At 44.8% G+C, this 60948-nt stretch overlaps 1 protein-coding gene across 4 annotated transcripts; it reads left to right on the forward strand.

The window, feature by feature from the left end:
• Positions 1 to 32456: 32456 nt before the first annotated feature.
• On the forward strand, positions 32457 to 60731 carry KANK1 (KN motif and ankyrin repeat domains 1). Of its 4 annotated transcripts, none has more exons than XM_086629039.1 (13): positions 33918 to 36184; position 36249; positions 39509 to 39554; positions 45664 to 45679; positions 45869 to 45898; positions 46124 to 46200; positions 47011 to 47119; positions 50747 to 50834; positions 53601 to 53820; positions 56513 to 56655; positions 57195 to 57395; positions 59914 to 60012; positions 60669 to 60731. In XM_086629039.1, exons 1-13 carry the CDS (start codon positions 33933 to 33935, stop codon positions 60729 to 60731), a joined length of 3345 nt encoding a protein of 1114 aa, XP_086485165.1. In that variant the 5' UTR covers positions 33918 to 33932. The 4 variants fall into 4 exon arrangements, with proteins under 4 accessions (XP_086485161.1, XP_086485165.1, XP_086485162.1 ...); XM_086629037.1 differs by lacking the exons at position 36249; positions 45664 to 45679; positions 45869 to 45898; positions 46124 to 46200 and adding exons at positions 38484 to 38491; positions 39127 to 39149; positions 42043 to 42052; positions 44354 to 44368 and having other exon boundaries at positions 33933 to 36184; positions 39492 to 39554; XM_086629035.1 differs by lacking the exons at position 36249; positions 39509 to 39554; positions 45664 to 45679; positions 45869 to 45898 and adding exons at positions 32457 to 32526; positions 48503 to 48709 and having other exon boundaries at positions 33502 to 36156; positions 45982 to 46200.
• Positions 60732 to 60948: the final 217 nt, after the last annotated feature.

The following is a 60948-nucleotide window of genomic DNA, read 5'->3' on the forward strand; positions in this document are numbered from 1 at the left end:
TGGAGAGGAGAAAGATGTAGCAAAGGACTGAGGGTCCAGATGGGAACAGGGAGGGATCACCTACTAACCATGGCCCCTGGGCTCAGTTTGGGGACAAATAAATTTAATTCATTAATGGATCATTCAAAGAGGAATGGCCTGAGGGTCTGGGGGGTCTGACCCGGGCAGAGGCCAGTCCGACCAGTTTTGGAGACAGGGAGGCTTTTCACAGCTACTTACAGGGGCCATTTCCACAGTCCCTCCTGTAAACCCAGAACAGTAGCAAAAAAAGGAAAGGAGCTCCTGGGATTTGGGTCTTGTTGTTTGGGCAGGAAGCAACATTTAGGGCTAGATGGGGACAAAGCTGATCTGCTGCTGCAGCTCTCTCATGTAAAGATACACTTTCAGCTGGGACCGCCATGGAATAGCTACATGGGCAAATGCTGCTAGACAAAAGTCTTTGAACTTAACCAACTGTACCACGGCATCAAGGTTGCAATGCATGCCACCGTTTTGTCATCGCAGATTTATGGTTGCTCTGACTATGTATGGCATCTCAGAGCTAAAATCAGAAGAGACAGACTGAGATTTGGCTGTCTACCTCTAAATATGTTTCATGCTTGTGCCACTAAGTATGAAATGTCTCTGAAAATTAAATACTTGAGCACTTTGTAGAAGAGTTAAATTTGTCTGTTTACCACAGTTCGTGCTTTAAAATCCTTACAGCTTGTCTTAGATGCAAAGTCTAAATTAGATCATTGTGCATTCTTGAGCTGTTTGTAAACATCCTTAATTGGTTTATTCATTTCAACCTTCAAGTGTATCTACCTTTAAATTCACCTTAAATAAGCGAATTCATGTTAAAGGATTGAGATCTGCAGATGTGTTTTTACAACTGTTATTCAACCTTTAATGTTTAAGCCAAGAGAGTGAAAAGGACGCTGTATTTCGTCCTGCCCCACTGAGTGAACGGATGCGATGGGTAGCGTATGTGCATGCTGTAGAGAGGGTGGAACTGCTTCTTGTGCCAGGCACAGTAGCTCCAGGATTGTCAGCACTGGGAGGCCTCAGGTATACTGTGGCTGGCATGCAAGCCTCATCTCCAATATGCATTTGTTCCCCTCCTAACACCTGTTTTGGAAACCTTTTCATTTGTTACTAGTGCTGGATTTGGGCCTTTGTCATGACAAATGAAAACACTGCTCAGCACACATTTTGTTTCCTCCTTGGAAGAATGATCAGACTAAACTACTTCAAGCCATGGAAGTCTCATCCCTCTCACTTCCCCACAAGAAAAATGTGCATAGCCCTGTTGCATCCTTTGGGCTCCCTGTCACAGTAAGCATTAGAACCCATAGCAATATCATACCGGCCTGAATTCATGTGCTTTCATGTGACTCATTATTCACTGGCGTAAACCAAAGGGAGTGTCTTCTACATCACCCATTAGGAATTTCAGGTATAAAAAAATAAGTTGTTTTTTTTCTACCCTGGATTGTGCTACTTTTTCTACTTGATTTTTTTTTTCTCTGATATAAACAGAAATTGGTTTCTGGGTTACACCACTGTGCAGCTTTCTGAAAGGTGAGGGTTTTTTTTTTGCGTCTGTAATGTGACATGATGACAATAATGTTGTCAGAAATTATTTCCAGAAGAGATGGGTGGTCTGAGAATGTTTGCAGGGTGGGGGGAGGGCCTTGCAGCACTATGTGATGGGTGTCACCCAAACATACCCATCTGTGTTCAGGCCCACAGCACGTGAGCGAAGATCATGCTTTTTGCACGCTAGACACAGGCCATCAAGTCAGCCAACTGGACAAAGCAAGATTTTAGCCCAGTTCTGTATAGACAGGGTGACATCCTTTTCAAGAGAGACAAAAGCGTGCCACCTATGATGTACAGAATCCATACAAAGACTTCCTTTTAACCAGTGCGCGCCGATGCTGATAGTGAGAAAATAGCAAGAGCTTCCACTCCTGGCTGACAGTTGAGTCTGCTGAATCTCAGAGAAGAGGTATGATTACCTCAAGTCCATTAGGCTGACCTGATATGCGTTTGGATACCTGGGAGAGCTGTGTCCAGCCTCTGGCCTATACTAGGGAAAGCTGCTTGTGCTGCAGGTAAGTTCTGTTTTGTGTAACTCTTCATTTGCTTGACAAAAATTACTAAAACTGAGGTCTTCCTTCCCATGTGTTAGCTGGTTGTTAGAGCCAAGCTCGGTTACACTAAGAAAAGTATTGAATGTACTTTACCACATTTTATAAGATCAGTCTTGCAGACAATTTTTTAGTAAGATGCTGTTCATGACAAGAGTCTTCTCTGTGGTGAGTATACATGAAAGGCACAAATAGGGCAAGCGAAGTGATCTGGGGATGGAGTTGCCGTATGAGCTGGGAGAGAAGATTGAGGTTTATAAAATCATGAAGGGTGTGGATAAGCTGAATTTGCTCTGACGTTCACCAAGTCCTGCAATGCAAGAGTTTAGTGGCATTCACTAAAATTTGTAGGACATGAGTTTAAAACAAGAAAAACATATGCAGTGGGTATTGAAAGCCTGGGACTTCCTGCCCCACAAGGCAGCAGATGCAGGTGGCATCAGCAGGGTCAGAAGGGGGCTAGTCAAATTCACAGAGGACTTATGTGGGTATTAAAATGACACAGTAAGGATATATCTTTAGATATGCCCAATCCAAACTTTGTTGGTGCTGGGAGAGCACAGAAGCATCATCAGGCACATGTACTCTCCTTAAATAGTATCTCTTGTTGCCACTATTGAAAACAAGATAGTCTAGATGGACCATTCATCTGGTTCCACAGGATGCTTGTTATGTTTGTGTCTTCTGGGTGGTATTTTGAAATCCTTCCTCTGTTGCTTGGTACCAGCAAGTCAATGAGTGGCTTGTGTAGAACAGCTGATTTCTTTTCTGGGTCCTCCAGAGCCACTTGGGATGACTCCATATGAAGGGAAACTAAAACCCAACAGCTGATGGTAGAGCATTGCTGTCATCACTAACAAATGTGACAAAGCAATACTGGGGGAAATTCAGAAAATTACTGGGTTATTTAGGGTAGCCAGAAGCATTGGATGCCTTTGAGAGATTTTCCCGTCTGTCCATTTTCTGTACCTAAAGCTGCCCAGTAAAGCCCAGCTCCTGCGCAGTAGGTAGGTGGCATGGGAGAGTGAAGTAGAAGCTTTGTAGAAGCTCAGCTCAGGAGATGAGGAGGAGACCATTTTCAAGTATCCAGATGAAAATCCCTCAGACCCTTATGTTACTGAACATTGTACATTTATGCTCCACTTGCAGAAGTAACAAGGCAGGCAGACAGCTTAATGCAAGTCTGCTTAAGACAGCAGGGGAGAAGACAGTTGAGAACATCCCTATGAAAGTGACTAATGGTTAATTCCCACATAACTCAAAAATTAGAGCCTGACATTGCAGCAGTTGGGAGTTTGTGGTTCAAAAGCAACGAAGCTCAGAGTCAGGTGTGATTTTTTTTGTTTTGTTTTGTTTTATGGCAGAAGGGAAGCCACGTGCCCTGGCTGGGAGTGCTCTGGCTGTTCTTTTCTTCAGCTTGCTGACTCAGGTCCCAGAGTTTCTGAGCCATCACTCTCTTCTTAACAGAGCTTAGCTCAGCTTTAGCCTGGAGCTCCGCTGTAAAGAGAGACCTTTTACAGGCCAATGCCATAAGTGGAGGGAGTGAGGAAGGCAGGCAGGTAAATTCATGCTGACCGTAGCCGTATGTTGTTAATTAACTTGCCTGTTGAAAGGATTTACAAGGCTTCTTTTGCTCCCGTCGTACTGCAGATCTTGCAGAAAAAAAAACATACCATGGTGAGAGGTGGCTTTTTTTTTTTTGGTTGCCTGCTTAAATATATTCCGAAGTAAATTGCCTGTCATATTGCACATAGTGAGAATTTTCTCTGTATCATCTCTGTTGGTGGAGGAGGCTCAATCACAACACGCTGCTGCCAGAGACAGGCTGCAGGAAACACTGATCTCAGGGAATTTCTACTTTTGCATTTTAGGGTGGCCTAGGCAAACAGCCTGCGCTAGTGATTTATTTTGTTGAGTTAGTGAGACCTAAGCAGCTACTGAACTTGCATAGTTTTGCTTGTGATTTGGATGCAGCATTAAAAAGACATTCACTCTAGAAAGTACGTGAATTGGTTAATTGTTACGTGATTAAATAATCAAAGGAAATTTAAAATCATTCACAGATTACCCTTCTCTCAAAGTTGACTGCTCTGTGTCTGACCTGAAAAAAATCCTCATATGTCTGCATTCTTACTTGGTTTTCAACTTTATTTATAAAGAACAACAATTACAAAAAAAGATTTCTCCCTTACAGACTTTGCCCCTCAGTTTATTGGCCACCTGTTTTGGTAAACACATGGATAATAAGAACACAACCACAGTAGGGGTAAGATTGAAAAGAAAATATCAGTGAGTTACAGTCATTCTCCCAGGGCAGGTACCAACCACAGAGCAACTCCCCACATACTTTGTCTTCTGTTGTTGCTCGCTTCAGCCCTTGCTTCATTTAAATTGCACCTGGCATATTTGGTTGAGGATACGAATTAGGTTGCAGACAGTCTTGTTTCCTGTAGAGCCGCATAAGTTTGCAAAGTGGTTGCCCTTCTGGCTGAGCAGAAGGAGGGATTTCCAGTGCCTATTTCTTCTTGCAGCCAGAGAAATTACCATCCGTGTGTTTAGATGGGGCTTGCATGTATCTTGGCTGTTGTTTGCAAATGTTATCAGTATCTTGCAGAATGAAACTGGGCAAGTTCTACTGCTGGGACGACCCACATGCAAGAGGGAAGTTTCAGGCAAAAGTCTTGTTGCACTGATGTATAACAGGAATGGAGCAGTACCTGTTCTTCCTTGAGTGTTTCATCTCGTGGGTCGACTTGCTCTGTCAGACCCCTCAATCTCAGGTCTACTTAATCACTGCTTTGCACTTGCTGTACAGGATTGCAGAGCTGGTTTCCCTCCTAAGACCATCCTCTGACTGCTTCCCTCTGAACTAGAGGCCGGTACCTTTCAGTCCTGCACAACTCTGCCCCATAATGCTCCCACTTTTAGTCTAGATCTTAAGCAATGGCATCTTAGTGTCTCAGCCACACTTGCCTCTCAAGTGGTTCAAGATATCTGCAGATCTGGAGCTGGTGTTGAGCGGTTGACGTGACAGTTTACTCTTAACAGTCTGTGCATGCCATGAGAAAATAGAAAAGTTATATGCATATCTGCTTAGCCTAAAGCCCTGTTGCCTGGGAAGCCAAGGCCTGTCTTCTTGAATCCCACAGATGAGTGTGTGTGCATCACCATTACCCATATGTGACTGCTGCCCCCAGACAGGAGGACTTTCATGATTGCTTTTCTGGGTTAAGAGCTGAGTTATATTTCTTTTCTAATTACTGTGCTGCCAACATGCCATTCTACAACCACTCTTGGATCAAACCTCAACTGTTTTCTGTCTTAAGCCTCTCTTGCAAACATCAGACTAAAGTGGGAGCCTGGATTTTCTGCAAGATCTGTACCTCTTGAGTCTACAGCTCTGCTGCATGGATGCCAGAACTGGTGTATATTTACTCAGATATTTCTGGTGCAGAAATACTAGTATAGGTGTAGGTGACCGGACAAGATGTGGCACAAAGGAGGAGTGAGGCTATTGTCCCTTGTGGTTAGGACAGCATTAGGACATAGGCTTTATGTTCTGCGTAAAGAATCACCATTCTGGAATAACCTGTAAAAGCTGGGGTGTCATGATAGTTTGTAGAAACTGAGGATCATGTGTGTTTAAGGTTTCTGCTATTGAACCTCAGGGCAGGAGACAGTTTGAATATCTAGTTCAAAACACTTTTAAACAACTGCTTCATTGAGCAATAACACTTCGTATAGCTAGTCTCTGCTTGTTTTGCATTTGCCCTAGGGTCTGTAAATCACAGTATTCACAGGCAGGCATGGGGTGAGCATGTGAAAACACATGGGCAGAAAGTCAAAGAGTTGGGAACAGAATACATAAGCTCCTCTACTAATTTTCTTTTGTAAGATGTCTGTACTGGAGAACATGCTTTGCTGTAGAGCAGGCTGAGTTTTCCTCCTCCGTGTATTCTTGCTGGCCTGTGGTGTCACCCTGTGCCTGGCCCACACCAGACACTTCTGTTCAAGTGCAGCTATTGAGGAGTGTGTTGCTGAGGCATCACATGCGATACCTTTCTAAAAGTGGTCCGTGTACATGTCAGTGCAATTTCAGAAATTCAGTTCTCGATGTATTGTTGTGGCTCAAAGCTTCCTCCATGTCTCTGCTGAGCTAGGTCAGATTTTTTCCATACTTTAACAGCTGTTTAATAGGCAGGTTGTGAGCTGCATTTACATTTAATTTAAAAAAGAGAAAGGAACCAATTCTTCTGCTTACCATAGGTAGCAAATTATTAGGCCCTATGGTTTTCTCTCTTTTTTTTTTTTCTCATGTCTGTTGGACTGAATTTACTTCTTAAATTATTTTATTAATCCTCATTTAAGCTCAGAAGCATCATTGTTTGAACTAAAGGTGAGTTTGTTTCTTAATGGAGGTACTTAAGCCTGCACAGCTTTGAAACCAATAGAAGCATACCCAGAAGGGAGTTTGTACCAGGTCAATTACATCTCTAAGTCACAACAAAATGTAGACCTGAGGCCCTGTTTTGGCTTTCAGTAGTGTCTGGATTAATTTTATGTCAATTCTTACCTCAATTGCATTTGTTCTCACTATTAGGAAGCTCTCTACATGCATGCCCATGATGGTGACTAGTGGTTTTGGAACTGAGAGGATGAAGCTTAATAGATTTTACTTCCAAGCCCATGAGGAGTTTCCAGGCATGCCACAGCATGGGTCTTTAAGTCAGGCTCACTTTTGTGGTTGACCCACTCTCATTTGGGACTGCGTTGCACCTAAAAGAGGTGGGTCCTCCACAGGGCCCCTTCCCACCCACCTGCCCATACCCATCCTTGGGTGCATGCTCTCGCCCCACGAACAAGCATTAGTAGCCGTGCAGCTGGTGGTGTGAGCCAAGCAAGCTCTGGCAACCAGCTAAGATCCATCTCTGCGGAAGTGCTGAGGCAGGACCCTGGAGGATTTTGGCCAGATGGATGCAAATCTTGCAGCATGTTTCCTGAGCAGCCTCCCTTGAGCTTTCTTTGCTTCTAGTGGGATAGGAAGCTGCAGATTGGCAAAACATCAGCTGCCTGATAAAGAAAGGGCTACATTAGACAACGTGGAGTATTTCACTGTTAGCTTCACAGTGGTGCAAGCCATCTGCTGCAGCAGCATCCAGTAAACATATATAGCGAAAGCAAGGAAGCTGTGCTGGACAAATTAGAAGTGGATGAATTAATTCAGCCCTGTTTACCCTTGGGTGCACTGCTGGTAGAGTCTAATGTCCAGCTAAGTGCAGCCTGCCCTGAGACAGCGACTGTCCTGGGAAACTACATGGAGACAGATGATGACTTCAGTAAGTGCTCATTGTGACTCAGTAAAAGTTGCCTTTCTACAGCTTAAAGCATAACTTTATATCTTGATGGCAATGGCAGAGATGGGGGCGATGCTTTAGAATTCCTGCCTCTGAAAGGAAGTAGTTAATATTTTCCTAAAAGCTCATAGATTTCAAACCTTGGTCCTGGCTGCAAACTCAGCCAGCAACATGCTTTTCTGTTTTTTTCCACCATGCTTCATTGTTTCAGAAATCTGATCATTATTGTTGTTGCTGGAATCTTGTGAGGGCCTCTTTGCGTCATGGTCTGTGCAGGATGCCTGCTTTATTTTGTTGTTCATAGCCTTCTGCTTGTACAGTCTTTACGGCAGCTTCGTGTCCTGCTCTCCTTTCAACAAGAGATTGTAAATTTAAGAGTATATGGCGGAGTTTGGGCAGGAAGAGTTGCAATGGAGGTCTTTCCGCATTTTTTGGAAAATTGATGTCAAGATTGTACTAAAAATTAAGTGATTTGTGCTTGGGTTCCTTGAAGGGGAAAGCTAAGCTGTATTAATTAACCTGTGTGATGAAGCTCCATCCATTGTGGGAGACAGACGGCTTCTTTATCAGTTGGTATATCTTTGACACATTGTGTTTGCACTAATTTATTTCTGGATTTTCTTTTCCTTTGCTAATCTGCTTAGCTTTTGAATACCTCCACGTACGTACTGTCAGAACCGAATCAAATATAATTGGAAAAATGAGGCTGGTTTGATGAGGAGCTCTCAGCGTAAGTCAGCCTAGAGTCGGGAAGCGGGCTGCTCTTCATACACCTATCTAAGCTCCACCTATCTGAGTCAACAAAATGAAATGCTGTTTGGATTGCAGAAAACATGAAGTGGAGCCAAGAGGAGGTGTCTGCAACCCCGGACGAGTCAAATCTGTTGCTCTGAGGATGAGGGTTGTGATCAGGCTGTCCCCATGGTGGGCAGGGGAAGAGGAGCAGGAGCCAGCCAGCAGCCAGTAGAACTGCTGCTGGTTTTCCTTCTGCTTCTCACTTGGCTTCTGCTTGGCAGCCATCCACCCAGGGTGACAGGTCCCCTTTCCAGTACCCACAACCTGAGCTTCAGGAGAGCACTGCTTCTCAGTCGAATCTGCCACTTGTGGGCTGAAAGAAAACCTCACACCCGGAAAACCTGGCACAGCCAAGACGTGCATGGGACAAGTCCCGCAGTCGGCTGTGCGCCGCCTCAGCTGGGGTCTCTGCCAGCTCTGGTCCCCCCACCCCACAGGCTTCCATGCGACAGTCGTCAGCCGACAGGTCGGTCGGCCGGTGGGGATGCATGTGCTCTCTTTGGCTGCGTCTGCAGTCGGGTCCTTCTGCCCTCACTTCCCTGGCGGACATTGGAGTTCGGAAATTGCAGCTGGTCCCCCCACTCACTGGTACGGCTCTTCCATAGGTGCTCTTCACCTAAAAATCCTCTAACCCTGCCTACGTATACCTTTGGCTGGACTAAAACTTACAGAGGTGCCAGCAAACATGAGGAAGCTGATGTAGTACAAAGGAGGCTAGGAACAAACTGCAAAGAGCGCAAGGTAGACCAAAAAAAACAATGCCAGTTGCAAACTCAGCTGGTTATGTCCTCACTGGGGACAGGTTTGGAGCAGTGGTCCTCCTTGGAGGTTGTCAGAGAGCCACAATTCAGCTTCACACAACAGGACAGCTGTGGATTTTGTGACAGCTAGGACACTGATCGAGAGGAATATAAGTTACTGCTATGGTGACGTTAGCACCGAAAATGATATTTTAAACACTCAGCAATGCCTACTACCTAATGTACTTAACTTCTTAAAACTGTACGTTTTGTAATTGCCTTTTTCTTGTCTGTTCCAGGTTGCATGTCTGGTTGGACTTGATGCATGACATTTGCATGACACCTAACAGCCTAGCTCTGGATGTGTCACTGAGCAAACATGGCCTACCCAGCAAATACTAACGGCAGCGCTACAGGTAACTAATTGGGAACAGCTTTTCCCCGTTTGGATTATTAATTTATTTCTAAAAAACTTTTTTCTCTACTTGTGAAAGTAGCAGAAAAGGGAAGTAGCAGCAGCTGAAACTAAGTACTGAAAGCTAATTTCCAGGTAGGTCGGAGCCTGTCTGTTCCCCCACCACTTCCCCTGATAATCTTTCAAATATTTAGAGTGTGGAAAGTTGTTTGCAGGGATGTAAGGGCTGGCAACGCAGTCGTTCCGCACGCAGCGCGCTCTGCTTCCGAGGGCCCACGCTGGCTGACAGCAGGCTCCGAGAGGCCAAAAGTCATGTGGTTGTTATCCTGTGTCTGTAATTAACTTATGAGATTAACCGGCTTTTACACATTGAATCCCAAGCCCTTCCTGGTCTCCCTTAGCGGTCAGGCTGATTTTTGTTTCGTGCTTCTCAGCAGAACATGAAAGCCTTTCTCAAGCAACACGGAGGGAAGGTGTTCGGTTCACTCCACTTTTTCGCTGTTTTAAAACTCCCAAGAGAATCTCCCAAGAGGTCTGTTTTGGCTGGGTGATACTCTTTGAAATAGATCACTTGGCTCGTTCAAAGGTTGCTGAGGAGGACCGACGGGTCGGGAGGGGGCAGAGATCGCGGAGCGGTTGATAGCAGCGGAGCAGCGGCGTTCCTCCTGCGGCTGTGTCAATATTTTCCTGTTCCGCGATCACTGCGCAAACACGGCTTTAGCCCACTAAAGCTGAGGCTGCTGCAGTGGGATTACATGGAAAATTTCAAGTGCGTGGCGGTAGCCTGTGGGTGCTCTTTTGAGACCTTCTCTTGTAGGTATGAGGGCAAATGGACTTCTCTGTGAAGGCTGGGGTGGCTGGGAGCACTTTGAATATCCTGGGAAGGAACGTCTTCTTTTTTGTTACGCATGTAAATAGAAATTTCAGCTTTTTTCTCCCCCTCTAATACTTGTGCACTTGTGTTCAAATGCTACTTGCTAGATCACAACACGTAACACATTGAGAATTGGCTTAACTGGTGGCTTTTAGCACCAGCTTCCTTTGAAGGTATGTTCTGGTAGGGAAACAAATCCTGAATTACTCACTGTGCTCACTGTAGAATTGTTCTAATTAGTGCAAGGGATTAAAGCATTTTGTGTTCAGGAAATTAGAAATACGGAATGCCATTATCTACAATTTATGCAAAAGAAGTCTTTTTTTAAAGGCTAGTGGAGGTTACATGAAAACATTGAAGTTGTTTTTATCTATTGATGATTTAAGGCTAAATTTACCAATGCTGCTAAGTCCCAAGACTGCTGAAAAAGGGTATTTTCTCCCCCCCCCACCATTTTTATACAATTACAAGTGTATTCTCTAAGAAACTATATCCTTTTGTAACCTTTTGTAATCCTTTTGAGAAGGCGAACTTCAAAACCTCTGCAGTGTGACTTAACTGTGGCTGTTTACTGCCTAAACCCCCCATGTAACTTGACGTTTTTTAGTAATATGCTTTTAACTTAAGTCATGCAGAACAATTCCCTCTGCTTACAAGGAAAGAAAAGTTGTGCAGGGACTGTTACTGATTAGTTTACTAATTCTCTCTCCACCCCCCCACCCCACCCCCGCCACCCCCACCCCCACCCCTGCCGGTAGAATTGTCTATTGAAAAAGTTGGTAAGATGACATGTAAGTCTAAAAGAAGCTACATGCTTTTATTGGGGATGTGTTAATGCAAGATGAAGTTTTAGTTTCAGGATTGTTATGCAAACAAGGCTTCTTGCAGGGTAGAAGCTGTTTGTTCCCTTATTGGTAGAAAGACGCTATAATGAATTGCAAGTATTTAATTCAAAACTAAATTGGACAACATTTTGCAGAGACTGTCAGGACTTGTTGGCTTTGCAAACCCTTCAGGCCGGCGTTCTAACATGCAGCTACTACGTACGCCCATGTCTCCAAACCCTCAGCAGCTCTTAATGGACAGAATACCGGGCTACAAATATCTATGATTTGTTACCCTGCTGTGCTGTCTGGGAGAGAATGCCTTTGGATGAGCAGGAACTGATTTGGGCGTTGGAGGTATTGAAGCAAGTTTCTTAATTGCATGGAGCTCTAAAAGTGGAAAGACAAACTTCAGGGGTGGTGTTTTCTGCACCCTCTGAATCAATCAGCAACAGGAAAAAGAACTAGAAAGACTTGTTACGGACTACTCAGCTGCGTTTATGTTACCTGAATATTTTGGCAAGTTTGACCACATGTTCAGCTGCGTTCAAGTACGAAGTGACTAAGGAGCAGTGGTTTGCTTTGGTTTACTCGAGAATGTGAGTACTTGCACTGTTAAATGATAATACCTGTGTGCCATTTCAGTCCATTTGTTCAGTATACAAGCCTATATGGACTACTGCTGCTGCAGATAAAATCTGTAGAGGAATGCTTGGATTTGGAACTTGTTTCCAGGAAAAGATCAAGCTATTTTGCATTTGTATAGAGATTATTTTTTTAAGGATGTTTATGGGAAGTACACTTGCTGTAAATACTTTCAGTGAGCTTGAGTGTTAGATAAGCTGCAAAGCAAGTGATGGCTTTATCATGAAACCACCTATCATAAATTTCTCTGCCTCTTGCATATCTCAGTACAGACGTGAACTTTAAATGCGGCGAATAAATAACAGAAGCAGTGATTTAGACTTCAGTACTGTTTGTCAATAGTTTTGTTTGCTTCTGACTTAAAGTTTTATTGCTCAGTTGCCGGTTTCATTGCACGGAGGTCTTGTAGTGAACTGTATTTCTGTGAGCTGCAAGGTAGTTTGTTCATCTTTATATGTTTTGGAAGTTGGTTTAGAAACTCAGTAGTGATTTTGGACTAGGCTCTGTCAAAGTTGTGCCATCTGCTCAGAAAATAGCTTGAGCCTTTCTAACACTAGTGATAATTGGTGCTGGCAGGAAAATTTGCTTTATTTTATCAGTGGGGTGCTGGGTAGTCTCAACTGTTTCCTGCTTCCAGTCTGCCCTGATGGCATGTGAGCTTGCTGCTCAGACTGGTAAACTCGACAAGGTTAAGGAGGGTAGTGGAAGTCCAGAACATGCCATGCACTCGTCCAAGGAGCTGCAGCAGGAGCTGGGAAATACCTTGTGTCTGTGGGGAGCTATTGGAAGGCTGGACTTGCTTTGGTGCATGATACAAATTAATTTTTCTTTGCCACATACAAGGAAAAAAAGTATGAGGCGATTGTTTCTCAAAATAGTATTACTGTCTTCATCAACCGCTGGGTGAAACTTCCAGTAATTGTTAGCTTCTGTGCTTGCTAGGACCGATGCATAAATCATCTATTTAATGAGGCTCTGCAAACATTTCTGTAGTGGTATCTGTAGAAAGGTCCTCCAGTCAGCTACAAAAAAGCGCAGTGCACACCAGCCTAAAACTTATCGGGCAGTTTGAAAATACTTCTAGCTGGATTTTCATTCCTTTCACTAATACCTGATTAGCTGAAACTTTGTTTTCAAAACACATGTTCTGAGAGGCACCAAATGGTGTGAAATTCCAGTCCAATTCCGTTTATTTTGGTGTAGGAAACAAGGTAAGGAGCAAAACAAACATAGGAGACTGATTAAATAAGATAAAGGATTAAAAACGGCATTTATTTCTAACCATAATGAAAACATCTGTTTTATTTGACTTCCCTAAGCACTTTATGCCCTGTATGCAGAGACTGCAGAATTGTTAGCTGTCTCTTTAACAGGGACATAAAAAAGCATTTTAAGGAAGAAAAGCTTTTCCAGTTTTCCTGGGTAGGACGGGCTGCAGGGGTCAGTGTAGCAAGGCTGTTGCACAAACCATGTATTTACTTTGCTGTGACGCAAATGCATACTGTTTTCGGTATGCGGTGCCTGAGATTCCCCTGATCCTTTCTCTTTTCTCCCTTCTGTCGGCACCTTCCCCCTCACTCTTCTTTAAAGATTTGTGTTTGCATGCCTTCCCGTCCCACTTTTAACATGCTTCTACTTACAGGAGTACTACGTCTTACATGGTTTCATTTGAACTATTTCCCTGCGTGTTCAACTCGGCTATATGCTTTACCTCCTTCAGATTCCTACACGGTTCTTAAAGCAGTGGCGTCGTAGCAACTCACCATCATTTTTACTGTTGGCCTCTTGGCACCTGTAAAGCCAGGAACTGCTGCTGTAATAGCTAGCGTGCAGGCATCAAGCGTCTTTGCTCCCGGTTTACTCCTTTCTCTTTCAGCCTCCCTGGGATGGGACGATGTCACCCCTAGCAGCCCTGGGCATCCACCTCCGCTCTGGAGAGCGGGCCAGGGGCTGCAGGACCGCAGGTGGTTTGGTGGCAGACACAGACCATGTTGGAGTGCGGGTTTCCCTGCAGCAGCCAGGTGTCCCTCTGGTTATTTTATATATGCACAGTTATTCTGCAGCATCCTGTGGGCCTCTGGTTAGATTTTGTTTGTATCTGAGCAGTTTTCTCTACTCCTAAGTGAAGTCATAACTGTGCACTAGTTACTCGGAAAATGAGGCCATTACAAGAGGCTGTTGCCTGAATTAATGTTGTTTGAGATACTAACGTCAGCGTGACTCAAAGACCAAATGTTTAATAAATGTGTTTTCCATCTGCTGGTATATAAATGCTTAAGCAACTGTTGTAAAGTATTATGAAAACCCCTGTTGACTGATTAACCCTTTTTATTGAAGCCAGCATATAGAACACACGTTTGCTTACAGCCAATCTTTTTATCATACATGTCCTCTGCGTTGATTCCTAACAACTCTTACCAAACATTTGTAGACACGTTCTCCTTTCAGTTACTGGATTATTTGAGTGAGAGTCTCTCGTATGATCTCATTTTCCTGGTGCGTGTAATCTTCAGCAGTACGCGTGGAGTTTTTCATGATTTCCAGCCTAAAGATCTGAAGTGTAGTCTTAAGAATGAAGTGCTGTGCAACAGAACATTACTACTGTTACTAATTTTAGCAGAATATCCACCAGTTTTCATTACAGACCCTCAGTCAATAAATAGGCACGTACAGACATGAAGAAATTAGCAACTGGAAGCATTTGGTTGCTAGGCAGTAGTCAGTCCGATAGGGCCTTTACTCCTGAGTATTGTGGGTGCTTGCCACAAGAGCCCAGCCGGCAGCCGCCCTCCGCTGCTGTCCTGCAGGGCAGGTGTCACCAGGGTAGGTGTCACCAAGGTGTCATTGCGCTGCCACTGACACCACGAGCTGTCAGCCTAGCAGCCTTAAATGCACTGAGTTTGCTTATCTCAGCAGATGCAAATGACCAGGGTTCAGGTGAGTTTGTATTTTTACCAAATCAGCCATGCAAGCAATGGTAATTTGCTCAAGTCAGGGCTGTATGATGAGAGGCTATTTAAGCCTGGGCTTGCTTCCCTACCACGCTCCCTGCTCCAAGCCTGCAGCCGCTGACCGTCAGAGTTAATGGGGACAGGTGCACGCTGGAGATGTGCTTTGGCATGGGGAGAACCTGCGGAATCGCCACGTAGTCCTGTGCTTTCTGGGTGGGCAGGTGGCATGCAGGGCTGTCACTGAGATCCTCCTCCTGCCTCACCCACCAGTGATCTTGTGAGTCACTCTGGTGGTGCCCAGTATTTAAAAATAAGCTAGGGTGGGACCCTGAAATCTGTGGGACGAAGGGTGAGTGAGCCTCCAGTGACTTTACATCAGCTCTATCATAAGGCATATCAAAAGTTCCATCTGTGTGCTGTAGTGCACTCACTGATGCCGTATCTGCCTTAAGGACAGATGGCTGGAGATGGAGCACACAATCTCACAGCCAGTGCCAACTTTCTACTTGAATTAATACTTGTTTCTTCTGCAGTTTTTAATTGATACCTGTAATCCAAGGGTGCATTTGCCGCTGCAACAGAAAGCATGAAAGCACATTAACTTGCATTTTCCCAACCCAGAGGCCTTTATCAGACCACAGAGGATCAGGGAGAGAGCATCTTCTTTTACATAGGGCTTGTTGCTTGAAGAATTGCCTTTCAGGCCTGATTTTGGAATCTGCTGGAAAGGGAAAGGGCAGGAAAGAGTTAGAAAGGATACAGTAAATATAGTGTCATTAGGAGCTGAGGACATAGCAGTCTGGCTTAGATAGCCCAGTCCTTAGAAATGGAAATTACATCTGGTAGGGAAGCAGATGGCCCAAGACATGAATCTGGGTAAGATGCAGATGCTTTGTAGATGGACAAAGCGCAGTGAGAAACTGGACAGATTTAATTGGTCTGTGTTTTGTTCAGAGATTGCTGCAGTTGTGTCTTGTTCTGGATTATCTTCTGCAGCTGTCCAGAAGCTTCTTACATCTCACGTAGACAGAGAACCATGTTCATTCCTCTCTGACACAGGCTTGCTCATGGAGTAATGCACACTCTCCTTGTCTCAGCTGTTCAGATGCGCTTGCATGGGCAGCACCTAGACCTTCTTACGTGGCCTTCTGCTGCTCCCTGTGGAAATATGTGCCTTCTACACCCTCGGAGGCAGTAAGGGTGCTGATCTTGGATTTTAAAGCCAATAATGCTCTAGGGACTAAACAAGCATGCCTTGCTGTTCACGGTACCCTGCAGCCTCACCGAACTGGTGGCAACTGACAATGAAAAAAGCCCTTAGGTCTTGTGATGGAAGTTACCGCTTCCTCACTGATCTGGTGGCGGTCCGGTCGGGTGAGAGGTGCCTGTGTGGAGGAGCAGCCCGTGGGGCTGGGTGAGGGGCGAGCACCAGTTGTGGGGCAGGCACGTGTCATGGGAAAGACATAAAGAATAAACTTTTTCCAGACTTGAGAAATTATTATCTCTATATCTCCTTCCTTCCCCCACTCCCAAGATACACAACTCAGCAAATCTTCCTGCGGCTATTTAACCCAAAGAGTGTGTTTTTCCCCAAAACTCTTCTATGGTATTCCTCACTCCCTTCCCAGATTCTCCTGCAGAAAGCAGTTTATGAATAATGCGCATGAATCTCCGCCTCGTGGGAAGGGAAGGGATTTTGTTGCTTTGAAAGGATATGGTCCCCCAGGGAAATGGCTCAGATGGAAATAGCTTGATTACAGCTGGTTGTCTTCTGTTGGTGAACAGAGTGCCTGCATTTAGACATGTTCCTTGCAGAAGTGTTACTGCTGGAGCAGAAGTCCTTGCAAAGCTTCCTGTAATGGCCACCTCTCTCCTCCCCCTCATTCGTGTCATTTTTAAGGCTTTGGATTAGAGATGACGGAAGGGTGCCCTTCCCATCTCATGTTCTCACAGAAGTTTTAGGGGCTGAGGGAGCACTCCAGCTGCCCACGTTGGCATTGCTGCTCTATCTCCATTTCCTTCCTCTGGAAACACGACTCCCCTTGGTGGCAGAGTACAGACTCCTGCCAGGATGTCCCCATGTGACCGGCTTTGGGACAGAAGTGTGCTTCAGGCCATCCTCCACTTTCTTTCTCCTATTCCCTCCTCTGATTTCATCCGGAAATCGCGCTTACCATGTTGGCTGAAGGCGATGGTTGACCTCCGCTGTGGGATGCACACTGCAGCTTGCAGTGTCTAGGGATTAGCAGATCAACCAGGTTCCCCTCCTCCATCTCTCTAACTCTTTAAAACCATTCATAGCATACACTCGATCTTCATTAGATACAGCCTCTTGATATTTTTCTTCACCTGACTTGACACAGACTTTGACAAAAGTAAGCGCTCAGACGCTCAGAGAGGTAGGTGAATGAGATCCCATCACATTTCTTTCATGCTTTCAGTCCCTCTTTCCCCAATTACAAAGCCTTCTTCCCTGTAGAAGTAGATGACGTGACCCTTACCCCTTCTCACAGCCCATCCCTTTTTCTTGCTCAATTTCTCTACCCTAGTTATCTCACACTGTAATGAGTGTTTTATGTAATTGTCTTCTCTTTTTTTTATTAACATATTTCTGTATGTTTTTTCTTCATAACAATATGTTGCTTTCCTTCAACATACAGAACCTGTCTGTGATATTTCTGTATTGCCTTTCAGTATTTGTTTGAAAGTAGGAGAGGAAGAGATGGAGGGAGGGGGTGGAAACTGTTTTTAATAGCTGAGTTTGAAGGTTTGGTCAGATTAGGGTGAGGATCAAATTAACTGATAATTGGGAACAGATTGTTCTCCCTATGTAAACCAGATGTCCCTGGTCTGGAGTAGTCTCTTATCACTGAGGGGCATGTTTGTTAATGTACTCCTAGCCCCTTCCCTACCCTCTCTTCACAAAACCAACCCCTCTGCCTGGAGCAGCGTTGTATGGGTTGCAGAAGATCTAATAATAAAAAGAAAACACTTGTGCAATTTAGCTGCTGTTACTGGAATTTCAGGTCTAATCCTAGCAAACAGGTCAAGTTTTAACACTTTACGTACACTGCTTGGTAAATCTAAAGTGCGCAGCTTTCTAAAAAGAAAGAAGTATGGTGCAAGAAAATACAATAAAATGCATGGTCATAGTTTTAAAAAGTGGACTGACATTTGCATATGACAGAAGCACAAAGACAAGATTTGAGCAGTCGTGTTTTAAGGGATTACAAGGATCAGCAGTGTTTTTTCACTTCAAGAAGTCCACAGCTAAGCCTTTTCTCCCCTTCTTCCCCCTCTCTCCAGCAGAAATTGCAGTTCTTAAATTTTAGATTTTTTTCCATATCTTAAGTTAAAAGATTAACAAAAAAAAAGTCTGTTTTAGAATCATTCTCTTCTGCTTCTCTCCTCTGTTTTTCTACATGGAGACAGATGGCTGTTACATTTTTTTTAAGCTTGCCACTACTTGAATGCACTCACAAGGCTGTGCATCCACTCCATCATTAGTTTCAGCCTTTCACCATCATTAGTTACAGTCCTGTTCCCTTCCTTCCCTCTCAGACAGCGTGTCTGCCATCCAGGATGCTCGTCCTTTCCTTTTTGTTCCCTGATACTCCTCTCGGCCCCTTTTTCCAGTGCTTCATCCCACCCTGAGGACACACAGGGACTTCTCCCTGGCTGCAGTCCCTGTGGAGGGGAGCAGAGCCTGCGCCTCCCCTGCAATATTCAACCCCCCTATGCCCTCTGCTCTGCCTTCAATGCTCAGAGGCTTCTTCGCAGCCCATCTTCAGTGCTATGGAAAATGCACTGTTGATGATTCTGGGAAAATTGCTTCCCTCTCCCTTTGCAGAGGAAAGTTGTAAGGCAACTCTGCAAGCACGTGCGTGGCTCAGCCAGACCATCTTGGCCTATATTCCTGTAGGACAAGACACCAGGTACAGCCACGACCGCAGCAGCAGGAGAGACATGAAACTGAGCGTAGCATCTCCCGCTCCACTCCAGCTTTACCGTCCTTCTCCGATCCTGCCGCTGCGTGATGTACTGCACGCACTGTGTATCAGTTACACGGCACATTAATAATGGACGTGTGTAGTCTTGCTCATGGGTCCTCATTATTTATGCGTGGCACTTATTTTTTTCCCAGTTTGTGTGGCACTTTTCCTTGCCTCAGCCTTTTGTATAATTGGTGTGTTATTGTGGGTAGGAGTGCGGTATTTCTGGGTTAGTAACTTTTCCTAGAAGTCCATGGTGTTTGATTGCAGAGTCTTGATCCAAATGGGAAAGAGGTGCCTAAAACTGTAGCCTGTACAGTTCTTTCCTGCACCCTCTGCTTCTGCTCACTGGGAAAGTGGGGAGTGACAACTGAAGGACATGGGATACCTTCCACACTGGCAGGATCAGCCACCTGACCCCAAATGACTCGGCTTGCTTTTTTCAAATGCACCAGGAGATGGTAGCTGGACTGACACCTCCGCTTGGGTTCCCAACAGGCAGAAGTTTGTTTTGGATCCTCGTCTGTGGCATAAGAAGCCTGTATATGTATTTCCAGATTGGAGAATGTGTATCTTTCTTTTACAGCCATGGATTTTTCCTTTCTCTTGTGTTCATATTCAGTGTCATTCACTTTTCATCTCTGCAGACTAGGAAAGCAAAGCTGGCCCATAAAGTCCCTGCTTGGAATTCAAGCCAAGTTGCTAGCTCACTCAGTTCTGACACCTCAGGAGAAACAAGCAAGTGTGCCTAACCGCCCATACACAAAAAAAAAAAAAGAAGAAGAAAAGAAAAAGATTTCACCAAATTTGAAGGCTTGAATGGTCTACTAGCCCCCACAACAAGGCTTCTTACTATAAGCTTTTCCAAGGAGTCATATTGGGAGATGAGTAGAGATCATGACTTGCCTCACGATACACAAAATACCACGTAGTTGAAGTTTGTTCTGTGTGAAGCTAAACCAGGTGGACACAATGATTATACAGTGTGCATTTTTCAGTTGCATCCTCTCTCTCGGTAGATGCTAACTAGTGTGAGACCTAACTGTAGCCTGCAAAGTCTCTCTCATGGAAGTTTTGAGTGTTACGTAGTCATTGGGTGACATTAATCATCCATAACTGTATCTCCAGGCACCTGACCAGCAGATCTCCTTAGAGTACTAACACATCAGCTGCAGTCTGGCATTTTAAACCCAGTTATTGAATACCTCCCAGCTACCCTGAAAATAAATATTTGATACTGTGACTTAAAACCTGTCCTGGACCACCCCTGGCTCAGGAAGTCTCTGGGTCACAGGTTTCTGGAAGCTGAGAGGAGAAATGTTGCTCTATGTTTGCTACCTTCTTATGCCCTTCCAGAGGCATCTGCTAGGGAGGAGAAGGTGGGTAGGCCAGATGAGTCTCAGGTCTGACCTGAATGGCTACTGGGTTTTAAATCATTCTATAGAAACTGGATGCCAAATTCTGAAAGGCTGTAAAGAAAAAAAAAAGGAACCCACAGCAATGCCACTCCTTTCTCCCAAAACAAAATCCACCAAAATAAAACCAAGAAGATACCCATATTCAGCCTTCACCAAAATGCAACAGCCATGGCTTTGGGGATGGGAACATAAACCTGACAGTGGTGGGTCAGGCCAAGCTCTGCACTCCCTTGGACCGGATCATTGTAGTTGGGCAGATTATTTCATTCTTTCCAAGCAGAGCCACTCCAGCGCTGAGGAAATGGTCTGTTGGAGGCAAGTGTTTTAAAGAGCTGCGTTTCATCCATTGCCTTTCACAGGTCCATTGTGCCCCCTTTGCTTTTTGTTTTCAAAAGGGGTGTGAAATAACCTGCTCTTTAGATAAGAATTTACCAGCTGGATGGCTGCCCATACACCAAATCTTACATTCGCTCTGCTGCAGACCAAGTCAGGTTCTCTGGTCACTGGGGAGCTGTGCTCTGACCTCAGTTTTGTTTCTACTGTAAACAGTAGCTGAATTAGTTTATTTGGCACCATAATGGTCTCAAAGGCCAAGAGAATAAATACGCGTGTGCTCTTTGCCTTTAGGTTTTACTGGTGCCAACGCAGGCATGTGCCTCCATGTTTGACTTGCTGGACAAGGGACGAAGTGCTGATACACAGTATGGGTTATTGCTTGCACCCGTGGCAGGTCTTTTTCAGCCTGGTGAGTTGACCAAGCTTTGAGGAGAGTCTCCTGAAGGTGCGTGACTTGATGCAGGGCTCATTCAGATGTCAAGCCCTTGGAACCACAGAGTAACGATAAACAGATGGAGCATGTGGAGACAGCTGCTAAAATTTGTTCTTCTCTAAACAGGATATCATGCTGTCTTTTTTTAGAGAAATGAAATCATGTAACATTAGAGATTTTTTTTTTTTTTCCCTCTGAGCAGAATCCTAACTCTTGAGAAGGATGTTTTGGCCATACCTTCCATTCTCATACTTTATCCTGGATGTCACAGGTTTTTTTTCACAGCAGAAAACTAGATGGGTATTTTCATGTTGTCCCCTTCCTGGTGTGAAGAACCTGCTGATGGACCTAGAGATGCCCACCAGTAACAGCCAATGCTGCTGTGCGCTGCTTGCCCTCACCTGGCTGGTCACTCACTCTGCAGGTCAAAAAACAAGGTTTGAAGGGCAACAGGCACAAAGTGGTGGCTGCAGGCTCTGGGCAGTGTTTCAAGGGCTGAATTTTTGCTTTTGTTTCCCTGAACAGAAAGCGTGGGTCGGGTTTCAGCTGCCTTAGAGTTTTTCTGTCTTCTCGGAGAAATTTCAAAGCAAGGTTAGAAGCCGTTCCCAACATGTTGTTTATGGAGAGCTGCTTTTCTTTACACATGGGGTGGCTAGAGCAGAGATCAAACCAAACCAAGTTCACTTAAAATACAGAACCTTCGTGGTCCATAGGTGTAACAAGTTGGCTACATCTAGAGACCTTCTTCGGACTGTTTTGGAGACCTCATGTTTTGTAGTGTATGCATCAATGACTTGCAATTCGAGGAAATAAACGTGAAGTTACCTAGAGGTCAGGACCTAGTTTATAGTGCAAAAGCTGATGCCTGTAAGTATTAAATACTACTTTGCTTCATATTAAATACCACTGAAGCCACTAGACATGTTGAGGAAACATTTTTATTAGAAGTCTGTGCCATTGTAGCTGAAGGCACCGTGGAGGACTTGGACCTCTCTCCTGTCATTTAAACACAAGATCCCACTTCTGTTTGAAGGAGAACTCTTCGGAAATTATTTTAACAATTCATGTCTCTTTTTTTCCTCTCTTTTTAACTGTTCTCAGGAATCTGGATGGAAGGCATGATAATAAAACTCTTTTCCTTTAGTCCTGTGAAGCCTTAGGACCATTGTCCTTGTTAAATTAGCCTCTCCTCTTCCCCGTTTACTTTTGCAGTCCTCGTTTGGCCACACTGCAGCAACTGTTATTGTCAGCGGAGGTGAAGAGGGATGGAGTTGAGGCCTTTGTGGGTCTTTTGGTCTCTTTATGATGCTGAGAAGTGACCCTTTTTGCATCTGGAATCTCAGTTATCTTTACTTGAGTGAATACTTGGTGTCACGTGGAAACAAGGAGATTGCATATGGAAAAATCAAATAAGTTTATACATTGTTTCAAAAGTGCTTGTACTGGTATGAAGGATGTCTCTGATTTTTGCTCTTTCAGAAAAAAGAAAGCTGTGTCTGTAACTTTATATGAAAAGTTTTTATTTTTATCCCTCAAATTATAAGTTGCATTTGAGAAGAGTAAACAAAACCAGATTGAATGTAACACAGGCAGAATTGCAGGCAGCAATGGTTACAACAGAGGTAATTGTTCTGCCCAAATTATATCAATAAACCTTTCTGTGCTCTCGGTCCACACGTGGGAGTGAGAAACGAGGGGGGTGGGTGCAAAGGATTTGGGGAGGAAGGGAGAGGGGGTGGAAGAGAAGTCACCTGCACTTTTAATTGCCTCTTCTTCAGGGAAAAAAAAATAAATCTTTTTAGCGTGTCATTCGATATGGTTCCTTTTGTCCTGATGCCCATTTAATGCATTTTAACCCTTGGGGAGCCAGAGGCATCGCGTGGCATCTGAAGGAAATCAGTGGCGCTGTGCTGGGCTGGCTGCCGGGCTGGGACTGTCTCAGGAAATTCCAAATGAGTATAAATAAATGCTCTGTAGCAACCTCTGGGCTCCCTGCCTGCTGATGTGTCAGGAATACGCACTCCCTTTAAGGCAAAGGAAAGCGTGCTCCAGACTTAATTTCCTGAAAAACTAAACGCAGCAACATCCACGGGTTCTCTTCTGGGCGGATCGGTGAGTGAGACCCTCGCACGGGCTGGGGGAGAGGTGAGACACGAGTGGCTGGCTCTGCTAGCATGGCAAGCAAGCTAAGAAAAGGGATGGGAGCACCTTGGGGTAGGGCAGCGGAAATCAGCCCTCGATGTTCTTTTAGGATATGAAGTTGAGATGTTTTTTTTGGTTTTTTTTAACAGTGCCCAGTTAGCTGGGTTGTCTCACAAGTGCTGCTGCGTGAATGGAGTTTGCGTTTGTGGTTTCACGCATCTCTGGTAGCCTCTTTGTTTTTGTTGTTACATACGGAGTAGTTTGCTTCCTTCAACAACAGCAGGTTTTCCAGCAGGAGATCAGTGTTGTGAACACTCGAGTGAAGGGAGCTCTGCACCTCTTTACTGTAAGGCATCGTTTTAATGGCAGAAAGGTAGCTGTTACCCTTCAAGTTGCTAATTTCGAATATTGTTCAGAGACTTTCAATTGTAAGCCACTGGTTTTAGCTATTTAGAATATGTGTAAAGAATTAATTCTAATAATGACCTTTTCCATATTTTCTCCGATGATCGCTTTTTTAACTTGTTGGGGAAAATCGGTTCATCAGTCTGAACTATTTCAAGTGCCAAGAAAAAGCTTTCAGTGTTTTTGGAAAATGCAAGTCGCTTATGCTTTTGAAGTCTGGAAGGCAACACATGTCTTATCTCACAGAAGGAATCAGTAATAGATTAATACAAAAAAGAGTAGGAGGGAACAATTCCCGGTATTTGAAATGTCATACTGATTATGCAGCATAAACCATATTCCTTCTGGAGGTAAGCATGTGACAAAATAATGTCCTTCCAGGACTCATAAATACAAATATTTGTAGAACCATTCTTGCAGAAGACAATTCTTCCATTTTTTCCAGCTTGTGCACAGCTATAAGACCAAACTGAAACTGTAAATCAGTTTTAATATTCCCTGGCAGGTTTATATCCCAGGAGTCCAGGTTCTTTCCTGGTGGTTGCTCCTGTTACAATAGCCCTATGTATCTGTTCTCCACGTCTCACCTCTTCAGAGATTTATAGGCACAGAAAGGTAATGACATTATAAATCTAAATATTTTAGTTTTGTGATTCAGTTGTTCTTGGCTAGAAAGCAAACACAGCCTTCTTTGCTTGGGCTTCAGCAGGTAACACTGATGCTCAGTCATGCTAAATGATGTTTTCAGGCAAACACCTGGCTTGCATCCATGACTCCTTTGACCCCCCATGTGAAATCACAGAATCATCATAGAATCATAGAATGGCATAGGCTGGAAGGGACCTTAGAGATCATCTAATCCAACCTCCCTGTCATGGCCAAGGACACCTCTCAACTAGATCAGGCTACTCAAGGCTCTGTCCAGCTTGGCCTTGAATACCTCCAGGGAGGGGCATCCACAACTTCTCTGGGCAATTTATTCCAAAGTCTTACCACTCTCGTACTGAAGAATTTCTTCCTAAGATCTAATCTAAATCTGTTCTCCTTCAACTTAAATCCATTTCCCCTTGTCTTATCAGTGGACACTCTTGTAAAAAGTCCCTCCCCAGCCTTCCTGTAGGCTCCCTGTAGGAATGGGGAGATGATTTGGGTAAGCGAGGAAGGAGGAGAAATATTTTGGGGTTTGCTCCTCTTCTGCTTTGCCAGCCCTCTATCTGGGTTTTGCAAAGCACATCCTACTATGTGGATGAAAGCCTTGGTCTTTGTAATTATTTTTTCCTTTGTCATTTTTCTTGTGAGGGGTGGTGTAAAGTAACAGGGGATGATGTACTGGTGGAAGAGTAGGGCAGGTATGCCACAATTTCAAGGGCTGGTAAGGAAGGTAAGGGGAGCTTCGGGGTTTCTCCTGTGCAGCAGAGGACAGCAAGCTGCCTTACCGACACTAGGATTGAACCTCACATTCATCAGCATCGCTAGCTGAAACCGCTTTTCAATATAAGGCAAGGTCACTCTTTCCCAGTTACGTTTCTTGACACGGCACATTGGTTAAAGTGGTGTTTGCTAAGGATGATTTGGGAAACGTGAATTTTAGTGCAGTGCAACTAAGGCTGCCTCTTGCTTTGGACTTGCATGATGGCGGGCATGCTGGTCACACTCAGAGCCACGATGCACCCACAGGCTGACTTGTGACAGCAATTTGCCCAAGCGGCCACTGTTTTCAGAGTAGTTTCTACCCAGAGGTGGCAATGCTGTTGATGACAGCAGCAGCCCCCACCGCAGCTTCTGCTCTGCTCTTCCTTGCTGCTGGTGGGGCAGTTAGCAGAATAAGCTAATGACTGTATCCCACCCCTGCCCTGCGTCCTGCCAGCTGTAGTTTGATATCCGCTGGGATCTATGAGTCAGAAACTGGATGGAGGCGAAACAGACTGGCCTCTTAGTTTTGAATTTCTGTGGTCAGCGACCTTGATGTGGTGCACATACAAGGTGTCCCACCACAAACTGTGAGATCTAGAGCTATTCCCAAAAAGTGAGAGCTGTTGAAAAGGAGGCTTAAGACAGGCCTCAAATAAGGCAGTTGTCAAGAATATAAAGCAGGTTTTGTGAATTTTGATAAGGGGGCATATTGCAGTCACTTTCAGGGCAGTTGGTTGTGCATTTCCCCCCCCCCCCCCCCCCCCCCCCAGGAATAGATTTCTCATAAACAAGATTAATCCTTTTTAGGGTTAATTAATTTGCATGACTTTCTTATAGCCTGTATTTTATATTTTAAATGAACATCTGTTTGAGCTGCAAGTTTTCAGTTCAGAGATTCTAGAAGTAAAAGCTTTAGACATTAAAAAGACTAGAGAGGATTAGGAAGTGTGTTTTTTGAAAGGTGCTTTTTACTTTGAGCTCACAGAAATAATTTTCAGTTGTGGTTATATGATTTCAGATATAAACTCTGTAGGTAACTCTTTTTTACCATGTGAAAGAAAACCTTTAATGGTGTAAAAAAGGTAATGTGACCTTGAAAGACCCCCTCCTAACATCAAAAAGGCTATTCACTCTCTCTCAATATACATGCACATCTTTGGGTGGCAGGCTGGTGAGCATTCTAAGCATTTTCTATGTAATATGGGTGTCACAGCATGTAGTTAGCAAACATGCAGCAAAGGGAGAAGAATAAGAAAAGCCAGAGTCTCTTCTACAAGGTTAAGAAATGGTTCTGTGGTTTGGAAATTGACCTTTGAGGAAAAGATGACAGTAGGACATCCAGTCTAGTGCATCTGTCTGATCAGTGGTACCAAGGTAAGAGCTGGCTAATTGGTTTTGCTATAATGCTAAACAATTTAAATTTTTATTATGTTTTTATAATAATGATAATCCTAGTATAATGCTAAGCAACTGAGATTTTTCAGTTTCAGAGGAACTTAGCTGCTTGAGAGACTGTTTTCACTGTGTGTTGATCAAGTAAATGGAAAGGCCCAATTAAGTCAAGAGAAAGACTTTTGATGCTTTTAATGGCCTTTGCACTGTGACTGTGATTGTTTTGAGTGGTTTTTTCATTGTCTTAATGGTCCTACTTCTTCTAGAAAAAGCATAGTGTTAAGACAGCAGATCCATTCTTAAAATGCCGCCTTTTACCAATGTTGAGTGGTAAATGTGGCATCGTAGCCCAGTGCCCTAGTGTTTGTGTTCACAGTGCTACCAAAGCACAGCAGCCCTCTCAACCATCTTTCTTCAGCATTGCTCTTGCTTATGTTCACTGGCTTAAGGTGATGTCCTTAATTCACTTCTGTGAGGCTTGCCACTACAAATATCTGAGCTGGAGCTTCTACATCTTGAAATAAAAACCTATTTATTACACAATGTTGTAGCCTCAGCCTTTCACTGTGTGGTGAGTTGACCCTGGCTGGACGCCAGGTGCCCATCAAAGCTGCTCTGCCACTCCCCTCTTCAGCTGGACAGGGAAGAGAAAATATAACGAAAGGCTCGTGAGTTGAGATAAGGACAGGAAGGACTCCAGGAACAGGCTGCTCCAGCGTAGGTCCCCCATATAGTCACAAGTCCTGCCAGCAAACCTGCTCCAGTGTGGGCTCCTCTCTATTGCTTCGTGTGAGCCTGCTCTGGCGTGGGCTTCCCACAGGGTCACAGCCTCCTTTGCGCATCTACCTGCTCCAGTGTGGGGTCCTCCATGGGCTGCAGGAGGATCTCTGCTCCACTGTGGACCTCCACGGGCTGCAGAAGGACAGCCTGCCTCACCATGGTCTTCACCACAGGCTGCAGGGGAATCTCTGCTCTGGCACCTGGAGCAGCTCCTCCTCCTCCTCCTTCTTTACTGACCTTGATGTCTGCAGAGTTCTGTCTATCTCATATGTTCTCATTTCTCTCTCTGGCTGCAGATTGTTGCACAGGCTTTTTCCCCTTAAATATGTTATCCCAGAGGTGCTACCACCATCTCTGATGGGCTCGGCCTTGGCCAGCAGTGGATCTGTCCTGGAGCCGGCTGGCATTGGCTCTATTGGACACAGGGGAAGCTTCTAGCAGCTTCTCACATAAACCACCCCTGCAGCCCCACTGCTACCAAAACCTTCTATGCAAACCCAATACACTCTGTTGTTATTATCAGAGAAGTTGCAATTCCCCATTTTTCAATTACAACCCCCAAACCAAAGTACTGAGTATTTAGACATCAGATTAAAAAGTCAGACCCTGGGGTTTTGACACATATATTTTAAAAAGTAATCTAAAAACCTTATAAAAATATTTTACCATTTTTCTGCTCCTCGTTTTTCTTTGAGATTAAATTTGCAGCAAACACTTCACACTGGAGATTCATTTCTTCAGTAAAACGTGCAGTAAATGGAATTGTAACAGGAGAATCCTCTGCACCTGTAACTGTGGTGCTGGTAGCAGGGTCAGTCGTCCCTCTCTGTCTGGTGCATTTTGGCTTGGACCATAGTACCCCATACCCCACAGCCTCAGGTGCATCAGGAGTTAAATCCCGTTTGCTCCAGGCACAGCTGTACCTGAGTAATAGCAAAACTGATCACCTTTCTTACAAGGCAGTATTTATTGATTGTTTTTCCATAGCAGAAAAAGAGGGGAAGGTGTTATCTGTGCTTTAGTGGTAGTGGCAACTATATGGCTGGGCAGCTGCGCCACGGCTTGTGCAAGCTGAGCTGGGTCATCCTGGCACTGCAAGAAGGGTGGCCGAGGCCAGCACCGGGGTGTGGCAATGGGCAGCTTGGTGGCCTGACCCTGCTGTGCTGCGGTGGCCGGTGGCTGTCCTCCTGGCAGGAGAGGAGCAGCCAGCCGAGGCAGTCCGCGCTCCGCACCTGCGGCACGCTTCACGCCGCCGGGGCTGCGTGCTGTCACTGCACGGGGGAAAATACAGCGCTCGATGCTCCTGCTGTGCCTGCCAAAGCACAGAAACAGCTTTCTGTAAGTTTTCCCCTTTTAGCTCTCGGAACAAAACAAAATTAAAATCTTGATAGATTGATTGTTTGGGTTTTGGGCTTTCCCCCCCCCCACACACCTTTGGAAATATTGGAGAGCTAGGCTGAATTGTTGGAGAGCTAGTAATTTCATGGCATCTTCTATATATGGCTAGCCAAAAGAAAGATGATCAAATGATTGTGCTGCAAGGCTAAGGTTTATTTTCTAAGTGGTCTTTTTGTTGACTTTTTTAACTTACATTCAAATCCCAACACCAGAAAAGGAGTATGAAAGAAAAATTGTTATTTTTTCCATTCTGCTTTTTCTTTTTAAGCAAGTGCTTAGCCTCATATGTTTTAGCTCTTGTCAGAAGGCAAGGCTGATACTCATCTATAGATGTTGAAGAACAGAGAGAGAAAAGAACAAAAGTAGTACTGGGGGTGGAAGGAGAAGGGGAAAAGCATCAATTTCTGCCCTGTTGCAGTAAAGAATCACGAAGTCAGAACTCTTTTTTTAATCCGCTCTTCTCCTGCCCCAGATAACCTTTCCAACTGAAGCTGAGCATATAAAAATACTGATCAACTCGATTTATGCCAGCTATTACCTTTGTGTTTTTCCTCTGCAGCATTCTTTATGAATTGTCTTATGCCGTAAGTCTGGAAGGAGACTCTGTTATTCATAACATTATTTCAATGGAAAAGACTTCTTTAATAGTAGTCAGATCCAAAATAAAAATGCCTTAGAGCAGATATCATAACCAGATGGGGAGAGAAGGCTTTAGATATGATGTCTGTATTTTTCAAGGCACTGTAGGCTTTTAGCTTCAGAAATGTATCTTTGGTTGCTTCTCTTTGCTCTTCCTGGACCCTCCAAGGCAGCTCTGCAATAAAGTTTTCCTAGCTTGCAGAACCAAAACTCTCTGTCAGCCCACATTTTCATTGCCTTTCTCTACCTCAGAAGTCTTGAAGCACAGCAACTAAATGTCCTATTTTTTTCCAGTTCTCCTGGTCTGGGAGCAGACATGATTAGTGTGGACTAGGGTAGGTCTGACTCAATATTTTAATATACTGATGTTCTTGTGTAGTGCATTGGATAGGATATAATTTAATAGAAGTTGGCAAGACTGGAATGTTTGGACAGAGCCCGTCCCAGCAGTGCAGGAGACGAGAATTGAAGACTGCATTTTTTAAATGCTGCTTGTGTCCTGCCCCTGGTTATCCTGCAGCAGGGAGAGGGAAATGAAGTCTTTGCATACTTTTGGAGAAATGCATTAATAACGACAGTACCACAATGAGGCCTCTGTGCTTCACAGTGTGTTTTACTTCACAGGTCCTGGCCTAAACGCACGATGTGTTTGCGTCTCGTTGCGTTTAAAGAAGTTTCAGAAGGAAACAGGAATGTCTGCAGTGTTTTCATGGATGAAAGCATCTGTGTTTGTGCATGTGCACATGCTGTATCACTGTAACACAACGACGTGATTAAACTTTGCCAGAGCTACCGCAGACACTGGGGACTAGTTCTTCTAATTTTAGCAGTGCCAATGATCAGCTGGCCAAGGATGAGAGAAGGCACCTAAGAAGAGTGTTTGTACTGCCTGGTATTTGCTGCAATACTTCTATGTGTGTTGGGCTGACTGGGGTAGGAATCTCTTGCTCACTTGAGGTCTCTGGGCATGAAGGCTTGCCTTTTTGGCTGAAGGGCAGATACATGTTCCTCTGAGGTTCATCTGAGGTACCTGCTTGTGTAGCACTTGGTACTCGCCCACCAAAGCTAGGGAGTAAGGGCATCCATGGTTCATCCAGGACCTAAGGGCTGAAAGGAAGAAGGGCTGCACTCTTATCAGGTGTGTATTCATTTTCTTTTTATTAGATTTTTTTTTTCTTTTGGAACCAACAAAACCATTTTTATTGCTTGAAAACAGCCATCCATTTTGCTTTGTTCCATGCTTAACAGGCACACCCAGTTTGGCCCTTTCTCTGAGACAGCAAAATGCACAAAGGCTTGGCGCAGCTCCTGCACACTGCATCAGTGTTGTGGTGTTGTTAGTAGATTGCACGCCTGATCCTCATTTGTCTTAACGTATAAAGAAGCGTCTCCAGAGATCAACTCTTAATACTGGAATTGTGTTGGTGGAGAGCTCACTGTGTTGTTTTAAGGAGAAGCAATAGGCAGGCAGCTCCACACGCAGTTCGTGCTTGTGGAGCAGTAGATACGAACTGTATCTGATACAGCTGAGGACCAAAAGGATTTCATTGTGAAGACACTGAGCTGCCTGCAGGTGTTGTGGAGAGGTTTAGAGAGGGACTCAGTGTCGGTATCATTATTATTTATTTTTTATAGGTTTCTGTTTAGCAATCTTAATACCATTCCATGAGGAAGGAAAAAAAACGTATCTGAGATTCCAGTTTGGCTTTCATGACTTAACATGGGATTTGCATGTCTTTTTAGAGGTTTTATGAATATTTTTCCAAAGATGCATTAATTTTTAAGTCCTGGGACTTCCAAAGAGTCTGTTCCTCCCTCCCCCATCCAACATTTACGCATTGTGCCCAAGGACGGTTTAGAGGAGCTGCCTGACTTCACTGCTGTAGTAATGGGAGAATGGGAGATGTTGCTAGGTAGGAAGACAAGGACCGAGACAAGCAGAGAAGAGGATCGGGGAAAAATGTAAGAACAGGTAAAATTGATGGAGCTTGAATTTACATGGGCTGGGTGAAGTGACTAGAACCAAGCCTGTGATGAGAGGTGAGAGTATGAAGCAGATTTTGGTTTGAATTGGTGGAATTGGAAATTACCTCCATTTGAAGTGGATGTAAGTAGAGAAAATGGGTGAGAAATCCAAAGCGTGGGAAAAAGACAGAAAGAGACCAGAAGACTACAGGGGATGAAGGCCAGTGTGAGAGCAGGGACAAACCTAGGGTGCAGGCGGGAAGGAAGAGTGACCCACCTAGGGCAAGGAGCTGTGCAGTGTGGAAAGGACAGTTGTCTGTGGGGAACGGAGCTGGGATAGAATATGGGAACAGAACACTGAATTTGTGGAGGAAGAGGAGTAATTTGGAGAGTATGCTGTGTCTTATTCCCTCCCTGTCAGTGGGAGTCCTGGAGACATTTTCCCTGCCTGGCTTTGAGGCGGTCGTGCTGGGAGGAGCTGTGTGTGGTTGTGTGCTTAAAGTGTGTGTGTATATGTGTGTATTTTTGCTTCCAGTCTGGTGTTTAGATGGCTATTTCGGGTGCATCTATAAGTAAATACCACAGTATACTGAGACTCTGGTCTTTCAGCAGAAACATGTGGTTGGAGTGGGTGGCTGGTTGTGAACACTCTGTCCACACTGCACGACTGAGGTACCAGCCCCACTTCTGTTGCTCTCACATGTGCCTGCCTCATCTGTGTCTCCATCCTATTCTTTTCCTATGCCGGGGAAGACAGGTTTTTCCCTGAGCAGCATCCTTCTTCCATCTACTGCTCGATGTTCCGTGGTAGCCAAAAGCATAAAGGATTGCCATGAAAGTAGTTATACTGTCTGTAGACAAAGCTTTTCTTAAGCATGCCAAGGAAACTGGAAAAACAGGAGTGCTTTATTTTTTTTTCCTCCCTTCTCCTAAACCTTTTCAGTACAACATTAAGTCACTTCCTGTAGTTGCAGTAAGTCGACAATTTTATGGGTTTTTTTTTTTTCCTCCCCCGTCCCACGCCCCCAGCTCCTGAGGCTTATATTCCTTTAAGAGGACGCAGCTCCCAAACTTCGCCTTTTAAAAACGAAACTGCGAGCCAAATTCGCGTCCAGCCACGGGAGCGGCCCGCAGCCCCCCGCGCTCGGGCCGGGGGCGTGGGCGGGCCCCGCACCTCGGCAGGGTTTGTTGGGGGGGGGGGGTAACGGGGGGGTGCGTGGCTGCCCGGCGGCCGGCGGGCGGGCCGGGGGAGCGGGCGGCGCCGCGGCCCCGGGCGGCGGGAGGCAGCGGGGCCGCTGGCGGAGCTCGGCGGCGGCGGCGGCGCCGGGGCCGCGCGGGTGCGGGCGGCTCTTCCTTATGGGGTGAAGAAGGAGAAAGCCGGGAGGGAGGCCGGGCGTCGGCGTGTGACACATGAAGCTGGGGCAGCCATACGTGCCTGGAAAATTTGCGGCGTGGGGGCAGAGGCATGTGGCTAATTCAGGTAACCGGAAAGCTGGCTGTTCTGTCATTCCTCCAGCTCACAACTCGCAGCAGTTGTTTTTCCCTTTTTTTTTCTTTTTTTCTTTTTTTTTTTTTTCCCTCCTAAAGTGGGATTGGAGGAGCAGGTTGTATAGCAGCGCAGCATATAAATACTCAGCCCAAGGAAGCTCAGCGGATCTGGTGAAGTTTTATTTAGATTGCTTTGGGGACAGGCGAGTCCTGTGTTTGTAGGACGGACGGGTTTTGCTCACGGGCGAGGCGACAGTCTCCCTCAGCAGTGGGATTTGGGTCCCCGCTGGAAGGGGATCCTGCTGCCTGTCTTGGTGCTGGGGGCTTCGTGCGGTTTAAAATGAAAGAGGCAGAGGCACTGGTGGAAGTAATGTGACTTGAGGTGAGAGCAAACTGGTATTGCTGCTCATGCAGCAGCAGTTCCCAAAGCCGTAAAACAGCTGCAGATCCGTGTAAAGTCTAATGGCATCGGTTGCATAAGGAGCGGGGTTGGAGTTTCCGTCACCTGCTCAAATACACCCTCTAGAGAAGTTGGTCTCCGGATGATTCACGCGGTACGTTGTAATCCTGTGGTCTTTATGTGATGGTGTAGGGGGTGTGTGCAAGCTTGGTGTGACATGGGAAGACTGGAGGGATTCGGGGAAGGACAGCTTTGAACTACTAGCCGTGCCACTTCTGTGCCCCTTTGTTAACAGACATGTTATCTGTGTGTGTGTGCATGTGTACACATTTACGTGGGTATGCACTTCTCAGCGTTTGAGAACCTACTGATTAACTTTTTAAAAGTTAATCGGGATTTAGTGTTGAGGGTCAGTCAGCAGAAAGCTGGTCTGCTCGCTGAGCTGCAGCAGCAGTTTCTGCCTCCGGCATGCTGTGAGCACCCGTCTTTTCTGTGCTTGCGTTTCAGCGCGTAGCTTACTGAGACATAGTTGCCTTTCCAATACTGATTTCATTTCTTCTTTTCCAGAAAAAGAGGAAGTTGTTTTAAGTGGAGAAGATGAGAAAGAACGGAAAGACCCCTATTTTGTGGAAACTCCTTACGGCTACCAGCTAGACTTGGATTTTCTGAAGTACGTGGATGATATACAAAAGGGGAATACCATTAAGAAACTAAACATCCGAAAGAAGAGGAAAGCCGTACCAGCCTCGGCGGGTACCAAGAACTCTGGTGGGCAGTGCAGCGGCTGGACCTCCACGGAGTCTCTCTCTTCGTCAAACAGCGATGAGAACAAGCAGTCTTGTCTGGCAGCGAGGAGTCAAGTAACTTCGTCCGTCACTGCAAGACCCTCTGTTTCCTTTGAGGCATCTCCTTCCTACTTAACTGTCCCGGAGAGTAAGCAGCTTCCGCCTCCCTCCCCCCAGCCTCCTCGGCACAATCTCCATGTAACAAAGACCCTCATGGAAACACGGAGGCGGCTTGAGCAGGAGAGGATGATGCAGGTCACGCCTGGCGATGTCCGCAGACCCCGGCTTTCCAGCTTTGGAGGCATGGGCTCCACGAGCTCCCTCCCTTCTTTTGTGGGATCCAGTGGATACGGTCACATGTCTCAGCAGCTGCAGAACGGGTATCAGGGGAACGGCGACTATGGCACCTGCTTCGGCTCCTCCTTGGGCAGTTCCATTCGTCACAGCCCCATGAGCTCGGGAATATCCACACCAGTCACCAACGTGAGTCCAGTGCATCTGCAGCACATCAGGGAGCAAATGGCGGTTGCCCTCAAGCGTCTCAAGGAGCTTGAGGAGCAAGTCAAGACCATTCCTGTGCTGCAGGTCAAAATTTCAGTGTTACAGGAAGAAAAGAGGCACATGATGGCTGAACTCAAAAACCAGAGGAAAGCCACTCAAAACGACATGTATGGTTTCAGAAAACGATCCTACAGTGCAGGAAATGCGGAGCAGTGGGAACACCTGTCTCAAGTGAGAAGAGGTGGAGAACTGTATATAGATTGTGAAGAAGACATGGAGAGCGTGGAGCAGAGCTCTCAGAGGATAGAGGAGTTCAGGCAGCTGACTGCTGAGATGCAAGCCCTGGAGAAAAAAATTCAGGACAGCAACTATGAAAGTCCTGCAAACCTTCGGGTGAACAGAGAAAGCCTGACAAAAGAAACCCGATCTGTTGCTGTAGGCGCTGATGAGAACATGAACGATGTGATTATATACAACAGATCTGCGAGGCAACACAGAGAAGTAGCTGTGGGGACAGAGAAAGAAACGAGAGAGTCTGGGGTTGTGGTGACGGAAGCCATGCTTGGCTTGTCTACGGAAGTTGAGAAAGAGATAGAGCTTCAGCAGCAGACCATTGAAGCCCTTAAGGAGAAGATTTACAGACTAGAGGTTCAGTTAAAGGAAACAACCCATGACAGGGAAATGACCAAATTAAAACAGGAGCTGCAGGCAGCTGGGTCTAGGAAAAAAGTGGACAAAGCCATGACAGCTCAGCCCCGTGTCGTCAGCAGGATGGTGGAGGCCATCGTACAAACGAGAGACCAAATGGTGGGAGACCACGTGGACGTCACCGATTCATCGGTGGGAAACCACCTGCAGACGATCAGCGTCGGCACCTCCTGTAGACTGGCTGTGCGGAGCGCAGCTGTGGGCCCCGAGCTGCCGATGAGCCGGTGGCTGGTGAGGGAGCGGGCAGAGGTGCGAGACCAGGGTGTGGGGAGGTCCGTGGAGCTGTGCGACAAAGCGGTGGGCGCAGAGACGAGCGTCTGCGAGACGGGTGTCAACACAGAGGAGCCGGCGGGCGTGCCGAGCCCCCGCCACACGGCGCGGGCGGTCGGAGCGGTGAGGTCCGTGGGCTGCGGGGATTGTTCGGTGGACGTGCTGGTTTGCTCCCCCAAGGAGCGCGTGTCCCGCGAAACTGCCACAGAGGCTGTGCACAGGGTGGAGGCGACGGTGATGGCTGTGCCTTCTACGGCTAGCCGGCAAACCAGCACCGCTTTGGAGATGGTGAGCCAGTGCACTGGCACGGAGGCGGCCTCCCTGGCACACTGCGGGACAAACACCTCTCTGAGCAGCTACGATAAACAGACCAACACAGAGAGCGTGGAGACGCGGAGCGTGGCAGTAGGGGATGGCCGGGTGAAGGACATACAGGTGTCTGCTAAAACGCGTTCGGTGGGAGTGGGCACCTTGCTCTCTAGCCACCCTGGCTTTGAAAAGCCCTCCGCGATAAAAACCAGAGACTGTGGCGTGGGGCAGATAAACATTCATGAGAACTACCTGGTTGGTCTTAAAATGAGGAGCATTGCCTGCGGACCCCCTCCGTTGCCGGTTGTGCCAGCCGGCACCAGGAGCATCGGTGTCGGAGGAGAGCCTGTGTGCGAGCCGGTGAGCGGTCTGTTGGAAAGCCCTCTGCCTCCGCCGGAGCTGCGGGCGGGCTTGGATCACTACATCGAGCGCGTGCAGAAGCTGCTGCAGGAACAGCAGATGCTGCTGGCTGAAAATTACACCGAGTTAGCAGAAGCCTTTGGGGAGCCCCACTCCCAGATTGGATCTCTCAATTCGCAGCTCATCAGCACCCTCACCTCCATCAACTCCGTCATGAAATACGCCAGCACAGAGGAGCTGCGGAGCCTGGACCTTCAGAAGCAGTGCACGGAGAGAAGCACCACGTCAGGTAAGCCCAGCGTCCAGACGTGCGCTTGGTCACCTCCTTGCCAGTGCTGCAGGTCAGTCACCTTGTAGGCTTCCACTTAGTCTGGAAGTAAGTGTATAATCCTACCTGATCAAGCGCAGAACAGAACGTTGCTGGACGTGCCCATTGGGTATTCTGTCCAGCCGACCACACGTAACTGAAAAGCCAGAGGTGGTTTTACCTTTCCCCATACAGCAGACTCTGAAGGGCCCGATGATGGTGATTACTCTGACCATGCAAGACAGGTATCCGAATGTATGCAGGGTGTGACCACCGTGCAAGATGTTGACTCCATTTTGTAACTTTAAGAGTATTCGAGATTAATGCCTGTGGATTTGGAATTTTGTCCTTCCTTTAAACTTGGCATACGGTTTTTAAAAACTGCCGTGTCAGATTTGACAGAGTTGAAAGTCACATCCAACGTCTGTACCAAACTGACTTGTTTCCATAGACATTCCCTGGATTTTGTAGTGTTTCTTCCATTGCTTTCATTCCTTGTGCCTCTCAGCCAGAGAGCTGTGGTATGCTTTCCCCATTCCAGGAGGCCTGATGGCTTTATAATGGGCAACGCCAGTGCGCTTCACAGAAACCACATCTTGCATCTTCTGTTCAGTAACTGTTTGTCCTAATCCCTAATTACAGCCTCGTGTTTGAAAGGCATAAGCTGTAATTACTACTGGAGGTTTTGGTGACGCTCAGGAGAGACAAGAATTGAGATTTAAATACTCATCACATTTTATTTATTAACTTCAAAATCTATGCAATTAATTTGAGGGATTTCTTTACTCCCTGGGGTAAAGTTGCTTACTTTTTTTTAATTATTATTATTATTAGGTAATTGATAGTCTAGTTTAAAACTTAGCCTTTTTTTCTAATACCTTATTGGTGAATCCAGCCACCCTACTACTAAATTTATACACACTGGCTTACTGGAAACCAATATGTAATGCCTAGAAGTGATTGTTACATACTGTTTTCCTGGTCCTGCCATACAGTGACTGAAACAAGAAGTTAAGGAAATGGGAAAAACTTGTTCAAATTCATCTGTATTGTGGGTGTCAAATGGGAAAAAAAAAATCCTGAGTAAATACCATTTAATGTCAGCATAATATTATTGGCTAATGCACTGCTATATAAAGCTCTTGAAGCTTATTTACTGTCTGAAAATTTGCCTATTTTTGTTAAAAGGCAGCTTGGTAAATCTGAATCTTTTCGATGTTCATGCACTAAATGGAACCATCCATTAAATGAACTGAAGTAAAAATTTTAGCATCCCGTAATAAAGCAATAAGCAACATTTATGTAGTGGTAAAGAAAACATACGATATCCTGTCTGCGTACATGCAATATTATTATCTCTCTGGTATGCACTTTATATTTTGGGCTTCTTACAAGTAATGATACTATAATAATAAGAGTATCTGGCAGACACGAGAAGTGTCCTTAAAAACAGTGAAACAGAATTTTTACTAGCTGTAAATCCTCAATTCCTTTCCTTGCTTTTACTGCACAGTATCAAATGTATAGTCTAGAGACTTGAAAGTATTTAGACACAGGTGGAGCAATGGATCATATTTTACTAAAGATGTTCTTACACGGATTCAGATTTCACATTCTTGATAACAATATTTTGGAATAATTTTATTTTAACTTGTGATGCCGTTATCTTTAGCTGTGGATGCTTAGTGTAAAATCTCTTTATTTTTAGTCCCTGGTGAGAACTACATGCCAGGACTGCATGTGCAATTCAGGCTCTGTGCTATAACAGTTTAGACCCATGGAGAATTAAAGTGGGAAGGAGGTCATAAGCTTGAAATGTTTCCCCTTCTTTTTCTATTAATTTTGAAAAGACTGTCTTCACTACATGTATCTGCTGATGATGATGCCTGTTTCTGAGGTTTCACTTTTTTCTGTAAAAGGATTTTAGTTGAATGAAGCACTAACTTAAACAGTTCTGTAATCACTGGAACTAATAAAACCTTTTATTTTTTTTCCATGCATCAGTATCTCATGATAACTTGTGAGCTCTTAATAAGTCTTTCTTCACATTTAGGTCTCTTGGATGTAGCTTTTCGAGTGTCTTGTATGTGAACTCAGCCAGCACCTCTTTCTCCAGACCTGGCATCTCAGCCAGATTTCTCTAAAGCTTGTATGAATATAAAAATCCTTCAGAGCACTGAGTCTCTAGTCAGGTTTGGTTAAAATGAGCAGTTGGGTTTAAGTTATTGAAAGTAGCATGACCTCACAAGCCTTGGTTTCTTAGAAAAACAGGCTGAAAATAGAGGCAGGAGCGTCTGGTTTCAGATTAGCAGCGGTAGCATCATCTTTAATATTTTATTCAAAGAGCATCCTTAGTAAGCGCCTCTTAGAGGCCACGTCCTTTCAGGGCAAAAATACCTGACCTGGCTTTGAGGTGTGCGATCTGGGTACTGGTTTGCTATGATAGAGGGTTAACAGTCCATACTGCTTCTGATACCTGAGGTGGCACATCAGTCAAATTCTCTGCTGCACAGATTTTTCTCCCTGCTGGTGCTGGGGAGGTGGAGGTGTGCTGCAGAGATGTCTCCGTCTCGCAGCCCACAAGTGGCAGGCAGTGGGGATGCAGGTGTGAGGGCTGGAGCCTGCCGAGTGGGACATGCAGCTGGCACCTTAAACACAAGCCAAGGTGACCTCTGAGATGATCTCTGAACCTGGTCTATTAGCAATTAGTGTATTGCTTGTTGCAAAACAAACACCTTCACTTCTGTAACTAAGCAGCTCCTATTTACATATGCACTAGTGGCATCAGGGAAATCAAACCCGCTGGCCCCGCAAACCGATTTCCACTCCACAAAGTCACGTTAGCCAGTGTCTGTGTCCAGCGGGATCGTATGCATGCGGGTGACAAACCTAGACGCTTGCTGATCCTTATTCTTAGACCAGACAGCATATAGGAGGACTAAGAGAGGCGAGTGCGTTCAGGTTCTCCGTTTACTGTCACAGAATTTTTGAGAAGTTTCAGAAAGTTACATTTGAGTGCATGTGTGATATGTTTTGCAGACTATCAGCCAGAGGCCTAATGTCGCTTGTAGGGGTTTTAATTTTAATTTCATGGACTTTTCACAAGTCTCATAGGTGGGTGTCTTTCACAGGCAAAGGTGGTATTTAAAAACAACTGCTTTACCGTTGCCCTGAAAAATGACCTGAGCATATTTGACCTGAAAGTGCATGGTTGTTTTGCCTCAGAAATCTTCGGAGTATCGGTTTTATGGTCACTTTTTGAAGCGATCCTGACTGAGCGCCCCAGTGGGAGTATTACACTAATCATTGTGAGGAAGGAGGCAACTTCTTGGAGGGAGGGAAAAGAAGTGGGAAGCAAGTGGGGTCAGAAAGTATCAGGGGTTAGGAAAACATGATATGCCATCTGATGGGAAGATCTTTCAAGGTTTTCAACTCTTAACTTTCACCCAAAGCTAAGGAGGCAGACTGTGGGACAATGGAAAGACCGAAGGAATGATGGTGGTGTGAGAAACCTCTGGTTGTGTGGACGAATGAGATATTGTGGCCATGGTTGTCTCTCTGTGTCATCATTCATAGTGCAAAACTAGTAGGGAATTGGAGAAAGCTGTCTTCTCTTTACAGCTCTTCTTTTTGACAAAGTTTGTAGTCTTTTCTTCTAAGACTGTGTAGCTCAGTGGCTTGGTGGCCCCTGTCCTGGCAGCATGAACCACGTTAGTGCGGTTGAAGGCTTGAGGCTTGCCTGAGGCTTAGGAGCCGGTGCTGTTCCAGGTGCAGGCATGTTGGTGGACCATGTAAAGCTGTGAGCTGTTACAAATCACTCTGGTTGTCTACCACTAGGCAAGTGAATGAAGCCCTTAGCTTCAACTGTGCCACAGATGCATGCCTTCATCACTGAGTTGTTTCTGTACAGATGTGCTGATTTGTCTAACAAACAGAATCCATCTGTCTCTCTGCTGAGGAGAGGGTCACTGACGTACATGAAGCGATTTTAATGTTCCTTGGAAGGTAGTGCATGATGCAAAACAGTATGCAGATGGTCCCATCTGTGTGCCAGATGAGTACTGTTTATTCATGTGTGTCTGGCTGGCATCTCAAAGAATACAGTGTTTCTTCTGCATTTTTCGTAGAGAAGGTAGTATCTACTGACCTGCTACTTGTGACAACATATAAAGCTCAAATGCTTATGCAATTTGAAAATGGTAGGGAACCCCACACTGGGAGCTGAGGCATTTAGCTGGTGTTTTTTTCTGTTTTAAGTACCCATCCAGTTATATCAGAAGAGAAGCAGAGACCTGGTCAGTAATTGTCCTATAAAGACATTATTCAAGGGAATCTCCATAAACCTCTTTAAAGAGGTTTGACGTACCTTCTCTGGTCATGTGCTAACACAACCATCATCATAATTATTATTTTTATTATTACTGTTAGTATATTTGCTGTTTTCATTCTGTAGAAGCACTACATGGAGTATTTGAATGTGAAGGCTGCTCTATCTCATCATTTCTGCTTCAGTTGATGAAGAGTATGATTTGCTGTGATATAAATATTTTTTTCATTCAAACCTATTGCTGCTTAGAGATTGGCAAGTTCCAGCCTCGGAGCTTGTTTGTTGGAGTGACTTTGGTAAAACTGCAGTTCCCTCCCGTGCTGTGGCACAGGGACGTGATGTTCAGGCTCTGAGCTTTGTTCAGAGTTCAACTCCCATGGTAACAGGCACACCTATGAATACTTAATAGCAGGAGATTCCATTTTTTTTCCGAGAAAGTGTCGTTGTATTTCAGCAACAGTAAAGCATCAGCTGAGAAGATGAACTCCTCATAAATGCGAAAGAAAGAAGAGCTCTGAGATGACCTTCCTGCTGTGCCCAGCATCATGAGTTGCTTTGATCCACCACTCATCAAGGAAATTAAAGATCACTTTCACTGAGCTTCGCATGCAGTTGTCTTGGAAAAGAAAGCATTTCATCAATAAGATAATAAGCTGCTTCACAGACATGTCATTTTTTGTTTTCAATCTTGTTCACTTAAAGGAATCAATTCTGACTTCCAGTTTCAACAGCCTGGCTTCACAAGCTAGTTTGGGGGTGGAAAGCAACTACTCAAAGAAAGTGTTTAAAGGGAAAGTGAAAATGAAATTGAGATTGTTTGTGCAATCCTGTTAAAGGAGCCATCTTGTTAAAAAGAGCATTTTCTCTGAAGCCAAATGATAGTTGCAACATTTATCTACACCTAGGCCCCAAGTGAATCAGGCTTCTGTCAGTTTATCGTATAAAAAGCTCATGTGTGGCAATTTTTTGTTCTGAAATGTTAAATTCACAGACTTTTAACCTGGAATGGCTGAAAAGTACCTTTAAAAATGAAACTACACTTAGGCTTCTGAAGGTAACACATTTATCAAGTGGATGGGTTAATATCAGTCGTCGTAAATGTTTAATCATAACATGTTTGCTCATCACTGCCTTTTTATTTACCTTAGTAGAATGGGACTTCTCCTTCAATAGTTCTTAGGCATAGACTAAGTGGAAAGTGGCTTAAAAATTATTTATATGAAAAAAATAACTTTTTAAGGATAAAGCAACCCAGTAACATTTAAGATCATTAGAGAGGACTTTGTGTTATTCAGTTACAGTAACTTCATAGAGAGCTTATTGCTACTGTAAAGAAATCATGCAGTGTGAAACAGAAGTATTTCCTTGCTGGATATACTCCAGACAACATTTATGCCCTGTCTTTAAAAGGAACTGTATAAGTTGTATCACTGGCTGTTATAAGCATATTGTGCAAATAAATGCTTGCACTGATCAACAGGTTAAAAATAAAATCTCTGTGCAGCTACCACAGAGGCAGCAAGCTCGTGCCCTTTTTTTAGCTAGAAGCCTGTGATGTTCCAGCCAGAGTGTTAGGTTCTCATCCTGATGGTATTTAATTCCCCTGGCCTTGTTTGCACCTCTCTTGATTTCCAGTGGTATAAAAGTATTGTCAAGTTAAATAGTTTTTATAGTTATACTTAGGTTTGCTTCCATCAGACTAAATGGAATTTTTCAAAAGCACATAAAGGCCAAACTTACGTTATCATGAGTTCAGCACAGATTCAGGGGAAATAATACTGTTTAAAACTCACCCAGTGAGTTCCCTGAGCCAGCTTACTACGTAACTACTCATGGTCTCGTAAATGGGAGAGAAGGTCTGCAGTTAGAAAGGGAAATAGCATCTTAATAACAAAAATGTATTTTAGAGGTGCCAGAAATAGCATGGGTAGTCTGATGCTGACATGTAGTAGTTTTGCTGTCACCCTGGTTTAAATTGGTGAGATTTTCAAAAGGAGCACAAACGATTCAGAAAAGGAGGCTCCTTCTAAAAAGTTAAAAACAGATGCCCTCGTTCCCTCAAACCACAGGGGCTGAACCACTAAAGATATGCTTCGGTCACTTGTTTCCCTCTGAAATTGATGAGAGTAGCTTTCTGCATAAGGGTTTATGAACAGTTGAAGTCTGAAAGTTTTTTGTTTTGTCTTACCATCCTCTGCTGCTAAATTACTCATGAACTCATGAACTACTATATTGTGAAATACATTTAGAAATTCCTGGCAGCTCCATGCTGAGGTTAGCTACCCTGTACCAATACTTACAAATTTATGTCAAGTTTACATTATTTGCCCGCAACAGTAAACTAACAAAAATCATCAGGGTGACTCTAGCCGGGTGGCTCTGTTTGTAGGCAGTGGCTGGCTAATTGTTCAACCAGATGGCTGATTTACAGTCGGTGTTGTGCACCATGACCTGGTGTCAGTGAGAAGGGTTCCGTGCAAGCGTGTTTGAGATCTGTGTGAGGTGAGATGAAGAGTCTATTTTAAGGTCTGTGTGGACTGGTCGTGATCTTCAGCCAGGGTTTCACTTCCATGCTTGAGGAGTGTGCGGCACATCCAGCCTTGACAGCAACCCGGCAGCCTTGTTGGAGGAAGAGGGAGCTTGGCTCATTCAGCTTTTTGGTTTGGGCAGCAGTCAGTTCATTTGCGAAGTCATTGACGGTAGTGTTGGGAAGCACAGCTGCTTGCTTCCTTCATTTTTCTGAGTGATTTGCACTATGTTGCTGCTCTCCAAGCATCTTTATGTTGGCTTTCTTTGTAAAGGGGAGAGGTGATGTTAAATGCGAATTGATAACGTGCAGCATTAATGCTGTGTGGGACCCAAAGCTGTCTTTCCATGAACCTTGGCTACTGTAGACGCAGTAAGTGTAGACATCTGACAGCTATGAGGTGGGGAATGAGTGTACTGACCAGTTTGTCCATTGCACACTTACTTCTTGTGTGCTTGTCCTCAAGCCTGGATGGCACCTCTTTTGTCAGGTGCTGGTGGCCGAGCAGGACACCTTTTCTTCTTCATTTGAAGGCATGGACAACATGCCCCAGATCCTGAACTCAGTGTGGCACTTCTCAGCTGCTGAGGGATTGACTAGAAGAAGGAACCTACTGAGATCTTGTGACGGTGGCAGGTTTATCTAGGAGAGAGGTTGTGAGGCAGGGGAGAAAAGTCTGCTGCTGTCCTCCTTTCTCTCTGTCCTACCCACAGCTCCCTTCCCAGCCATGTCCCAGGGCAGAAGGGAGACACCTGCAGAAGTTCAGACTCTGGCTTTGGGGGGCTGAGTGTTGCTGAGGGAGGGGTGGCAGGACGCACCAAGGTGTCGTATGTTCAGGTCAGGCAGGACCTCTGCCCTGTCCAGCCAGAGCCATGCTGGCCGCCCGTGGCTCCAGCACACATGAGCCCACCCATGTCCCCAGGACACACCGCGATTGTCACAGACCGTGAAGCCTGGTAGAGGACAGAGACTTCAGCTGACAGTAGGCTCAGGCGGCTTCGGAGGCTTTGCATATCTCTTCTGCTTCAGAGCAGGTTTCCTCCGCTCCCTGCTCGTGCCCTGGGTGGCGAGGCTGGAGCAGAAGGGGTGACCTGGTAAAACCAGCCGAGGCAGCCACCACCAGCTGCAGCTGGAAGCTGTCACTCCATTTGGTACTCTCTAATTGTAGCTGTCACTGCTCCAAGCAAGCTGACGGAGAGGCGGGTTCCTTGTTTTTCAGCTCGGGGAATTTAGAAATCATTGGTTTTGGCTCAGTGCTCCATCGCCTTGGCAGCCCTCTTCTCCTCGGCTGGCGGGTGAGGGACGGCGCTCGCTGTCGGAAAGAGATCCAACCGAAGTCAGTCACCACTGCGAAGCGAGGAGAGAAGGGAAAGCGAGGGCAAGACTTCCCTGTTGGTTTCCACAGGTGCCCGTTTTGTCCCACGTAGGCGAGCTCATCTGTAGAGGGGTTGCTCCCACATGGGGAGCACTGGGGTGGCTGCCACCTTCACCCTCCACTTCCTTGAGAGGGCAGAAGCTTTTTGGCTATGCCTGTGGTGACACATGTGCTGCCGATACCCTGCCGTGTGCCTTTCCTGGCAGGCGGCTTCCCATGGAGAAGCCGTAATGGTGGAAGTGGGCAATAGGTCTCATGGCTGGAGAAGGCCTTGGAAGTGCATATGGGGTGAGACTCAGTTGAGAACTCGGAGACTTGGGTGTGAACGGGAGCAAAGAGGAGGAAGCTGCTGGGAAGTGACAATATTTGGAAAAATCAGCTTCATTATGTCCTGTTATAGGAAAGAAAAACATACTGAGGTAAAGCAGGAAAGGGGAGAGGCAATTTAGCAAGAGCAGTAAAGACGTCAGCTGTATTTCCAAAAGCAATGTTGGAATTCACCTTACTACAATTCACTTACATTCCAACTACAATGTTGGAATTCACCTGTTAGCGTCCTGTGCAGTGCCACTCATCTATTTGAATGAGGACACTGTGGCTTAATTCTTGATAAATACAAAGGGAAAAAAATGGAGGCAGAAGTGATTGAAGCAAGCTTTGAAAGAAAGAAGTGATAGTGTTTAAAGTAAATTAAACATTGTCTTTTTCTTCCTTAAAATGCTAGTGAGATTACTTAAAGAAGAATGCATGTGTAAAAAAAAAACACAGTGTGCTCCACAAACAAAAGCATTTGTGCAGCTTTGTAGAGCAGTCCTAATAGCACAGCTGGAGGAACTCCAGGGGAATCTGTAAAAGTCTGTGCGTAATTAGTGCTGCCTTTTAAATGCACAAAGGGAAAAAAGGAGTGGATGCCAGCAAATCAGAAAAAAAAAGTACAACCCAAACGTTTGGAATTTGATTCAAAGACAACTACTACCTCAGTACAATCCTGTCAAAAAAAAGAAAAAAAGAAATGCACTAGGTGGGAGTTTATTGCAGTTGTCTCAGTAACTGGGTAAAGTATATAGCTTTCAGAATTAGTGGAATGCTGGCAAAAAGGAAAGTTTGCTGAAAAGTTTCTTCTTTCATGGCTGGTGCCATTTCTTAAAAAAAAGTAAGATAAAAAGGGCACTGCTCTTGCAGAAGGAACATGCAGAGTCTGTGAATGCACTCTTCAGGCATGTCGGCGAGGAGCAGCTCAGCAAGTCCCCCCTGAGCCAGGACAGCAGGAGCTGGGGTGACTGTGCTGAAAGAGAAAGAGAAGAAGGAAGGATCCACTCTTTTCATCCATTTTAAAGCCAATATCTTAATAGTTTTTCTGTGTATGTTTTCACTGAAAGAAAAACTCACAGCTGTTTTTTTTTGCGTTTTCTATAAGCGATCACATCCTTTTCCTATTGGATCCTCAGAAAAGAGTAGTGTAAAGCACAAGTGTTGCCCTTTTTATTTCCAGTTTGTTTTTTTCCCCTTGTTGATCACAGTGTTGACAGAAATGTTTTGGTCTGACTCCTCCGTGATGCCTACTGTCTCCTCTGACAGGTGCTACTTTGGAGTACATCCCTCACGGCCAACTCGCAAACGCCCACTTGGCTTCAAATTTGCGAACGCTGAAATTGGAGCAGGATGTTGTGCCTGCTCAGGAGGAGAGGAAGACTCCTCTGGTGGAAGCCGTTCGGGGAAGGAAGTCCTTTTCTTCTCAGGACAAAACTCTCTCTCCAATTAACCTGACAGATGACCAGCTTGCCTCCGGCCTCTATGGTAACAACTGGCTCACGTTCACCTTTCATCATGCTGTTGGGAGTCCGAATATGAAATACAGTTAGAGGACATTTTCAGGGTTCTCAAAATTGTGAAAGCAGGGAAAGATGCTGCTACGGGGGAAGCCAAAGTGGGGGACCCTGTGTCTGCAGATAGTGGTTAGTTTTTAAATGGCAGATGGTAGTGCATGACTGAAATGCCATTTAGTGTCTTCGTAAGGAAAATGTACCGAGAGAGAAAGGGTTAATACAATAACTTTTTATAAAAAGACCTTACATTTTTATGAATGTTTTTCCCGTTTTATGCTTAGAGATGGGTTTAAAAGTTTTAGAATCTAACAGACCAGCCTTGACTGAACCTCCCCACCCTGTTGAATAGGTTATTATTAACTGTGCTGTCTGTACTAAAGTGTTAGTTCTGGCAATGAGCTGCTGTTGTCTGACACCAAGAATTAAGATTTTCTTAACGGAACAGAGTAGCCCATGTCTTTCACAGGTAGCAAAGAAAAAAGAAATGTCTTTTGTTAAGGTTTTCTAAAGCATCATAATGATTAGCAGCACGTTGGAAGATGGGAAAGTTGAGCTAAACTAGTATTCTCTATGCAGAGTTGTTTCTGGAAGTGTTCTCCTGTATTTCCAGTGTGCATTTCACACCATAACTATACATATAAAAAGATTAGAAAGCCCATCTTCAGTTGGTAAATTAAACAGAAAGCTCTTTATTTGTTTTGAAAAATTGTCTAAAGCTGCTGCAGTCAAAGCCAGCTACAGATTTGTACTGATACATGTGCTTTGCCTCCCTTGTCAACAGTATGTGCTAATAATGAAAACACGCTCAAATCTATCATGAAGAAAAGGGACGGGAAAAAGGATTTGAGCAACACCAAGAAGAACCTGCAGTTTGTCGGCATTAATGGCGGGTAAGAGGCCAGTCTCCAAAAAATCTGTCGCTGTAATGCTTTCACAGTGGGAAAGAAAGGAGGAACCCAGGAGCTTATGCATAGCTTTGGCCTGTCCCTCAGACCGAGGTGCATCTCCTGAGTTTAAGGGTCGGAAGGAAGAACGAAGCAGCTGAGCTCATTTTAATCCTCTGTGAACCTTTTGTGCTTGCAAGTCATACGTTGCATCAGTCTCAAGTACCTGTAGATTAGATTGCTGCCAAATTTAACACCGGAAAACCAAACAAACTGGAAGAGCCATTACTCGCATAAGCTTAGTCAGGGGAGATTCAGGTTGGATGTTAGGAAGTATTTCTTCTCTGAAAGGGTTGTCAGCCACTGGAATAGGCTGCCCAGGGAGGTGGTTGAGTCCCCATCCCTGGATGTGTTTAAGAATAGGGTGGATGAGCTACTTGAGGATATGGTTTAATGGGGATTAGGGATGGTTGCACTCGATGATCTCTAAGGTCTTTTCCAACCTAGAAATCTATGAATCTATGAACCTTTCTCTGGCAATATTTTAGTAAGGAAAACTTTAATATGTCTTTAGCAGCTGACAAGCCCAGCATTGTACTATCGAACAGTACAGCAGGAGTAGGCATTGCCTAAGAATTAGCTTTTCTGGCTTTGCACTAGATAAATACAGAAACCTTGCTAGACAAATACAGAAAACATTATGGAAAAATATCTTCTTTTAAAATATTACCTTTGCAGAATATTGCAAAGAACTTTAAAATGATTTCACCAAATTGCTTTTGAATAGCTTTTCTAGCCCTTCCCTCAGGTTAGTTTTTCTTTGGTACAGATGCCTTGTGCGCTATATAGCCTAAGTATGGCAATTAACTTCATTTCATATGTATTGGCTAAAAGTATTGTTACTTATCATGGGAGAATGTTACCACTGACAAATCACTGTTGTACATTAGAAGAATAGGCTTAGTTCGTCAGCTGTTGAGGTTGGTGAGATAAGACAGTTCATTAGAAACAGCATTATAATTGTCCAAATCACTTCCATTTCACCTAAAATATCAAAATGTTTTGGATTGTCACAAGAAAAATGTTAAAATTGTGGCTATTGTCTTTACATAGGTTTGTTCGCTTCCCTGCTTGTATCTTATTAAGGCAAGGTCTGACAGAGCGTTAAGACTCCTGTTTAAAAAAGGTTGTCCTTCTTTCATTACACGCCATGTACACAGTGTTGGTTGGCAGTGACACTGAGTTCAGTGGGTAGAAAAGGTCTGTGACTAGAAAAGGGGAGGACTAAGCCTTTGAAAGATATTTTTCAACTTGCACCCACCAGCACAGGCGAGTGCTGACGGCCGCTGCATGGCTCTGAGTGAGTGCCCCTGCCCCTTCTCCCCCCAGGTACGAGACGACGTCCAGTGACGACTCCAGCTCTGAGGAGAGCTCCTCCTCGGATTCGGAGGAGGAGTGTGAGGCTGAGTTCCCACATGGCCGGCACTCAGAAGAGGGGCAGCCTGTGCCCCACACCCCAGAGGTCTGCACCGTGGGGGCAGGGAAGAACAGCCCTCCCCTGGAGTCGGAAGCCGAGGAGGTGGAAATCAGAGAGAGGTAGGCTGCTCGCCCTCTCCCAAGCACCTCTGAGGGGGTTACCAGCCCCTCGTTGCACAGGGCAAGCTGCGGGCTGTGGATAACGTGCCAGCCCCCATTGCTGCCCGCTTCCCTCCTCCTTGGGCAGGTAACTAGAGGCTGTTTCATGGCAAAACGATTGTATGTGAGCAGGGAGAAGGTGTCAGAGGGTGTCCCTTCTGGCAGCTGACCCTAGTGGCTTTAAATGGTCTGTTTATAGTGAGACCCAGGCAGCTCCCCGCTGACAGAGGCTCTCCCAGGTCACAGATGGCACTTGTTTGGTAGCAGACAGTGCCTTGTTAACGACTTGGTCTGTAAAACAGTGAGCAACCAAGCAAATGAGTCTTGAACCATGCACACTGGGTCAGCAGCCTGCTGGGAGCCCATCTTGCGTTTGTACCTTCCACAGCATCTCAACCGTGGCTGGTGCTGCTCGATAAGACAGCGGGGTGCAGCAGCAAGGAGGTCATCCAACCCTGAGATCATATACTTCATATGAGGTCATATACTGTGATATGCTTTAAAGTTGCTGTCACCCACTCGTTCAGCATTTCACGTCTAAGTTACTTTTCAAGTGGCTGATAATGAGCTATGTAAGGTCGCAATTTGACAGGCAAGACATTTTATTTTTTTTTGCACATGGAAAGCAGTAGTGTGGTGAGTTTTTACTGATTCTTGATTAGTGAGTGGACAAGAGGAAGTATAAACATAGACAGTGAAGGGATATTTTATAGGTACTGGCTTACAAGTGTTCTCGCTTGGAAATTGTGTAAGTGGAATAGTAACAGTAAAAGAGCTAAGACAAAACTAGTATGTCATGTTTGACTGGAGATATGGCTTAGCATCCAGCTTAGCATCAATTATTGATCTGTAATTATAAACTGCTAAATAAGAGATGCAGAAGTTCATAATTAAGAGCTAGTCGTAGGCCTTGGAGCTGTGAGTTTTGAAGTGCCCTGAGCTTTATTCATGCCATACCATTGGATAGCCTGTTATTTTACAGGTGGCATAAAAAGATGAGCAATTTCTCAAAGGAGCTCTCTGATTTATATTTACCCTAGCAAGGGGTGACAGTGAAGAGGGGCTGCAGGACAGCTTAGATAGCCACATGTACTTGAGGAGCATATTCTTTGCAAGCTGGCTGCCCTGACAGTGCCATTCCAGGGGAGGAGGCAGAACACATGGCCATGTGGGACTGAGCATGGTCCATGTGGCAGTGGAGCATTTTGTTGCTCTGGAAGCACCAGCAGCTGCCTTGTAACCCAGGAGGGCTAAAATGCCTGCCTTATACACAGGAGTGTGTTAGCCTCTCTGCTTTCTGGGATAAATTTCCTGGCAAATTGCAGTTTTCCTCTGTGGCAGGTTGTACGCGGAGATGGTTAGCCACAGACTGGTGTGCCACGTGGCATGGGCATGCGCTTTCTTATTTTCAGCTGTTCCCTGAGTTTTGAAATTTGTAATGGAAAGGGGTCAGAATTGAAAACATGAAGGGAGACTGCAGCAAGAGAGTAAATTTCCAGAGTGGACGGGATGAGAAAGTCTGATTCTGGTGAACAGGATAAAACGGGACCTGGCAGGGAGGCTCCGCCTGTGCCCGTTCCCACCAGTTGATTCCGTTTCCGTCACAGCTATTGGCATTTCCTCTTGTTAATCAACTAATCAAAGCACAGAGTATGTAATACATGCTGTGCAGTCATACAGCAGTAGGTGAGAATTTCCACTAGAAGGTTTGCCAAGTCTAAAGCACAGAAGCGACGCATCGCCTGATCTCCGTTCCCACTGCTCCTCCCACGTACATCTGGGAAACACATTTTTCCTCCTCACGGAGGTCCGTGGCTCTGCTTGCTGCGGAGTGAGTCCCCACGGAGAAGAGCTGCCAGAGTGGCTTCTGCATTGCAGCAGCTTATGTCTTGCCTGGAAATATTCATTCCCACATGACTTTCAGAAAGGTAAATGTTCCTATGCTGAAACATCAAGAGAAAAATCTAAATGTGCCATATATTCCACTGTCTCCCTCAGATATGAACTAAGTGAAAAGATGCTGTCTGCCTGTCACCTGCTGAGAAACAACATTGATGACCCCAAGGCACTGACCAACAAAGATGTGGTAAGCAGTGTTGGACAAAATTCTCTCTGAGCTGCGACAGAAAAACTTCAAGGAGGAGTAACTTTTGGTTTTGCAGGGCTAGCACCACTGTGGCTAGGCAGAAGAGGATTTAATCTTTCCTGGAAGAGTCACAAAGTGTTTTTTTCTATCAGGACACTCTTGTCCAGAGAATGTACTTGTGCTTTGTGTGCTGGAGTGTTGTCGTCTCAAGGCACACACGTAAAAATAGTAAAATGAAAGTGCAGTTTTAACACATCCATGGATTTCCATGTTAATTTTGTTAAGTGTTGCTTTAGCACTGCTGTGGTCAACTCTCAGGGCTCAGAGTCTGTTCTGAAACTGAACATGCAGTGCTTCCTTCTAAGCATAGGGATACTGTTTCTGTCTCACTTACTATGCTGGTAGCTTTTATCAATGCATCAGGGAGTAGGGAGGATTCATTGCTAATACTCGGTCTCAAGAAATAAGGTTGTATTTGCTTCATATAGAAATTGCCTATATGCGTCATACAGGAGTTGCCTGTGCTACTTTGTGAGGGCAATCTGAAAGCAAAGTAACGCTGCTTAGTGATATGAAACTGAATTTTGCATTTGTTACGGTTGTGCAGTGATGTAAAAGGCAACAATCCAGTGCCAGTCTTGTCTACTGTAGAGCGTCTGCAGCTTCCTAAAGACAGTAGTGATGTCTGTAAGATACAGACACAGATATTGCCTTTGCCCAGTTCTGACATTTGTGGTCCAGAGACTCTTTTGAAAGGTTGTTTAATACAGTTGGGACGGGTAGTTTTTAATCCTCTGTCAGTCCTTCAGGAGTAGTTTAGGCATTCAAACAACAAGAGCTTCAGGCCCAGTAGGAGTTGAAAGTGTCAAAAATGGCATAACCAAGTGATAATCTCTGCCTTGGAAGTGTAATTTGAATGTACACGTTTCTTTCTTGTGCTTAAAGTGTTTGCCAGCACAAGTGGTGCTTTGTGTCTGGAAACTGCAGAATAATCAGCTGCTGTTCTTTGTCTGTCTGCTAATAAAGAAGTCGTGTCCAAAAAGGGTAAACTTCAGTACAGCTAGAGATCCATATAAATTGTCCTAGCCTCTTCCAGCATACTCAGATCTTGTAGCTGCTGTTTACGCCAGAAAGAGCTGTGAACCGCTCCTTTTGGAATGTGATGGATTACTTGAATAAAAAAAGCGTACCATTTACTTAATAATGCATGTGATACTGTGACTGTAAAAATTTCTTAGTGGTATTTTGCACTTGGTAGTGCCTAAAATAAAAAAATATTTATGTTGTGTCACTTTATGACCACTTTTGTGTTTCAACTCTGTATGTTCACAAAACACATGGTCTCTTACCTCAAACGGCTGGACCTTGTAAGTTTTTATTATGGTAGTACTGATGTAGAATATTATGTATTTATGTATATGTAGCACAGATATACATATGTAGTACTGACACGTGTAGAATATTCTCCCTTTACCAGACCCGGACCACCTCTAGAACTACTGGTACAGGTCCTGTATGTTTTCCCTAGAGGCTAAAGAACTGTGCCAAGTGTCTTCTCTGCAAATTTGTCCTTGAACTTACTGGCCTCCTTGCAGGTGAACGTTTGTGAGAAGAGAAGGACATGGTGGTCCTTCCAAGTTAGAGAAGTTGTCTCAGAAAGTCAGAGCTGCCAGTGGCAGCAGAAGCGCCCTTGGCTTACAGCTGGATCTACTCTACCTGCTCTGTTCCCAACAGTCAGTTATCTGGCCTTAAGAGGCTCCTACCCCTCCACCCTCAGTCCATACCAATGAGAAAGTTTATCCTGAATGTCTCACCTGCTTCTTCCCATTGCAGCTAAAATCCCTTACTACAGCCATCCGTCCTGCAGGTGAAGAACAGGTTCTTTCTTTTCTCACTGCAACAGCCTTTTGCACTGTGGAAATGTTACAGTGTTCTTTTCCCCAGCTGTTCTTTCAGCAGATAATCTCCGGTCCTGTCTGTCTGCCCCATAGGTCAGATTTTCTTGACGTCTGATCTTTCTCATTGCTTACCTTTGAAACTGTTTCAACTGAATCTTTCTTGTCATTCAGTGATGGGACCAGACAAGGTAGTCCAGCTGTTGCCTTCACAGTGCCAGGCAGAGAGGAGGGACTGCATCACATGCCAAGCAAGCTATTAATTTATGTATTCACCCCAAAACAGTATTTGCCTTTTTCATTACAGTACAGTGTTATTGACTCAGGTTCAGCTTGTGATTCTCTGTAATGCCCAGTTCTTCTGCAGAACTGCTGTCCAGCCAGTTCCTCTATACTTTGTGTATTTGATAATTCATGCCTCAAGACTGGGCTTAATTGACTTAGCAATGCTGTTTTTTCAAGTGGCCGAGAAATGTGCATTCCCACTGCTATTAGTCTTGGGTTCATCAGTGGTTTATGAACTTAGTTAATTAAAGTATTTCATGGAAATGGTTACTCCAAGTCTTTTTTCTGTTCACTAGTATTTGATACCCATTAATTCTGGGGGTAATCTCATCCTAAAATCCTGTGCTCTCAGAGGTGAACCGTTCCTGAAAATGAGGTGAAATGAGAGGAGATAAACAATTGATGCTCTAAAGAGGGATTTAGTCAAGAGGGGAAGCTTCAGTCCGTACATGTTGTTTGTGAGCTGAATGCTTTCTTCCCACATTTGACTAAAAAAGGCTTGACCTCCTGCATTGCTGACTTGTGGGATGGAAAATCCTTTAAATAGATTGCCCGTATGTAAATTTTTCTGTCTTGGTTTTGGCAGAGGTTTTGTTTAAATACCATCCAGCACGAGTGGTTTCGTATCTCAAGTCAGAAGTCAGCTGTCCCTGAAATGGTTGGAGACTACATAACTGCTTTTGAAGAGATTTCTCCTGCTGTCCTCAGACATATCATCAATATGGCGGATGGAAATGGAAACACTGCTCTGCATTACAGCGTCTCACATTCTAACTTTGAAATTGTAAAGCTGCTTCTGGATGCAAGTAGGTTGACTTGTGTGCATATTTTTTTTAATTATTTTCGGTTTTTGCAGTCCTCAGGGGTGGAATTCTTGTTCATCAAGAGGTCAAATTTGGGCTTCCTCCAGCAGCTGTTTTAACTGTTAACAGTTACATGGTGGCTCACTTGAGTGGTCTCGAGTCTGTGTTTCTAGTGCTAGCTTTGGAGGTGATGGTGATGGCTCTTTAAGAAGTTACAAAAACACTCAAGTAAATTATATACAGAGTTGACTGATGTTTGGGACAGACAGATAGATCCCTGACTCTTGAGCTGTAGTCCAAGTTCAGCAGCACCAGTCTCCAGCAGTTTTCTGTGGAGGCAGCACAGCTGCTGCTTAGCCAAAGGAGGAAGATGCATTCAGGTATAAACATCCATGTTAAACACTTAGACTGGTCTAGCTTTGCTTTACTAGAACAGTACAGAAGCTTTTTCTGGCCACCACCTTGGCATGTCTATACTGCTCTCCTGAGATACCAGAGCAATATGGCGTTCTGCCATACAGAAGCATTTCCCTGATCCATGAGCAATCTGATGATGCTTCATTTACTTGATTTTGTTGTTGCTTCCTTCTCTCAATCCCCTTGCCACACACATGCAGAGAGGGCAGTGGCAGAGGGCAGACTCCAGAGTATCTGCTCCCTACCTGTGCTATGCTGGGAGGCAGTCAGCAGAAGGTGTCACACATTGGAGCTGGTCCCAGGCAGGATGAGATCTGTTTAAGCCTAATTTTGCTCCCTGACTGAAGTTTCTTTCCCTAAACTAGTTATAAAACCTGTCACAGTTGATTGTGAAGCTTAACTACACCAATGACATGGCTGGAGTAAGCCATGCAATATTTATAAATCCAGAAGGCTAACATCAGGTAAAGAAAGACATTAATGATACAAATCTCAGCTTTGATAACCTGGCACATCTGTCACTGCAAAGACTTCCTGGGCAGAAAAGTGAGTGCTTTGAAATCTCTGTTCCTGTTTGAAGGCAGCCTGTTGGGAAGAGTGAGTCATGGCGAGGGAATGCGGGGAATGTCAGGAGCACAGTGAAATGCAGCAGGCTGGCTCTGCAGCAGGGCGGTGGGAGGAAGCTGCCCATCCACTTCCCTGGGTATCTCAGGGTAGCATGAGCAGGCTTATCTGATGCTGGAAGTCAGGACTGCTTTTATTTACAGCAGCTGGTGTATTCCTGTGAAGACAGCAGGCTTTGAGTGTAAAATCCAACAGCCATGACTAGTGCCAGGTGTGTGGGAGCATACTGCATGTGCCAGTGCTTGGAAAATATTTGTGAACAGGCAAATTCCTTCAGGTTTCGACAGTCTCTCTCTGGACTGTGTCCAAATCGTCACTACAGTCAACTTTGCAAGGTGGTTATATCGCAGGTAGATTCTTGGTCCAGGAACTTCATGTCCATGTGTTGAGTGGGAAAAGCAGATGAGATAAGAGACTCCTCTGTATCATGGAGTGTTACCAAGAGGACAAACAGGAAAACAGCTCTGCTTGTTAGACATATAGAAAAGGAGCTGAAATGTGACCTTAGAAAACACACCTCTGCTGTGTCTAGTCAGAGTAGGAGAGCATCACTTGAAATAATTATTCATTACTCATGAAGTAAGGTATGTATCAGAGTCTCATGTTCTGTCACTTCAGTGGCTTCCCAGAAGTGACTTCTGAAAATAAGGTTGGGCTACTGGTTATAAGGTAGCACAGGTGATATCTATGGAACATGAAAAAAATGTGCATTTTCTTACATCTGCACTCGTATTGCTTCTACAGTGTTCTTTTCGCTTAAAGAAAAAAAAAAAGCCTTTGACAATAAATCTGAAGTATTTCCTAAACATTTGTGCTTGTTAAGATATCTGTGGTGCAATTTAACCCCAAGTCTAGAGATACTGTTAATGTAAATCTGGGTCCTTGCTTTCCAATCCGATAAGCACCCTGAAAGCCCTTTTGCCTGTAAACTAATAAACCCTGCCAGATTTCTGCATAATTTTGGGACAGCAAGAGACTGGAGGTTAAACTTGAACCAAAAGGAGAAAACTCTTGTCAGCTGCTGGCAGTAGTCAGAGGACTTGACTGTATTTGTTCCCAGCATACTTTTGTTCACAGTCAAATACCCTGTAGAGCTGGAAACAGTATTTGATTGAAAGGTTTTTTTCTGCAGCTCCAAAACATGTCAACATACACTTGCAGATCTTTAAAATAACACCAATTACAGGGAAATGTTTGTGCTGAGGAGAAACAGCTTTTCCACTGACTGTGTTGCTGGGCTGTTTTTGTTTTGCAGTGTGGATCCCATCAGGAGAGGAGCTTAAAGACTCTCCTGATGGTATTCCTGGGGTTCGGACCCATGATCTCGATAGTCATGTCAAATTTCAGATCACTTGCTTCTACAAAAGAAAAAAAAAGGCACAAAGCAGGCCCTAAATGATGACATATAAAATGGCTTTGTGCTGTCCTTTGTGTTGCATGCATAGTAGAAGAGAATCCTTTTCTTTCTCAGGCTCAAGAGCACTCCTGTTTATTTTTTTTCTTCTCCACTTTTTCTTGAATTGCTTCCATTATGAGAGAAATTGCTGCCTTTTCTTTTTATAGGCTGCTCCACTAACAGTTTATTCAGTTCGTTAGCACAATTGCTGCTTTTTGGGTTCCTGTTTTCCAAAGAAATTATCTCATCCCTCTGCAGATGTCTGTAACGTAAATCATCAGAACAAGGCCGGCTATACCCCCATCATGCTTGCTGCGCTTGCAGCTGTGGAAGCAGAGAAGGACATGAGGATAGTGGAGGAACTGTTCAGCTGTGGGGACGTGAATGCTAAAGCCAGCCAGGTCAGTCAAATGGTTCATGAGACACCGTTCGCTCTCCCCTGTCTTTTTAGCTTTCCTTCCACGTTCCCATCCCTGCTCCATCGGTTCAGCTTTTGCACTCGTTCACTCTCACCCTCTGCGGTCTTTGGTGTTTGTGTGTGTGTTTTTGATTGCTGTATACAAAATGGAGCTGTGGAAGAACAGTTGAGCCTCAGGTCTGGATCTGCTCTAAAAAGGAAGATTATTCCATCAAGGAACTATTGCTGAATTTTGGGAGGCATTTACAAATTCTACACCATTTAGTTCCTTCCAAGGAACTCCAGATGTCTGGAAAGATACCCAATATCTTCCATTAATTTAATAAATATCTATGTGAATGTGGGATATATTATGCATAGAAGGTATTTAAATAATGAGAGGCAGAGCCTTGAGAGCGCTTTATAAAATAACAATCTTTTTTTTTCCCCCCAGAAGAAGCACAGTGCCGAAAAAATAAGCGTGCATGCTTTGTCACTGCTTGTCTGTATAGTTACTTGAGTTTTCCCCTTCTTTCCATGCAGGCTGGTCAGACCGCGCTGATGCTAGCGGTGAGTCATGGGCGGATAGACATGGTCAAAGCTTTACTGGCCTGTGGTGCAGATGTCAATATCCAGGACGATGAAGGCTCTACAGCTCTGATGTGTGCTAGTGAACACGGACATGTAGAGATTGTCAAACTTCTGCTGGCTCAGCCTGGCTGTAATGGCACCCTGGAGGACAATGTGAGTTGCTTTTCCAGATAGTGCTTCATCAAATAGCTTCTCCACTCTGGAATGTTCTTCTAATTCAGTTCTTTTGGTGCAGTGGACAGCTGCTGAAATCTACTTACGTGAATCTCTGACTCACAGTGCCAAAGTACCAAGTGCATGAATCGTCTACTTAGTGGTAGCAAGCACTGTGACTATTTGGCTAGTATCTCTGCTTTTCTAACAGATCTACCCAGGAGCAATTTTTATGGTTAGCCATAGGTGTACCATGGCCAGAACAGAAAAAGCATTTGCTAGCTCATGGTAAAACATCTTCCTGTCTCACATTCCTTTTCCCTTTCCCAGAGTCTTCCAGTTTTCAGTTAGGACCTTATCTGGCATCTTAACAGCCTTACTGTGTTGCTTTTCTGTGTCTGTAGCAAACATCAGCCCTACAGTTCTCTTAACAGGATGTTGACACAGTATCTACACCATGACTTTTGAGAGTACAGGTCTAGTCTCAGTTATGAAGCTACATCGTCCTGAGAATAAACAGGCACAGGCTGTGACTTCAGTGCCAAGTGAGACACTTGCATATTTCTTGGTTGCAAGGGTCATTGCAGCCTACGGTGTCAGCAGACAATTTGATCTGTAGACTTCTCAAGCTTGAAAATGTTGCTGGTTTCTTGCCAGTATTGTGTTCTCGTTAACAACATCACTTCTTGGGTACATTTCCATTCTTCCTATTGCTTTCATCCACTGAACACTGAAATGGAGTCTGGGTTTGGGATTTGATAGGGCAGTGGGTGGTTATTTCTTGAAGCTGTTGCAGAGAGGCAGAGACATCATTTCTGTTCATTCACTTACCTGCTGCAGAAGCCAGCTCAGTTGCCCAGTGGTGCCAGTGGTTTGTAACAGCTGGCCTAAGGGGAACATATAAGAATGCCTCACTGTAACAAACACTTTTGGGGACAATCTAGGTTACTGCAGCCTGGATGCTGTTAGCACTATTAATTGCCAAGTCGATAACTGAAGCCTTTATGGGGACATGACACTTAACTATTCCTGTAGGCAGTTTGACAGTGTTTCTCAGGCACAGCTTGTCTGCTGCTTATTCATTTTATAATGGGTTTGTCTGTGCTGTGAGATTATGAGATTTTTAGCATTCCCCTAGCTATTCTGAATGTGACAGTGGTGCTTTTCCAGTCAGCATGATCAGTAGTAAGCTGAGCTTCATCCTACTGATGTGTACAACTCTGACAGTGATTCAGCATCTCTCTTTAAGAACTTGGCTTTTCCCAGTGTTAACTGTGAAGTATTTGTTGTGCATTTGTAGTGCTTTATATTGCACTGTAGTGGGCAGCTCTCCTAGCTCCCTGTCTGCTCAGGACAATTAGATTTATGTATAATCGCTCCCCGTAGTCTCCTAAGATGACTTTCCACTTGGATGCTGTCCATCATGTCTCATGCTGGAAAAAAGGTTTAAGGTTTCCCTACACTGGTTCTGACCTCTCTAATACTGGTGGTACAGCAGTGGCTGGAAAACGTGCTCCATTCGGAGAGCCAACATAAGAGGCAATCCCTACGAGAGGACATTTCAGATACTGGCATTATTGTGTAAACTTCTGTCCACAAGAGAGAAAAGCCAGGCAGTGGACCAGCAATCCACTGTGAGATGTGTGCTGAGGTTGTAGCTGCCTGCCTTGTAATTTAAACACCATCAGAGAGCAGGGGATTGTAGCTACATGATGCACCGATTTCAGGAGGGGAAGGAAGGCAGAGTCAGGGATGTGGCAGCTTCATACAAAGCGTGCCCCTCTGACAGCTCAGAGGTTCACCTCAAAGGATGTCTGACACGTGCTTCTCCCTGGACCAAACATGGTCTAAAGGGAAAACAGCAGGTCAATAAATTACCCTAAAAGGCAAATGTACTTTTTGCTTCTAGCAGCCTCAACAACTATGGTTTCTGAAAGCAATAACATCTTCTGAGAAACTGACGTGACAGTATTTGCCCAGGAAAGTCCATTTGTTTGTAGTTAGACTTCCATCAAGGTGCATTTGGAATTATGAATGCAACTGCTCTTAGTGTTAATGGGAGCTATAACACAATAATTATCATTGTAACACAGCAGTTATCATGATATTCGATTAGCATTTATCCCTCCCTTATCTTCTCTTCCACTCCTCGCTGACATTGTGGTTTCTAGTCAGACAGCCGAATCTTCTGAAATCACTGGTCTTACACAGCACTACATGTAACGTTGTTGTGATAATGGCGTGCTCATTCTTCCTCGGCAATAATCAAGACTCCTCGTTGAGAGAAATTATGAGGCCTCTGACAATTGGACTACCTCATAAAACAGCAGTGCAAAGCTTATTGTCACTTAATTATAATAAAAGAAATGAAACAAGACTTTAAATTAACCCAACTGTCTGTCTGAGCAGTAGGGCCTCCACTTCATGACTTCCCTTCTCTGTGGGCTGATGGGGCCTTTAAGAGATCCGTTAACGTGCACAAGCACTAATTCTGTTATTTCTTCCTTTCCTCTCTCAGGATGGCAGCACAGCACTTTCAATAGCCCTGGAAGCTGGACATAAGGACATAGCGGTTCTCCTTTATGCCCATGTCAACTTTTCCAAAACCCAGTCACCGGTTAGTACATAACCTCCTGCAGTTTATGTTTTGACTTGCTGCTCTTGAACATAATAGTAAAACATAAACAAAAAGTTAACCCCCCTGGCAGCTGTACAGCAGTACAGCACATGAAATTTCAAGTTTATTCACGGGATAATTTTTATGCTGGTAAGTGGAATGTGCGTTTTTAACTACAGGTTTGACTGCAGGAGGCTGAACCCTGGCTGCAGGATACTTCCTCCTCCTCCGTTTTATCTGGGGGTACAGACAATTCATTAGCAGGGTTCGCTGACTCTGGCTAGCATGCAGGGGTGCTGTTGCATCATCGTAATGCTGATTATTGACCTGGTTACCAAAACACAGATGTTCGTGGAGTTACAGCCGTCATAGGTGTTCTGGCAGCTATTCTGCTGTTCTCATGTTCTCCGAGCCCCGACTCACTCTTCTGATAAACTGCTGCTAAACGTTTCACTGTCTAAACAACACGCACTCTCAGTTAGTAGGCTGTATGATAGCAGGCACTGTTCTTCCTAAAATGAGGGGGGTCAGGGAGGGGAAGATCAATCTGTGCAATTAATGGCAAGGGATTGAACAGAGTGATTGTGAGTGCCATGTTCTTGTTGGGCTGGCTGGAATAAATTCCCTTTGATTAATTGTTCTTTCCTCTTTTCTAGGGCACTCCTAGGCTTAGCAGAAAGACATCTCCTGGTCCCACCCACAGAGCCACATTTGACTAGTAGTACATGAATATCTGTAAAAATATCTATGCCATCTTTAAGCTGCTAAATGTTACTGTTTTACTGAGACAGATACTGAATGTAATTCTCGTGTGCCTGAACTCACCAGCAAAGTGAAAGCAGAGATCTAGTGCTAAAGATAGAAAACTGTAAACTTGAAGCAAGCGTATAGTAAAGTAGTGCTCAGCTGAAAACCTTAGTCAGAACTGTTCTTTTG

The sequence above is a fragment of the Tauraco erythrolophus genome, chromosome Z, assembly GCF_009769465.1.
Source record: "Tauraco erythrolophus isolate bTauEry1 chromosome Z, bTauEry1.pri, whole genome shotgun sequence".
In the NCBI taxonomy this organism is placed as follows: Eukaryota; Metazoa; Chordata; class Aves; order Musophagiformes; family Musophagidae; genus Tauraco; species Tauraco erythrolophus.

Excerpts from the sequence above, each read along its gene's own strand:
- KANK1 (XM_086629035.1), top strand. The coding sequence starts at position 32,457 with ATGAAGCTGGGGCAGCCATACGTGCCTGGAAAATTTGCGGCGTGGGGG. Across the intron at positions 32,527-33,501 it reads GAGGCATGTGGCTAATTCAG|AAAAAGAGGAAGTTGTTTTA; the intron begins GTAACCGGAAAG and ends CTTCTTTTCCAG. Across the intron at positions 60,013-60,668 it reads TTTCCAAAACCCAGTCACCG|GGCACTCCTAGGCTTAGCAG; the intron begins GTTAGTACATAA and ends CCTCTTTTCTAG.